Genomic DNA, 72089 nt, shown 5'->3' on the forward strand with positions numbered 1-72089 from the left:
GCTCGTTCCGAATCATATGAAATCTGTGTAAAACAAAACAAAACAAAAAAAACTATCCTCACCGGGGTAAGTAGATAAATCAGCTGCTTAGGGGCCCTTTTTAGGATGAATAGAGAGAACTATGCTGGGGTGACACAAGTTATTAATGTCATGTATTGGGTTTCCTCACAAACATTTTAGTTACAAATTGATGTCGGGGCGCTGGCCTGCCAGGCCTCGTGTGACAGCATAATTAATTACATGCAGAATAAATGTGACCCCCATATTGTGACAAACTCACCAGCTCCTTCCATTTTGGACTTAAAACTGGAGCCCCCTGAATGCCACCGTCTTCATTGTAGCCTGACAGGTGCGGTCTGTGTGTAAATACCCTCCAGGGGCATAAATAATGTATTCTACACACTGCGGGGCAAAGGGTGCGGGCAGCAATCTCAGGTGTCCGCCTTTAAATGGCCAAACTGGGAGCCCAAGGGCCTGAGTCTGGTCCTAAACTTCAACTCCCATCATCCGGTAATGGAATTCATAGCCGTGTGACAACTGGATGACGCTAACAGTCTACCTGTAAGCTGCTGTATTGTCATTAAAGGGTCTCCCCTCATTCAATGCGAATATATAATGTATTGATTATTGGTGATATAACCGAAGCCCCTATCCCAGCCCCCATTTCTGTGCTCCGCTGCTGATCTGATCTCCTCTTGCTGCCCCCCATGTGCCAATATCACACACGGTGCTGCCAGGTTTCCTGCTGAACCCAACTGCCTGGGTAAAAGGCTCCTCAGGGCAGTTTGGGGTGTGTTTGCTATGGATCTTTAGGTAGTTAGGGGCTGCTGGGGTATATTCACTAAAGGGGGAGTTTGCAGGAGCGTAAGAATCCATTATAAATAATTACTCCAGCACAAGATTGCTGAGCCCTACACAATGTATAACTTAATGAGTAAGCAGATTGAAGAAATCTCACTGTTTATACATTATACAGGGCAGGGCAAGCACTTTCTGATGGTCACTAGAGTTGGTGACTTGGCAGTGTATAGTGAAGTCAGGGTGTTATGATCACAAATCTCCTGTTAACTCTCTCTTTAGTGAATAGATCTTTTGTCTGTTCCAAGTCGCTGGACACCATTGCTCCGCTATGTGGATAAAGTCCCTGACTACACGCCTGTGATAGACAGTCTACTCATTTGGCGAGGTCATGTGAAGCATTATGTATAATTTTTTTAACCCGTTGTCTTTGTGTCCTTCCACTGATTTGGTGATTAAAGCTGCTGTATTTATTTAACAATCAGTTCTAGAATGTCTGTCATTCCATCATATTGGACACTTTAAATTTCCGAAGCTCACCGAGAAACCGTGCAGGTTTCCGTTGCTGTCGTTATACTCCAAGTATTGTTAGTGGACAATCGTTGTGTGGGCTAAGGGTGAGTACCAAGTATTTCTTGCTAATGAATTCGAGAACATAATGCCTGGAGTTTAAACGATACGTTTCATTGAATTGATTTTAGCTTTTGACAGACATAGTTTCAGGAATCTATGGAACCTTTGAAACTGTCTTTCCTATTATCGTGTGTCAGTAAACTCAAAATGTATGCAGTGCCAGATGCCATAAAAAGCCGTGCCCCTCTGTATTCTCATTGTTATTATTATTATTAAATGTATACAGTACATTATATCATTACATCTCTCTAGTCCTCTCTCGTTAGATGTACGCTTAGATTTTACAGCGTACATCTTCAGATGGAAAGCGACCTCTGAGGTCCCTGCAGCTTGTAGATGTATATTACATCTTTATCTATGTTGGGCCAATAAAAGGAATCAACTAAGCACTTGATTATCTTTTGGAACAATAAGATGATGTATCCATTTTCCTTGACATGAAGTTCTTGTTTTAAAAATAATTCATTTTAGATAAAAAAAAAATACATTTTAAACAGAGAACCTCCCGTGAAGAATAAGAAAATACTTTTTATTTTACATTTTTATTTGCAATGAGTAGACTGTAAATACAAAGTTTAAAAAAGCAAAAATGTACAAAATGTTCAAAAGATTAGAAAATAACTGAAAAGAATCCTGTACAAAATCTTAAAAACCCAAATACAGTTCTCGAAGTAAAAATAAAAAACAACCTGTGACCGAGGTCAACTCGTTAGTTTAATACATTCAGTGCTAAGGACACTACAATGCTTTGCAGCTGCCATTAGCAGTGAGCGTTTCTGGTGTGATATACAGGAAAAATTATTCATAATTTAGACAGAAAAAATTGCCCCATTGCTTGAGAAGCCTTAGATAACCGTTCTGACAAACGCACAGCGTTTGTGAATCCATGAACGATGTAGAACCTGAAGTAGAAGCTACTAATCTTTTAAGAGACCTTCACGTTAGTATCTTCTGGTCCTATAAATCACTTTTATTCTGTTGTGTTTTTGTGCGAATAGATTATGCATTTACAACCTGACAAATGAGACAGGAATGGATTAATGATTGTTACATTGTTACAGTTTGTGCAGTTACAGTAGGCCGGAACATGAACAATTATAATTGTCTCATCGATTAGAGATTCTAATCAAATCCAATAATTTGGGTTGTTCTGTTGGATATCGATATCCATTGATATGGAAGGAAAAGTCTGGAAAGTGTGAAAGTTATACAGTCACCATGGAAACAACAGGAATTGTGTTCTTTGGTTTGTGCTGTTACAGTAGAAGTGGCGTATTATTGGAATACTTGATTGAGTGTTCAGAAGTATTTCGGAAAAGGGATCTTTCTTCTCACCTGTGTTCTCTACGTTGTTCAGATTTCTTCCCATGGAACCAGAGCACTTCCAGTCCGGAAGAGGAAGTGGAAGAGCTGTGGGGTAGCCTGAACAACAGACTGGAAGTGCTCTGGGACTGCGGGTAGAAGCCACAAAGGAAACATGAAAAGCATTTACTGACAACAGGAGAGGTCAGACACCTCTTTCCAGCCCCTTCTAGGTTGTGAGTATCCTTTTATCTGAACTTCCCTTATCCGAAAAAACATTTGGATAAGGGGTACTCAACCTGTGTGTGTGTGTGTGTGTATATATGTATATATATATATATATATATATATATATATATTAGAGAGTGTATAGGAGATGCTACAATAGCCAGGAAGGGTTGCTAAGTTGGACAATGGGCTTTCAAGATGCTGTTCAACTTAGATGGCATCTTTAGTTGAAGGTGATGCCTTGCAATGGGGTAAAATCACAAGCTTTCAGGACCTCAGTGGCCATTTCACCTCTGAAGAATGAGGTCTTTCTGAGGTCCTGAAAGTTTATGCAAGTCTACATTTTTTCCCCATGTAGGCTCAATGAAAGTTATCACCTTTAAATAAAGACTCTATCTTTTTTAATATGTTCCACTAAGATGAAACATTAAATGCATTACATTACCTTCTGGCCTCTGAAGGTCTAATCACATCAAAACAACACAGAAACTTTTAATAGGCTTTTCAGTTTCTATGGCAACAACCTGTCGGTGTCTTATTTGGCATAATTTGACAGTTAAGTGTTTCCATCAAAAGTCATGAATCAGGGAAAGTTTTACATGATTATTTACGTGAAAGGTCTTCGCATTCAGCAGTTCCTGGAAAAGACGTTTATAACAGTGTTAAATTGAGCAGGGTAGATGGAACGGCACCTTTTAGAATACTGGGAACCTACTAATTTCAGGGTAATTGGGAAGGTGAGTAAAGTACAGAGGAGAGTCTGGAAGATTCGACTTGTTATAAGCCAATTATTTTTGTAGTTATAGGGATGTGATAAGTGCACTTGGTCTTCCCAAGCATTGTGCAGCCTGTGGACAGCGGTACGTAAAGGTTAAATTAAAGGCTATGTTGGCTACAGACACCAAGCCAAGCATTAAAGGTTGAGTTGGAACATCACTGAGCAGTGACATGTCTTTGCACACAGTGGATTTAGTAGGGCTACCGCCGGAGAATCACAGGCAATATTATTTGGAGGCAATAACATGAGGGGGGCTTATCTACATCTTTATAACAGGTTAATAAAAACCTAGCTTTCTGGTTGTTTTTACTTTTCTGTTTGGCTAAATATATTCGTGGTATTAATTTTCTAGAATCATCTATGTCGGAAAGCACAATGAGTATAACTAACATACCTTGTATCTGTTATTTTATCTAAAATGTTTTATGTGTGGTCTTATTGTATGCAGATCCCTTGGGTTGCAGTCTCCAGTTTAATGCAGGTGTTTCCCAGAATACTGAATTTCTTATTGTGAATATTCACAGCATAGCGAGGGATGGTTTTGCTCCATAAATGTCACCGCAGACATGCAGTAATACGTTTGTGTACGTACATCGTTCTGTTGCAGGAGTGTATCATCTACTGAGAAGCAAAATAAGCCTTAATTGTTGTTTAGAGCATAAATAACTGTTAATCACTCTATTGCATGGATATTATTATTGGGCTAAATATTTGCATTTTAAATGGAGTCACACACCCCCCCCAAGTATGGATTTTCAGTTAAATAAACCTATATTTAGCAAAAGGACTTATGAGATTGTTACACTGTACACTCCAAAGGGGTATATGAGATGCCCTTATGGTCAATATATATTTAAAAATATTTCCTTTTGTTTCCAGTTGGTTTAAACATTTCCATGTTGCCATCCAGTGCCTCTGATAATACAAAATCAGAATTAAGAATAAAGAAACAAACAAAAAAGAAAAATAAAGTCTCATATAAATTGCTTGATTGTTATTGCCAGGCAAATTCCATCTCCAAGAACTTGTCAAACCTTTAAGGCAGAAAAAAACTTTTAAGTAATACTGGCCCACAAAAGATCCATTTCCACTTTTAGCCAAGGACAATAGTGTGGTTGCCAGAATCCTGGTTGTGCCCAATTTTCTTCGCGTTTGTACTTAAGGCAACACATTATCCAACAAAGGTGAGATATTTTTCCGGAGGAATCACCAGTGAAGTCACAAAGCTGTCCGCTGTGTGGAAGGGATCTAGTAGAAACTTCCCAAGTGTGACTGCACATGGGTATTTGGGTGTCGTGGGACATTTGGGTTTGGGTAGATATTTGCATTTGGTGAACTCCAGTACGGTGTAGTTGCTCCGAAGAAGCCAGACGATGTCACTGGCATAGAGGAGGGGTGTGAAGGAACAAAGTTAACTTTCTGCTGGTGGGGGTGGTATGACGGCATATATGAGAACTCTGATGGGTATTTGTACATGGATGTCTCCGTAGGGTGAGGCTGTAGTGCCTGAGCAATGCCATGAAAGTCAAATTTGTAGGCATAGCGTTTCCCGTGGACTTTAGTCATGATGTTCTTATCATAGTAGTATCGTAGAGCCCGGCTCAGCTTGTCATAGTTCATGTTGGGCTTGCTTTTTCTCTCGCCCCACCGACGGGCTACTTCATCCGGGTCTGTCATTTTGAATTCCCCATTGGTGCCTTCCCATGTGATGCAGCTGGCGTTGGAACTGTCAGAAAGCAGCTCCAAGAGAAACTGCCACAGCTGGATCTGGCCACTGCCTGCGGGAGACGAAGATATTAACTGCATCAGTAGGATCACAGCGGTAAATGTTAAAAACCCTTATTGGATACTTATGGCTTGACTGACCCACCCGAGTACACATACATTTATTTGTAGGCCACCTGCCATGAGGATAGTCTGGATGTTGGCCAGCTGCTGCAGAGATCACTTATAAAACTATAGCAGCCCACAGTTCCAAGTGGTGTTTGGTGTATGTGCTTGGCTTTGAATGATATGCAGAGAGTGGTGTATTGTGTATGGTTGTAATGTGTATGTTGCATACCATTTGATAGAGAACACGCGTGTGTTTGGCTTACAGTGGTACGTGTGTTTCAGTGTGTATTGCATTGGTGTCAGTTGGGTGCGAATGGTCAGCGTACATAGGTTGTGTTGCCAGTTTGGCTGAGGATGGTCAGCATGTTTGAGTTTCTGTCAGTGTGGCAAATCACAGTCAGTATGATCTTCTTGTTAAGATTGTCAAATTAAACCTTTTGGGTTATGTTTAATGTACATTTTCATTTTCTCTGTCAACTTAAATTTGAAGATCTTGGAATATTATGATATTGAGGGTTATGATGAGATTGATGACAAAACAAAAATATAGTGTGGCTGGACATATATGTAATCTGTGCATAATAGTGTTGCTGTGATATATGGGTCTAACATTAAATTATTTCCAGGGCTGGTTTTTATTCCCAGTCTGGACATGGTACCGATGTATTTAATGCCTCTAAAAGTCATCCAGTGTTTATCCAAAATGCATTTATTTTTCTCACCTGGGTTTGCTAGCCGACTGCTTGTAGGTCCCAATATTTGATATGGATCTATTGAAAGAGAGAGAAAAAATCAAAGCATCCATCGCACAGCAAGGCCCGCTCCGAAATAATTTCATTCTCCTCTTTTCATTAAGTGTTTGACCCTCCCTTTGTCACTAGGGGGCAATCTTGTATAAAAAAAAAGGCTGGAGTCTGGAGCATCCTAGATGCACGGCTCGGATCCCTAACTTTGTCCAGGGAAACTGCTTAGTGCTCTACGTGATATTAGCCACAGCGGTATTGGCACGTTTAACAAATTCAGCCTACAGGCAGCAGACCTCAAGTGAGTGACATCTTCCTGGGATTAATAGAGAAGATACTGAAAAAAATAGTTCACTATTTTATAGTACTACACTAACATGACAATTGCTTGAGGGTCATTTTGCTGGTTTTGCAAATATAAAAATTAGCAACGGCAGACATGACAAAAGCTGTGGCGGAAGAATATCATCTCTTATATGAATAATAATGCTGTAGGTGCAGCCTGCTTTTATTACTGCGTTACCATTCATAGAAACCTAGAATCTGCCAGCAGATCAGCCTCGTTCGGCCCCCATCTAGTCGCCCGTTTTTCCTGCTGTAAAGACTCAAACCTGAATCAGTCGCTGGTCTCATCTTAGATTCAGGATCCAAATGCCCATCCCGCGCATGCTTAAATTCCCTCACAGTATTTTCCTCTACCACTTCTGCGTGGAGACTGTTCTACTTATCTACCACCCTCTCAGTAAAGTAAAACTTCTTTATTTTACCTCTAAGTCTCTGCCATTTCTCCTCAATTTAAATAAATGTCCATTCTGTCTTTATTCAAAAAACAGTTTAACCCATTATTTAGCAGATGAGGACCCCCTCTTTGTTCTTGTTTTGTCAGGCGTCCCCACATGTTTACCTGGCTGCGGTCTCTGCTGATCTGTAGTTTTGTTCACATTTTGAGTTCCTCCCAGTGGGGGACCTGCAAGATAACAGTGTATCAGATACCAGCAGCACGCAAGGTTATCACCAATACAATGGGTGTGGGGGTTTGGCATTTTCTGTTTCTTTACATTTCCCTGTATCATAGATTTACCCCACGCCACATGAAAGCTGTATGTAGAGTGCACTCCCAGCTTTTTAGACCACCCCCTTGGTACATGCTACCCATGGACTACATCTCTAAAAAGTATCTCCTAAATGTCAGTTGCAGATAATATTCTGATATTAGCGTCATATCTATTGCCCCTGTCTGCGTGTAACCAATTTTTCTTGTCATTTAGACACATGCCCTGATGATCCTTTTTATAAGCTGTTTGGCATGCCCAGGAGAGAAAACAACACTCTAAAAGAGCAGAGCATTATTTTGACATTTTCAGTAGCCCCTTATTACAAAAAATAGTGTGCCTCGTTGACCATTTGAAATATAGTTACAGCTTTATAACTAAATACAGCATTAGAAGAATCATACCCTGTACTGCTGATTTCCTGAAATAATGGAAAGGCAAAAGTGTACACGATGAAATAATTTTTCAGGGTGTGCATACTTGTCATGCGACACACAAGTAGTCATTGGTTATTGCCATAAAACACCGGACAGATGAGTAGAAGTTGTAACACAATCTGCTCTTTTGCTGCTGAATGGGGTGCATAGCAGTGTTAGGACTTGCTCAGACTGACATTATTTGGGAACTAGAAAGTTGTGAATTGAATGCCACTTACTTTTGGTAACAGGCGAGTTTACGGTATTTCCCCATCCAGATCTCCTCACTGCCTCGTAAGAAGGGTCTGTTAAAAGAAAAGGCAGATTAGCCACGAGTGTCATAGAAATTAACTGCCATCTGACCACATCAATATAAAGCTGTATAGTATGTTAGTAACATGTTTGTTATCATGGGTTACATGCCAAACTCTGTATTTCAGTCCAGGTTAAAGGTGACAGCTCAGATACAGTAAGCTTCAGATATAGTCATTATACAAACAAAACCCAAGACTGGCCTGACGTGTAAATGTAATCAGTCTCCAGTTTTGAATGTATAATCTGGCGCCCCTAACTCTATCACCCTCAGCCAGCCTGCTGAATTGCCAGAGGTCATCTATGCATATTTTCAACTGTATGAAAATACACCAGAGCCTTTTCCTGTTTGCTTCCTACACCGCAAACCAAACCATACAAAGTATCTCGTAACCGATTTTGTTAGAGAGACACGTATGGGGCTCCCTCGGTGGAGTTTCAGTTCCTGAGTAAAACATGAACACCTGGAAATGATTAAGAAAAGGAATTTTGTTGGTTCCTTTAAGACTTAGTCTCTATGCAGAAGAATGACCAATATGTAATAACCCAGCACCTAATGACAAAAGGCAGCGTTTTTCCGCAGTCTGTGTTTTGGAGTGAGAGGTTCCTGCAGTATTTGGACCCTTGAAAAGCGAGAGCGCTGCATTCCCCAATCTTACCACTCAGAATACAACTGATATAAAACCACCGTTACATTACATCTAATGCCAGACCATGCACTTAAAACATTTAATGAGGTAGTGATGTACAGAAAATATGGTTTAAAGTAACTCTAAAAAGTAACCACTGCCCGGGCAAATGTGTTCTTATTTTACTAATTCACTGAGAATAACGTTTATACTGAAAAAACATTTGCTTTTCGAAGTGAATATCTTGATTCTGGGGCCCTGCACTCTTAAAACCCTTTATACAAATGAGATGTTTTTACTGGAGCCAACGTCTTAGCATTACAGCAATACATCTGCATAAAATGCAAATGGTGAAATCTCAGATGGCACCGGGCTGTCTTACACCGCTTTTCTTTTTTGTGACTGAAAAAATCTAGAGGCACATTAGGTAAATATATCTTTTTTTGTTGGTCCAGGAAATAAATGGGTTCTAGTTCTGTTTCCATTGCTGGGATTTTTGTTTTGTAAGATCCTTTCCCTATAGATTATTTTCTTTGTAAATATCTCATTCACACCTTCCTACTCCAGTGTCAATAAAGATGCTGTTGTTACGGTCTATATCCTATTACAATGTATTTATCCTGTACTAAATGGGTTAACGCAGACAAGGCTTGGCAGAATATTCTGGGTTTACAGTGCCAGGCGCAGACGCCACCCACGTAACAAGAGAGTGTTAAGAATAAGAACGTTTCGCTGTGACGCAGCCAGGGGCGCCGGCCAAACTCGCTGGAAGTCGGCAGAGGCCAGTGTTGGTATAGCCAAGGCATAGGAACATGGAAGGGGGGAAAGACTTTGGTTTCCCTTCTCCCAGGAAACATTTCGCTGCTTCCAGATTTCCAGACGCAAGGCTGTACAGCTCAGGTTTCATTGTTCCTAATTTATAAAGCAGTGAAACATAATGGAACTGAACAAACTGTACACGGATCAGTCAAGGGGTCTCCAAGCTCACTCCTCTAGTATGGCTAAAATGCTCATGAATTAAATGGATTAAGTAATATATTCATAAAGGGGAGGTGAAACACTGTTCATTATAAAAAAAAATTTACATTGAGATCTGTCTCCCCAACATTATCTGTAGAGTACTCTTTGGCTTAGACCCTGAGTCACTGGGTCTTTGCCCCAATCTCAGGGTGAAGGTTCAGATTCTCGGGCTGGAAGTGACTCCTTCCTCTTCTACACTGCTGTGATGGTGTAGAAGACAGTTAAAATCAGGTGATTTACCCATCAGCAAAGAGATTTTAACAAAAGGTGAATGTAAGGTTTCTGTCCTGATGTTTCACGTCTCCAAAATATCCATGATTATAAATAAGTATGACATGTATGTGGTTTTTTGCAAAGCTATATTTACAGACACACAGTAATGTGTCAGCGCAGAACCAAATAAACACAAGTGTGTGTAGCGTAAAGAGAAGTGCGATGTGGGCTTTGGATCTTTCAGATTTTTCTCCTCTTACTAACAGACCTGCAACAAAGAGCAAAGAACGCTGGCGTGTAACACTTCGCGTGTCCTGGGAGAGCGTTATTTGCTTTTCAATGTGTTGCCCAACCTATGACATTAAATGTGTTAAACCATATGGAAAGCTCTCCTCAGTCTCATGGAAGCCAGTGAGGGAAAAAAAGAGTAGGTATTATGTATTTTTCTACCAAATCAGATATTGGCACATGTTTGCCAAAATCTGCGTCCAACACAGGCTCCCTTAAGCGTCTGCGTGGCCAAAACTTACCCGAGTAATGATTTGGCCTTGAGTATTGTAACTCATTGTGGCTTCTGTTGACAGATGGGTATGTTATAATGTGGTCTAATTTATTTTATTGCAATTAAATAAAAGTCTTAGAAAAACTAATAATTTAAAATAAAACCAACCATTTTCAAAATTTTGGCTAAAAATAAAATGTTGGGTTTTATTTTTTCCTTAAAAACAAAGGAAAATACAACCCGACATCCGAACAAGTCTTTGCTATTTTTGTTTAATAAACTGGTGGTTCTTTTGCTCGGCGAAAGGCACGGATAATCATTACATACAACGTGTCCCAGACACGCTGTCAGGTTTAATTCTACAAGCTGGAGTCCGACTCTGGGACAGGCAGAGTTGGAGGCTCCCATGTGAGTTGAGTTTCCTGTCTCCCCCTAACTTTAGCACAACCGGCCTTTGTTTCTTGCTTCCCGTGAAAAAACAGAGTGGCCGGCCACCGAGGTGGGTCAGAGAGAGGAATCAGACAAAACATTTGCTGTGGAATTTCAAAGGAAAACAATTAAAACAGAGAAGGGTAAAGGGAAATATACAAGGAAAACTCTCTAACACAAACTGAATAATGGAGCATCCTTTATAACATACTATGCCGAAAAGTGAGGTATTTGCAAGAAAGTACACCAACACAAAATGGGGCAAAGAAGGGCATTTTTATGTGGTTACGCATTCAAACTTAAGTCTATTGAATTTGCCACTTTTCTAACTTAACGCCACATTAGAAAAATATTAGAACTGTCAAAAACCTCACACCAAATAATTATTTAATCAAGTAAAAAATAGACTCATTCATAATTTGTTCCTGGGAGCACTTAATTCTCACGACACAAAACAAGGCACTGATAGGTTGTTGCCATAGAAGCAAAAAAAGCCTTAAACGTTTGTGTTATTTTTAAGTGATAAAATCACAAAATAAAAAGAGGAAAGAATAAAACATAATAAAATAAACATAATAAAAAAAAATGCAGAATAACAAGTCCGCAATATACCCATTAGAAATGTGTTAACTTCTCAAGAAACATATTGAGACTTTGTAGAAGCAGGTAACTGAATTTAAAACCCCAGTATACATACATGAAGTCCATCTAAGCTGGGTGGCAAAGGGTACGCGTGGCACTGTACCACTTTCTGTGCTCGCATATTGCCAGGAGCTTAGGTAGCCAAACGGCTAGTCTGTGAAGGTTGGTTTTACGTGCGCAATGTTTCCTTGAAATAATCTCCACTTGAATTTTATATAAACAATGAAATATGTGATGGTAACTATGAGGTTTTTTTTAATTATTGAGGAACCTGACATTGATTTATTACTAAGAACACCAATAAAATAGTTTTAGTCTTCTTTGTGCAAAATGTGGTGCATTCCTGAAGGATGAGAGTTGTTAGTAATTACTATTTCTCTGGGGACCCAGGCCCGAATTCTGTGTCTGGTGACTTTTCCATCACCCACCTAAAGCCCTCCCTGTTTGACTTAACCTCTCCTTTTTATCACTGGCACTGCGTGGCAATACGAAATAGAATCACCCCCCCCCCCAAGAACTAGCTGTTTAAATGTATCTACTATTGTTCCATTCCAGCCTTAATGGTCCAACTAATGTTCATTGTCATATGTATCTGACTGAGGACTTTCTAGGTGATATATGCTGTATAAATGTATGTGTGTATATATATATATATATATATATATATATATATCCTTCAATAAATAATATATATCGTAAACTACTTTAGCCAGTAGAAAAAATTAGTCTAGAGAAGAAAGATAGCTATTTTACCCTCAATCTTTAATAAATGGAAAACCAAGATTCCCTGCTTACTTAATATATTATCTCACACATCACTGGGGAGTTGACCGTGAAAAGTTCCATTGCATATACCATGCAAACTCGACCTTGTGCTCGGCCACAATGACAACAAGAATGTAAGCAAATGCCCCAAATTAGACTGGGGTTTAAATAAAATGTGATAGTCAATATGTTATAGATATAAAAGATATGTACTCTTGGTCTAGTGACCTGTTTGAGAATTTCTCTTCCAGGGATGTTTCATATAACGGCAGCTAAGCTAATTTACAAAAAAAGGCCGCTCCACCCTTGCTAGACGCTTCTGCCAAACCTCAAGATATTGATAGAACAGGTAGAGTGTAAACACAGCATCCACGAGATGCTGTCCCCAGTGAGGTGTGTTATTTCCAGGACAAAAATAACACATGAGATTGCTTCGGGATTACATCATACTTTCCTGCTGACACACACTGCGCTGCCTGTGCTGGGCAGAAGCGATCCATTCATTTTAAGAGATTATGGAATATGGAGTGAGTGCCTGAAATGCAGGCTTAACCCTAACCCTTAAACTAGAGTCATGAGCAGCACCCGCGGCAAACGTTATAAATAAAAGGTTCAATATCCTTGTGCTTTAGTCTGGGAGAGTTCTGGATGACAACAGGAGTACATTTATAGCACATAGTAGAAAACCAGGCCATAAAGTGACCCTCGCATGACCTTACATGAACCACCCCCAGCCATGCAGGAAGAATCAGGAAAAACATTGTAAGGTTTTCCTTTTACTAATTTTGCAATATTTTACATTAAAAAAAGCCCTCCAACATGTCCTCCACTCATTTTGTGTTTCTGCTATTATTGCCAACATTGAGTGATTACTAACTAACTGACATTGTTGGAATAGTGATCTTATTATGTTGCTGATGAATCTTCACATAGTCTATGAAGTTTGACATTAACCCAAGAAGAGGAGTGTGAATAAACTGTAAATTTTAAGTAATCTGTAGTGTCTTAAAATATTGGTCAGTCAATACGCCCAATGCCGCTCCACAGTTCATACAATACTGTGGGTGATCACAGACTGAAACTGCTCAAAGCACTTAAGGTAATCACACATAGAGGGAGAGGAGCAGAATAATGGCCTTTAAACCTCAGCCATGAGCACCTGTCATCTCTCTAAGACATCCGCCTAGATCAGTAGTTTTCAGGGATGGCCGTGGTGGTCTGTACTGTGACCAGCCTGGACAGTCTCATACAGACTATGTATGTACAAGTATGAGATAAGCATGTGTACATGTGTTTGTATGTATCCCCAACCTCAAGAATGTGGCTGCTGGCATCAACAACGGGCCAAAATCCATTCTCCACTGCCTGTAAGCCCTCTATGGCGTTATGTCAGATATTTTATGATCAAAAACATGTATTCTATATATGTATTATACATGAGCACAAAATGAAGTCAGAGCCATAACAGTTATGACTCCTGGTTTGTTTATGGTAAAGATTCCTACTGATGTGAATTGTCTGAAGGCGAGAGAGTCTCCCCAGAGACGGAAAGCTCTCCTTTCCTACTCTATATTATAAGCCTTATCAAGACTTGTGGCCTCTCCGTTCAGTTGCCAGTATAACCCAGCGGTACAGTAAAACCTTTCTACTTTTGTATCAATTTGAACATGACTCCTACTCCTACTATTAAACATTAATAAATAATACCCACTTTGTTGAACTAACCTGGGATATATTAACATACAATGTATCTGTGCAGCAAGATAAACAAGGAGTGAACTGGTTCACTGAACTGCTGCACCTGTCACCCACATTAATCCCAACTGGATGAGACATAAACAAGGCAGGTCCCACAGAGGAAAATAGGGGGTATCAACCTAAAGGCAGGGGGTAACAAAAGCAACGGCTGCAGAAAATGAATGTGTCTTTAAGAGTGCATTTTGGAGCCTAATGTGGCCTTTCTAAAGGATTCTTTTGTCGGTCGCCATCAAAGCTTCATATAGAGGGGAGCCAACTGATTAGCTTTTGTCTTGCTAATGCACCTTGATTCAATTCGTGAGAGCCCTGCGCACCCAGGTAGTGAGGCGGCAGGAGAAAACCAGAGAGCTGGCGGCACTCAAGCTCACGAGCTATTATATGTCAGACAAAAGCCGCACCTGCAATAAAAGTGGGATTTTTTGCTTCTCCCTAAACGGACGCATCACGCTCCTGGCAACTCCAGCTACAGCATCCATTAACCATTCTCTGAGCATAGTAACCATGCAAATAGTCCTCCATAAACCTCTGCTATCCAGGATTTGTATCAAACCGCTCAATGGGATTTATAGCATCTACATTCTCGCTGACATTTACAAACAGAAAAAAAATAGATCAATATTATCATTATTAAACCCTCATATTAATAAATCAAACCACCTGATGTAGCATTATCCACCAAAATCAGTGCACCTCTTCTATAGAAATGATTGTTTATATTGTAAGTTTGATCTAGCAGCCAGAGCACTCTGTGATACACACTATCACCATAGAATGGGTTGTGTCGGTGCCTGCTTGGTGAACTTGCAATTCAACACAGATAATATCAGGACTGTTATTATTAACCCCAATATAATGCCTATCAAAAAGTCCAACAGTCTCTTAACATGCCTATAAGTGGTAAAGCAGCGATTACATGTAGTTAAAAAGTCTAAATTCACACATATTGATATCTATTGGCGATCATAGCAGATATCTTACATTTCTAACAAGCACTGTGTTTGAATATTTCAGATCCCAGTTAACACAGATGTTTTTGTTTTTTTTAAAATAACTTTTTTGAAACCAAGAAGGTAAGTGAATATTTATTATTTACCCTCTTTTGCTGTCACCCGTGAAGATGTGTCTGTATGCGATGGAGCGTTATAACCCAGCGAGCCTAGGAGGAAATGGAAAAGGTTCATATACAAGTGGTATGGATGGTTGCGATTAGACGCTTTTTCCACAGGCCAGGAGAACGTGCTTTCGTCATAACGTTTACATACAAAATTTCATTGAAACAAGATTGATTCATCACTAAAGGCTTTGCACCACCTAAAAATATGTATAAATAGTAACTTGTGGCACATCTTCAAATGTGGTTCTTTCGCCATAGCAACCAATGACTGCACGATTCCATTGGTTAGAAACATAGAATCTGCCGGCAGATCAGATCAGACCCATTTGGCACATCTGGTTTACCTATTTTTCCTGATGTAAAGACTTAAACATTAATCAGTCATTGGTATTGTCTCAGTTGCTATGGTGATAAGACCATATTCGCTCTACGTGCGACTTGTAACTTTTCAAGCTAGCTTGTGCAAAAAGAATTCCCACATTGGGGAGACCCAGCCTTCAATAATCTGAAGTGTGTGAAGCATTATACAGCATGTTGAGAGTAAACCATTACACTTCTGATTATAGTATTCTCTATGTATTGTAATACTGGATACTAACAGTGTTCAGTGAAATCAAATCAGGTACCGTAACAGACCTTTTTATTATTAAATGTCAGTTCATTTTTAAAATTAACTAAAATCACGGGACCAGAGAACATGAGATTTCAATATGCTAGATCAATGTTCTATTGAGTCTGAGTAATCAAAAGGTCTGTTTTTAACTTGCTGGGGAAATATGTAAAAAGAATGCAGTGGATATTCTGTGGATTTTCAGGATTCTCTTTTTTACTGAAAATGGTCTTTTCAGCATCTTGGGAAAGTCCTATGTTTTGAGCCGGTTGGGATTCATTTTTAATATATAGAGCTAATCTAAGCCCATGGGCAGAAACAGTATGGTTGCTTAAAAAAAAGTGGCTTAGTGAGTTCCAGACTGACCTGTGGACAAGAGAATGGAGACCTTAATAATTTGGCATTTTGTGAAAAGGGTTAGTTCATTCGTAAAATACTAAGTCTTAGAGGCACTTCTTGTCAATACTGTGCGACCCCAGTGGGAAGCAGGTCAGGGGTCGTTAATGGTTGAATGGTGTAATAGATTGGTTAGGTCTGACACACATGGAATACAGATGTCTGCTTAATATTATGATAAGGAATGGGGTCCAAGTAATTCTCTAGCCTCCTTGTGTGGGATTGTAAACCTCAAATTCACTTAAGGTTGACGTAAGGTTTTGATGTTAGAGATCAGAGTCTTAAACCGTCTAATCTACACAAGGAACATGGTATTTGTTTGTGGCAAGGCAGGTTCCTCATGCTCAAGGGACCCACTGACCCGTCCCTTCTAATACTATTATTGTGCTTCATAACATTTAGGGAACTGGGGGTTCAGTTACTCCAATAAACCAAGTATGGGCAAGGTCAAGGGGCTTCCTTCTCTGTACTCATTCCCTGCCAGCGAATTTGGTAGCTTTAGTCCATTACAGTCTTGGTATTTGTCTTTGGCTCCTATGAAGGAACATATTAATATGTTTGAGGAACAATAGATTCTACTTACTTTCCCTGAGGTAGCTGAGGTGAGAAAGCAGGACTTCGGTGTTGTAGAGAGACGTGCTGCGGAGGAAATCCTCTTTACCCATTTTACACAGTTCTTTGCCATCCATATTGTGAAAGAGTGAGGGATCGATTTCCATGAGCCCATACTCCTTGATAGCCCATTCCAACCACTGCCGTACATGATCCTGTGTCCACAAGGTGGGATCTGGCCACAGAAACAGGTTAAAGCATGTTATTCTGCAGAAAATATGTTGGTTTAAATCCATTAACCCTTTCTGGGTAAGATCAGAAGAAAACCTAACTGATCGTAAGATGTAGTCAGAAAACCTCAAGCATATATTTTAATGGCAGAAGAGAATTTGGGGCCCATGTAGTCTGCCTAACCCTTGGTATTTAATGCCATGCTCAGGAGTGAGAGTGCATCTAAAGATCTGGGCGTTCAGAACCTGAAGTTCTAACCACAGAACATGTAAAAACTACAGAAAAAAGGTGAAAATAATACTGTATACATATTTAAAATGTAACAGGTTTGGTGATAATGCATACACAAATTAAAGATGCTACTTTAGTTTTCAGATAATTTCTGTTGCTAGAATTTCTTTCTCCAAAGAAGTGAAATAATTTAATACTAATCGTATATACTATCGTATACTACAATACAAATTGTTTTGCATATATATTTCCCGTGTATTGGCAGTGATATTGTGAGACCCCTGGCCGTATACCATCAGTGTATCTGTATATACCTGCTGGCACAATGACTCTCCTCTCATTGGTGGTCATGTTTGGCGGAGGAGCAGTTTTCTCATCCATGTAGCTGTTGTAAGTCATTGCGTTCGTTTCTGAACCTCCGATGAGTTTGCTGCACTTGTTGATGCTGCAGTCCACCGGCGATTCCCTGGGACAAGGAAAGCGTGGTTACTGTGAATGACGCTATCATGTAGCAGAATGAATGCAGACAGCATTTAATTCACTGTTGTCTGGAAAGTATCACAAAAAGCATCAAAAAGCAAAGCAAATACAAGACATTCATTGTGATCCCAACTGTAGTAATTGTAATATTACTTGCTAGTCTTTATTATTATGGGGTATAGCTGAGTGGGCCCTACTTGAAAGTCATCCTTAGGGGTTCAGATCAATAAACACCCTCATTTTTGTTCTCCTCACAAAGTTTCACAGTCACACTGCTTCAGTTTTATCATTAACACTCCATTACCACACAGAGTAACATTGTAACACAATGCTACACCATATAACAGCACAACACTCCAGCATATGATCAGATAGGAAGCTTACAATCTGCCGGCGGATCGGCCCCTTGCCCATTTCTCCTGCTGTAAAGACTCAAACCTTAATCAGTCGTTGGTCTCGTCTTAGATTAAGGAGCCGTATGTCTATCCCATGCATGTTTAATCCCCTCACTGTATTACCCTCTACCACTTCTGTAGAGGTCCACTTATCTACTACCTTCTCAGTGAACAAAAAGAATCACAGAGTTCTATCACGGTGCAGGTACAGGGTAGTATCGTAGTGGATTATGCAGAGTTTATATTGCGTTGCAGGCCGTGACGTGCAGATTATCGATCCGCTTTCAGATAGTCTGCAGTAACAGGTTGTTGTTGTCACCGGCCACAGATCAGAATCGTTCAGCAGACTGCGAGTAGCAGGGTTTTCCAGTCTAATGTGTTTCTGATCTCTCACGAGGGTTAACAGTTCATCCATAATTTTTTCCGAATGTGCGCGCTGGTCTGCCGGTGCTGCACGCTAGATAGAAGATGTTGACTAACATATGTTTGAATTTAAGTTTTCTTCTTTGGCTACTGTTGTTCCAGGCAACAGACCAAAAATCTCTTCCCCTTCCCAGGGGCTGTGAACGATTGCCACAGTGGGTGTGCAGGAGCTGCTGGGGTTGCGCTAACGCTGCACACGTGGACCAGGTTAATGCTGCAATATTTGAGGGCCCTCCTTATACCTGCGTTTAATGTACACATCTATGCGTTTATTCCGGCAGGCTTGGGGTTATACAAACCCCAGCGAGTCGTGTTTGGTTTAGACAACAAACAAAAATTCACATATGCAGATATCTAAACTTTGTTTCTTACCAACCGGGGGCTCCTTGGTCATGTATGTACCACAACAGCTTTCATATAACCCCACACATATACTATGTAATGCTGGCCAGACACCCAGTAACATATTGTAATTGGGTCTATGAATAAACCGCAAGCATTTTTATTTGCAGAAAGCTTACACCACTCTGAGCCACTAGCTGGAAGTGACAAAGCTCTGAGTTAGATGCACAAAACAACATAAATCACACACACACACACACACACATATATATATATGTATATATATATATATATATATATATAATTACCAATAGGGGTCCATAAAAAATGCCACTTGAAGGACTACCCCATGCTAGGTGACACTGGATAATCGTCTAAACACAGGAAAAGAAAACATCCATGCCCTAAAAGAGCAATTCTTGTGTAGATTTCACCACGTCGCACCAGAACTTCTCTTTAAACATTACCCCATTGCGGAAGGGGTTTTCATTGTGGGGTTCGTACCTGGATCCATTGATGTGATCGTATTCCCTTTTGATGTTGACCCGCATTGGCTGGTTGATCCACTCCTGCTGTGGGGGCAGAGGGTTGATTTTGTGAGCTTGGCCATAGTCGGGGTTCCCTGAGGCGGTCATGTCAGCCTTCGTGAGATGAGGCGATGCTCCATACGATGAATCAAACAAAGTATGGTCGCCGCTCACCACCGACAGAGCTTCCTGTGATACAAAAGAAGATGGAACTTTTATATCTCAGACAAAACAAAATAATTTCTGAAGATCCTTTCTTTATAATGGATAAAATTATAACCCCCCCTGGGGTATCCTTTGTCCTTCTTTGCCTAGAACTTAGAAATCATAGCAATAAAGCATTAAAGATGTTCCCGGATCTTTCTCCAAAGCAGCAATTCCAGGCCAGTAGTAGCTGCCCCAATTTTCTCAGATATGGAAATGTTTCTTTTGTTAAAAACAATCTAATATTATGTTTTACTCTTCAAGGGTTATCACCTTATTTCAATTAAGTTACTTGCGGGTGCAACAAAACTGCAGCTTATGGAAGTATTTCAGTGGAAATCTTTCTTGGAGCAAATGTTTGGCCACCAGGTCCAGATGTTTTAAACATTTCAGATTAAACTTTCCCTGCTTGTCGAGAACTCAACTCGGGCTGAATTACTCTAACAGGCCGACCAAAAATCTATTCATAGCATCTAATGTAAAATGTTCGAGTTCTAATCCTGTGACAGACGTTTATACCAAGCGCTAGATAAAGGAGCTCATTGTCCTCCACCAACATCTTGTTTCTATTATATTAATTATCCTATAGCAGGTATAGGAGAAGATTAGGTTGTCTTTAGATGGTGCTATAACCAGGTTAAAAACACTCTATAATTCCACATTAGATTGCAGGTCATTCATTTAAAGCAACATTATAAACAAAATAAATAATTTTGATAAAATTAAAATTACTCTGCAATGTGTCAATTTATTTTTATTTTACTTTACAGAGAGGGTGGTAGATAAATGGAACAGCTTCCCATCGGAAGTGGTAGAATCTAATAATAGTGACCAAAGAGTGATTAAGGAGGAAAAATGGGTGACTAGACAAGCTAAATGGGTCTGATCTGCAGCAAATTCTAGGTTTCTATGTCATAAATTCCAGCCCATTTTTTATGTAAATATCCAGCAAATAATTCATGTCCCCAATATTCCCAAATTAATATTGATCCCAATATACAGCCTGGGGGTTTCCAAAACCGGTTCTGCTTTACCTATGGGCTGCCTTTAAGAAAGGCATATTGTGCATTTTGCTCGTTGCCCTCATTACATGGAACTGACACAAGGTTTTTTGTGTAGATCCAGTCTGTGGGCAGTTCATGTGGCCCCTGGGATACGCAGGACGGGCTGCAGGCAGCGAGCAGACGTCTTTTCACCATCCTTCAAAGCGCTCCCAGGACAAAATACTCCAAACAAATGCAGCAGTGTCTGGAAATATACTCGACTGTGCAGCCCTTAACCCGATGAAATAAGCAACGAAGAAAGTGGAATCCTTATCGTGTAATAATATTCATAACACATTATAATGTCCTGCTTAAAAACCATTGAAATAAGCAAACTTAAATGATTTATAGCAAAAGCTTGCTTTGACCCCATTCACAATTTGCAACTCACCAATGCATTGCGTCTGCTCACCAAATAAATGAACACAAAGTAACATCTTACATATATATATATATATATTAACCAGATTTCCCTTTACATTAGAAACCAGCGTGCATTGGCTATAAAGTAGGTATAGGTGACCTCTGGCAACCTTCATCCCTGCCCAATAAACCAGTATTATTATCGCCCAAAAACCAGAGTTATCAACGTGGACTTCAGAACAGCAAATACGTGTCTTTCATTTTTATTTTGTGTCACTTTGCTGAGGTCTCGTGACATTTTACAAACGTTTGCTCCATTGTGCTGAGGAAACCTAGATTGTGATGGCAGAAAAGAAGCAATTGGCCTTATAAAGGAAACCACAAAGTGACGCCCAAAAAGCCCATAAATTCACAGATTATCCGTCATTGCCCCAACAGTTTATATTTAAACACATGGATACATAGACAGAACCTTACCTGCCCAACGCCACTGAAAAGGCACATAATAGAGCCAGTTTGCCACTAACATTAATAATAATAACATTTAGTATGTTAGCTTCTAAAAGCACCGAAGTGGGGGCCGCTCTGCCCCTTCTCATCCCCAGACTCTTCAAACGCCTTCTCTTACATCTGCTGGCCTGATGCCTTCCTCGGTGCGGAATCCAAGTATTCTGCCTACATCACATGAAACTGCCCAAAAATAACAACTCCTGTTCAGGGGAAGGAACGTGTCTTGTATTGGGAGACAGCTGACAGTCTGGCTACTATGGGAGAACATTTGGTAACGCTCGCATTTATTATATATATAAACAATGCTAGGCCTTGATGTAACTGAAGGATTATGAATCAAAATGGATGTTTTCATGTCAGGGGGATCTCAAAAGATTTTAAAAGAGCAGGAGACTGCTGTGGCACACAACTGTGTAAAAGGGAAATTGTCCCCCCAGCCTGCACATTTACAGACCAGCATGGAATGCTTCACATACGAATTCGTCACTTCATTTGGCAGATAATGAGGTTTTTATCAGTAGAAGGGACACTATCATGAAGAAATATTAATACGTTTCAGTCACTTTAGATCAATACATCAGCTTGTCAGATTCTTTATACATTTTCAGTAGGAATATTTCTTTGTGTCTGACTCTGGCTCTAAACTTGAATATATTTAAAAATAGTAACATACCCAACGCCATCACATCCAAGCTAATGTATAAAATCATGAAAAATTTTGAGTACAGCAGAATTTCCCATTTTATTGCTCTAGAATTCTCTACCACCCTGTCCCAGCAATACCTGTTCTGTGGACAAAAGGGAACCAATTTGAGTATAAAAACTAAATTTAAAAGAATTTTTAAAAAAAGTTGCAATTTGCTTTTTTTGCTGTAATGCGTACAACCCCAGTACGACAGATCTACACACAGAGTAAGTATTGAATGCAAACATCTGAGCCTCTGTATAAAAGCTCTGAAAAAGCAAAACTGTACGATGTGTTTGTGCTATAATAGGAAGCTGACATAAGTATTTAGCATGTTTCATACATGAAACTAAACAGCACATTTTACAGCATTAACTCCTCAGCTCTGTAGAAAATCTACAAGAAGCAAAGATTTTAGTTTGCGTATTAAGCAATGGGGTTATTATATGTAATATGGTACATGAATGGTATAAAGACCTTTATTGTCATATATCATCATTATCTTAATAATAAGGGGCTATAAGATGTAATGAAGTTTTAGTTCACTGAGAGTATGGTAGATAAGTGGAACAGACTCCCAACAGAAGTGGGCAGATGAGACCAATGGCCGGTTAAGGTTTGAGTCTTTATAGTCTTTGAGACTAGATGGGGCCGATCTGCTGGCAAATTCTGTGTTTCTATCACCAGTTTAACATTTTCTCCACCATTCACCTCCTTGCGGTTTAAGTTCTGTTCTTGGTTAGTCTACAGATGCGGCTTGCAAAAAAATAACAGGAAGTTGGGCTGGTATATTTAGAAAAAAGCTACTTTCTGTAGAGTTGATGATGCAGATTATTCTGATGTTGTGCCTGTCGATACCAGTCATTGCACTTAATGCACAAAGGCCACTGCAGGACTTTCTGGAACTAAAAATGAGAATGTGGACAAAACCTATTTCCAGTAATTGAATACAGGATTTTGCTTTTTAATGTTTAATAAAAGCTTGTGATATACAATGTAACCCAGCCAGACCCAGAACTGTCGTGCCATTTATCAGCCAAGGAAATAATCCAGTAACAGTCGGCCGGCTGTGTTTTGTGTGATCAGCTTGTGATACTGCACCATCCTTATTATAGTAAAGCCATTTTCTCCAGTCCATTCATTCCCATTCATGTGGTTTTATGAATTAAGGTTCTGCTGCAATTGGCACAAACCTCACAAGAGCCTCAAGTGTCTCCGTATTGTCTTTTGCTCCCATTTCTGTGTCAGAAGAAAGATGGCTCTAAGTGTTCAGATTCATAACTCAGTCTTGTGCCTGCGGCCAAAAATAATGCTACAAAGGCAAAATTCTAGTGATTGTATTAGGGTTAATTTAAAGTGACCAAGTTTTTTATGTTTATTGGTTCATGTGGCTCTTTTCCAGAACACAAAAAACAGCAGATATATCGGCGGAAAACCCAGCTTTTTCTTGGATAAATCTGTTTTAAACTTTAGCCCAATGCGACCTTCATGGTCCTGGATCTGGCCTGCCCTTATGCTGATTGTTTTTACCTTTTATTCTTAGGATAGCTTTATGTACATCCCAAGCTTTCAGGAATTCCTACTGGTCTAAAACAGTGGCGCTACCGCGATATCAACACCGTGCCGACTGCTGCAGCTCTGAGGAAACATTCATTCTTGATTTATTTGCATGGATAATTAATGGTCTAAGTAAGTAGGACAAATATGTCTCTTTACAAGATACTGATTTACACCCAATTTACTTGGTGACGAAACAACCAACGAATGCTGTTCTGTTGACCATAGGACCTGACTTCAAGGAACAAGCTTTGCTCCCAGCTTCACAAAATCTCCTTAAAAGGCAGGAATTGTGATCATCATTCTGCCCCTGGCACCCGCGGTGCCCACTCCCTGTGCGTGGCAGGGTGACACCCCTTAGCAAACCTGCACCCTATTGTTCACAATTGTATAGTCTGACAACCTTGGGATGGAGATAGGAAGAGGAGGTCAGATGGTTCCTTTGTTCTGTCAGAGGAAATACATCAGGAAATGTTGGATGTGTTTAACCGGATGTCCGGCTGGTGTTGATAAAGGCGACCTAGTGAGGTGCATTAAATGCAGTTAAAAGCCTATCAAATGTTAGCAGGACAAAAGGATATTCTAAAATAACTGCAGACTTCCAACTGACGTTAACCCTCCCGTGACTCAAATACCCTCTTCTGGGCAGTGGCCCATTGAGTGCTAATTTACAGATCAATTAATATTATTACTGTGCCCACCACAGGCTGTGGACTTCTTAAACCAACATGACTGCCGCTTTTTTACCATCCATGCCCCTGAAAAACCCTGGTTGCCTGCTAGCCACGTGCGAACCTCCCTGGTTTCTGTAAGGCCCTTGTTCTGTCTAATAATCTTGTGGGTTCTGTTGCATGACGCTGCTGCATTTTTAGGGTCTGCTATGGTTTTTTGAGGCCTTATCTAGCAGACTTACTGTCCATCCCAGAACCTACAGCCCATGAAACACATTTTAGCTTGTGATAAAATTAACAAACACACAATCTCAGAGTAATCTCCTGACACCAGTCTATCCACCATCAAGGCCACTCCACGGCCATTCATCAAGTAACCATCTTGGCAAAACTGCAGGAGTTACATACCGAGCACCATGAAGGTTTTTTACCCAAAAAAACAGAAAACTGCGGCACCCACAAAAAATCTAGAGTACAGAGAAACGATGTAACCCATACAAGAGAACCTTTTATACTAAACTGTGAGCTTTGAAGACAAATAATTCAGACACTCAGATTTCTTTGATTGCTGCATTCAATCTTTTAAACGATTAAGTGGAACAACCATAATTACTACTCAGGCTGTACCTTCTGAAATTTTTACTCACAAAGTATTGTGTTCATTTGTGCTGAGGATATAATCTCCTTTGAACTCACCTTCTAAATAATTTCTTTGTAAAAAGACAGATCTCTTTAATTTTATCTCCTTAACTGTTACAGCGCCATAACATTGACCAACAACTTTGGAACATCATAGCTTATATTCAGACACAAATCGCCTAAAGAAGTATAAGGAAAGATTCAAGAACTTTCTGTGCGTAACCTCTCAGTAGAGAGCTTTTGAGCCAAATGAATAATTATTGAATTTCATATGTTTTGGTGTAATTGGCATTTTACTGTCATTTTTAAAGTTCGAACACATGAGCAAATCCATAATCAGTTCTGAAGGCCATGGAAACCAAATTGCCGCTGAAAGATCCTTGTTAAGATGTAAAGGTGCACTGCAAAAACGGAGGGGTCTTAGGGATTAGTTTCTTATTTCTAGACCCCATCTAAACAAGCACCTGCTAGCCAAAACAAGGACAGGCCCTTACTGGCCATTGCCATCCAGGGCAGCTGCGAGTCGGCTGAGGGGTATACTGTAGTCCAAGCAGGTGAGAAAGAGCAAGAGCTTAAAGGGGCCAGTCTGTAGACACAACATTAATTGGTAGCGCTTGCACGGTAAAGAAGTAAATTGACGCAGATATGTCATTCATATTTTTATCTCAAAACATTTAATTATATAAGAACAACTCAGACACATTTGGCTTCTCTTTACTCTTAGTAAAACAAACACTTTTCACCCTTTCATTGACCTCTTTTAATTTCAGATAACAGAATAAAGTTCTGATCAAGCAGGGCCAGAGAAAATATGAGGGGGCATGATTAAAGAACTAGTTCTGGAGAGGTTTTGGGCATTTACTAGTAATTGGACGTTTGTTACTAATGTCCTATTCTGTTATAAAACATTAATCTTCAGCATAATAGGTTGTTTACCAAACCCCTCACTCCCTTCCAGGTCAGCTCCCGGATGGAAGATCATTTGCTAGAATTTAGAGCTACAGATTTATTCAAATCCTCAAAATGGAGTAAAAAAAATATATTTTCTTTAAGCTTTAGATCATGAAAGACCACAAAGCAACATTTATATTGACATCATTTTTGGTGCTTTTGGCACCATTTGAACACTTTTCCGTTAACGTCCCTGCACTCTTTTTAGTTTGGCACTTTTCATTGGAACACATGATGTTCAGCTGTGAAGACACCACGTTGCAATCTGCAAACCTCTGATGCTTGCACGTGTAATATGTCTTTATATGAAAATTATGCTCAACGTGTCAAGAAAAAAACAGATTGCATGCTACTTAGAGAAGTGCGCTAATCATATAAAAGCTTGGTTTGTATCCTAGCTCCCTAGTGGTCTTTGTCATCTTCCACAGACCAAGATATACATTCTTTCGCACCCCGTTAAAGCATTTTCAGTAACCCATGACCTCTTCTGGTTACAAAGCTCCCCTCTGGTTCAATGATAAAGATGGTCCTGGCCTTCTCAAGTCTTTTTGTCCTTCCATTTTTACTCTATTTCACTGGAAATTAGACCAGAAAATGGGAAACTGCCAATTGTCACAGAAATGTTTGGGATAAGGCATTAGACTGCAACATTTTGGGCTAAATTATGGCTATTGTCATCTTTTATCACAGAACTGAATTAGTCAGCTGGGCTCTAACGTGATGAGGCCATTCTTACATATTGCTGGCCACATCTTCTTGAGGCCTTCTGTTCAGTCTCTGGCCTTTCTCAAGACTCGCTAGATCACAGAAGAATATGATCCAGTAATAAGAATGACAATGGATTTTTTTTTATAATTACCCCATTACTATTAAAGGTAATTTGTAAATACCTGCTTAGGGGTCCTCTACATAATAGGAAATGTATGGACAAGATACGTATACACCCTCTGTAACCCGAAATAAAACTTTATATCTGTTTTATCTCAAAATGTTTTGTTGCTGGCTAGTGGTTTTCCGTCAACTGGTAAGAGACGGGAAAGTTATGGCATAGAATACAATTGCCTTTAATGTCCTTCTCATCATTAGCCATGGTAAAGCGCAGTCACAATTGGGCCAACGCAAAGGATGCCACCAGATTATCTTCTATTAGAGTCCAGTGAAGGTTCAGCAGTGGTTTGGAAGGAACCAATTTATTTATTTTAACAAGCTCACTTTCCAGTGCAGTGGAAGAGTCACCTCGCAAGATTTGTAAAGTCCTGAACAGACCTCAACGGCCTAGAGTTCCAAGGATGAGTACAAGGTTGGGACTCTCTAATGTACAATCCCATACTCTATGAGAGGGCAGGCCCTAGACTTACTGGTTAATAGTGCGAAAATGGAACTTGATTCCATGTGCCAGGATCGCTCACAAATAAAATGCTGATCCATTTGGGTAAGAGCTATACAGAATAATGATTTTATTAGGAAACATTTCAAATTAATTTGTTCATTAAAATGTTTAAATATTCAAAGGTAATGTATATTTTATATTGAGTTGCAATAGTGCATGCTCTGGATTCATACACCAGCACAAATATACAGTATATGGACTGAGCAATAGACTTTGTAAATGTACAGCGCTGGGAATATACTTTTTCTGTAAAGCTGGGTGGACTGGTAATTGATCCCAAAGTAACTTTACAGCTAAATTGTGAGTTTTTGGGTTATTTGCCAGCAGAGAGTAATATCTCTTTGGCTATTATTTATTTTGTAGTCAGCATATAAATAATGTAACATATAAGATATATATATAATAGTATAATGGGGTCAGGGATGTATGGATACCTCGCACTCTGACATAAAGCTTCACTTTCTGCTTTTGGGGTTATCTGCAGTTTGTCTTCTAATCAAACACTTTCCCTTGTGAAGAATGTTATTCCTTAGCTGGATTTTCCACCAGGTCAGCAGATTTAAGGAGAAAATACGCAGATCAAAAGTGCTCCCACCCAGGCCTGTGGACAAACCCCCATTATAAGAGCCGAGTCTGTGGGCACTGCCTATCCCTGCTCTGATACCCAGTAACCCCTTCGCTGCCTGCAGCCAAATCTCAGACCAACTATTAATCCCATCCATAAAGAAAGCAGCTTCCATCGAACAATTCACATGCAGTATATTTGGTAATGAATAAGTGTAACAAGTTAGTTTTAGATTCAACACAAACATTATATTTATATATAAATATATATATTTATATATATAACTCGATTAGAAACTATGTAAACCTGCTGGAAGCCGCAGCCATTGATACATAGTGATATGATATATATCGCACAGACTGATACATTGTATAGAAACCATTTATCATCCGCATCAGTTAGAATATTACATAGAATATGATAAATGTGAGTAAATGCCAGTTATAAGAACAAACCAAGTGAAGAAGTTTGTGTTTCAGGATTCCAATTAGAAATGGAAAACTCCTGCCTCAGGCAGGGGTTCAATAACTGCCTAGGGGTCTCTTTGTACATTGAGCCCAGTGCAGAAAAGGCCTATTTGATGCCCCCAACCTCCCCCACATTGGGTATCTGTACCCGACGGTGACGGTTAATGTGTTATATGTACAGATGGCATTATATGTGTATATTATGTGTTGTAAAGGTTACCTGGTCCTCTATACATAGAAAGGTTAAGGTATTATAGCTATACCTGACATTGCATGTGTATAGTATTTTTTGTAATGGTCATCTATACTCTGCTATAGGTATACCTGACTTTATGTATATTAATGCGTCCAGGTCCCCTATACATACATATAATGGTTCTAGGTATATGTGAGTTTGGATGTGTATGTTAAGTTCTTGGCCCCCTGTACATGCCATGATGCTGTGTCACTCGTGTCATAAGAGTCGAGAGCCCCTAGGCGTGTGGTCGCCCTGCTGCCCCCGCAATTTATAGCCTTTCCTGACCGCAATTGCACAAGAATCCAGACTTCTGTACTACGCGAAAAACTCACAGGTCTCTGAATAGAGCGATAAATAGTACAGGGGCGAAATGGAGGGACGGGGTTGAAGGATGGATGGAGAAACGGAGAGAGAGGGGTAAAGAGAGGATGAGTGAGGGGTACGTAGTGGGACAAGGATGGAGGAGAGAGGAAATGACTGATATCTGTCCTGAGAGAGGATATTTAGGGACTGTGGGCAGGAGCAAGTGACACAGACATGGCGGGGCTCCATCCTGCCCCTGTGGCTGAGTTCTGCCCCAATCGGGACTCTTACCTTAATGGTCCCGTCCATGTGGAGCTGGAGGCAGGTCCTGCGCCACACATTGACCCGGTTACCGTGTCCCTCGGTCCAGCTGCTGCCTCCGTCTGCCTGTTTCTCTCAGCAGATTGTCTTGTGGCAGAGACAGACAGAAAGACACTTAACCGGATGAAAGTTTTTTTGACTCATTTTGGGAAGTGAAGTCACTCGGAGGAAGCTGGCTGCGGTGCGGCTGCCTCCCGGCATCACAGGACAGGATATGTGCCACAGGGAGATAAGGAGAAGAGGACAATTCAGCCAGAACCCCCCCTCCCCGTACACACCGGATGGACCCCCAGCACATGGTAGTACCTGCCCGGGACCCCAACTCCCCCCCCCCCCCCCAGTCACAGGGCGATTCCCTGCACTACTTTCACGGTCAGGGTATATAAGGGATCACTCACTGAAACATCCAGCACAGAACATAGAACCGGAATCGCACCAGTTCCTCATAGAACGTTGGAAAAATCCAAAGTATCCACAATACAGAGGAAGAATAATGTTATAAAATAGTGATCAGTCTGGGGCACTATGCATCCAACTGGAATTAACCAAAAGATGAATTAGCGGGGAAGGTGTCCATTTATTTTGTAAATAATCCCAAATACCGATCTGCAATGTGTACTCATCTGCATTAAACCGATTCCCCCAGCACTCCTACGTGACTGGGGTAAGTTACTGGATGCTCGAAGCATCATCACCACATAACCCCTCTGACACTGAAAGGGTTAAAAGTATGTGTACCTCATTCTTCCTCTGTAATTGGGAGGGTGCCGGGAGGGTGCCGGGAGGGTGCCCTCCCCAGTAACCCACCTTTCTTTGCTCTACCAGTTTCTTAAGATGCATATCTTCTGGGCTGCAGGTTCCAGTTTAGTCCAGTAATAACACTTTTTTACAAGTCCAGAATAAAGCAATGAAAATAAGTTTCCATCAACCAGGTGCAGGGGAGATGCCCTCAGGAAGATGCTGCCCCTGCGCCCATTTGTTTGCTGGTGGCAGAATGTGTCTTTCTCTATGACTCCCAATATTTTTTTCTTTCTTTCTCTATATACCTCCCCCTCTGAAATTACCCTCATCAATTCAGATCCATTTTCCAGGCAGATGCAGAGAGGGGTGCAGGGCTTTGGTTGCTGTAGGTATAGGAGGGAGGTTCTGTCTCCATGTAGACTGTAAAGGGTAGATGGGGGGGAGGGAGATGTGGAGGGTACTCACTCTGCCTCCCCCTCCTCCTGTCTGCTTTCCAATCCAGGGGTCTGCGTCCAAAGTCCCCAGAGCCTGCCACATCTGGATGCTGCTAGCAGGGTCAGTTCTCCCCTTGCCTGAGGCCACTGGGGCAGAAACAACACTAAATGAATGCAGACTTAACCCTTCTCCAGCCTCCTGGTCAGGGGAGCTCACACACCCCATTACACCCCTTAATTAATGGAAGCCAGACTTGAGAAACAGAGCCACTTGTTTGCAGGTCCTGGAGTCCCTGAACTGGGGCAGAAAGGTATATTCAATGCTCTGTACCAGCCCTAGCTACCCTCCGTGCTCACTAATACCACCTACCCTCTGTGCTCACTAATACCAGCTACCCTCCGTGCTCACCAATACCACCTACCCTCTGTGCTCACTAATACCCATCTACCCTGCTCAAACGCACCTCCTCACCATTGACCCTTAACAAAAGACAATTGGAAGAAAAGGTACATGGCAATATTAACCCTTGGGGGATGCACACATCTCTGAGCATGGAAAGGTGTGTGTGTATGAGGATTTCCAGACTGTATTCAAAAACTGTCAATTCCAGAAATAATAACTACATATAATTTTACACTAAGCTTGGAATGTTCTACCTTCCTGTATGGGGGCATTTCTGCATTAAAATTATATTCAATATATTATATATCAAATCTCACTCAAGTTCATCACATTCTCCCAAAAAATGCATATTCTGCAAGGAACATGCACTCTATTATAGCCCTCTGTGGATAGGAATTCCAGGCTAGGAATATTTCATGTTTTCAGACTAATTTGCTGAGTTCTTTTCCGGAGGTTGTAATGTATCAAGGGATTCGTTAAATCTGCGCTGCTTCTAAACGAATGTAAACGAAATGATTGTCAATAAACATTAAGGCAGACGCTTTGTCTTGATGTTTGTAAATGTTTAGTTGGAATAATGTTATTAATTTGTTTGGCTCTGAAATTCTTGCAAATTATCGCAGTTTCTGACACATATTAATTTGTGGGGAAAATAATCACATAATTTGCTGGGTGTAACTAACTTGTAGGCGCTATTTTCACTGATGTTTGTATGAGAAACTAAGTAACGTATTGGCTTATTGAGTGACGTCACTCTATTGCACTTCTATTTACAAAGAATAAATCCGAGCTTCCTGCATTGACAATTAGCGTCATTTCTTTAGCACCGCGACATCCGAACAACCATCTACCCATTATTATAATAATAATTTATATAGCGCCACCATACACCACAGTGCTGTTCAATCCATTCGTCCAAACTGTAAATAATTTTTAAAACTAATGACATCATAAGTAGATATTCATGACCTAATACTGGTTTCGTTTGTAGTTGTTTTTGTTGCTCTCACTTCTCTACCAAGTATTATCAGCCCCTATCAGGAAAGGTTTGCAGACAGGTAAATATATAACACAAATCATTTGCACCATTACCCATATTTGCAGTAATTCTAATTATTTGTAATGTTCGCACCTCTGGCTGAGGATGCTTCGTATCTTTCCCAAAAATTAGAGAGAGAGACTTAATCCCAGCCCCCACACCCATCCCTGTAACGGGGTTATTCTGTGTGAATGAGTCCTGGGCTGGGAATCACATGGTGTGAATCGGTCCCTTACTCCATAATCCGATCTCCGCTTCTACTGTCTGGCCTGATGGATTTGAGAGGAGCAGGTCACAGATATTGTGTTAGTTTGCATGTTCATAGGAGGAAAATATCCTATTGGATTTAGCTAAAAAAAGCCGGTCTGCTGGGATTCAGCCCCCAAACAGCCAGTTTTTATGCTTTACCCCTTAACCCTCGCGGAGCCGGTGTGCTGAGTTCCACCCCTGCCAAAGATCCGAGTGCTGGGTTCAATGTTCTGGGTTTCAGTCTCCAACAGAGTCAGTTTGCTGGCTTTGAGCTCTGCCAGAATCAGCTTTCCTGCTGCAGCCTCCGCTGTCTGGCCTCCCGCTCGGGGCCATAATTAATTTGAGATTTATTTTTATTGGAAAGACTCAAATCTCCCCTGACCTCAGAAAAACAGCCCGGCAAATGGGTCGCCGAGGCACCCGAATGGAATCAAATATTTGATGTGAAGTCATTTTTTGTGAGTCTGCTTTCAATTTATCTGCAAGAATTCTTAGACTCCTTTTCAAAGAAAAAAATCAAATTTTTTTTTCCCCAGTTGCTGAATGTCTGATTCAGGGGATTTTACCCTGGCGTTTGCTCCCACTTTACTTAGGTACCCCTGGAATCAGACACACACCTACAAACTAAAGCAGAATTTGCACAAATTTACTATATAATTAATTTAACAAATTAGAGCAAAATATTTCAAACCTCTTGTGCTGAAACATTTTAAAATATCTTGTTCTAGTTTATTAAATGCATCATTTCTGCTTCAGTTTTTAAATATGTTAAAAAAAATAATTTGTGTTAATTTTCGGTTATTTACAGATCCAGTGATCGCAAGTTTTATTAAACCCAGCTCCGGGTGTATATAGAAACAAATGCAAACATTTCTGTACAATTTAACCTATAAAACGAGAATTTTAAATATTACTTTGAATTTACAAAGATATTTCTAATTGGAGTTGTGGCTTCTTAATTTTAATTTGATTCATAGATTTGTCATCAAAAAATGATTTCCCCGGTCGTTATTCGTTATTTTCCCGTTTGCAATGAGTAGAACGAATTATTCTGCGGCAAAAAACAAAATTGTGTAAATCCAAAATATATTGTGTTTGCATGTTTGTTAGAAACGGAATTTGTTTCATTAGTATAAATATTTGCATTTAGATTCACAAATATACTAATGAGATTAATCAGCCGTGTGTGAGTTGCCTATACACCACCAGGGTCGGCTTTACCCCAAAATGTAGAGGCCAGTGATGTTTTAAAGTGCCAATAGCTTTTATATCCAGGGAATTGACATTTTTAAGGCCATGCAAGCATCAGATTCTGTGATTTTGGATTTTCCACAGTTTTGCAGCCACACACTGCTCTGTGTGTTCAGTGCATGCTAACATTTATAACCTATATGAATGGGGCTCTTTGTGACAGGAGAGAGGGCTGGGGTTGTATGAAAATGCTTTCTAACAGCCTGGCTTTACCCCTGTGGGGCAAAAGCCTAATTTCATCTTCTAGAACCCCCTCCCATATTCATGTAAAACATGAAGAGATCAGGAGCTCCAAGGGTTAATAGCTGGAGCTTTAAACGTCATCATTTTACAACCTGGATATATATATATAATATAATATATACACACACACACAATCCATTGAATTATATTTAAATAATAAACTGGGGGAATGCAACTATACTGAATATAAATAAAGAATTCTGCTTAGGTATAGTATTGGTATATTTATTTTATGTTCATATAAACACACACATGTAATCATTTTACATTCTATTTATTTAAAATATTGTGTTGAAGGGTGCATTGTGTTAGGAAAACAAATAACCTCAGGTTACTTTTACAAATAGTTTAGATAATCTTTCCCAGGTACTGAACACACACACACACACACTGTCTCAGACCGCATTATATATATAATGCTTTGGTAATTATTATTTATTGATTTATATAGTGCCATCATATTCTGCAGCGCTGTACAATGGATAAACATAACATAACCAATAGTGCATCACATTCAGATCTTTAGAAGGGAGATGAGATGGCCTCTGGCAGCATGGTGTCTGTCCGTGTTACGCACTGTATAGTTATAGAATCACTTTTGTCTGATACTGGGTCAGAAGCCAAGGGGCTTGGGATTACTGCAGGAGGGGCAGCTGCTGAAGAGCTCCATGCATTGTTACCAGAGACCATGGGGCATTCTGCTCCCTCTCGCAGCCTAACACCCCATATATCTCAGGGCCAGGGAGCCAAATGTGTGGGAGGTTGGGGGCCGCAGAGCACATTTTATATGGGGCTGGAATTGGCTTCAATGAACGTCTGAAAAGCTCTGCTGCCCCACCTGAGGGACTGAAACGCTCCTTTTAGTGAGTGACACTTGGTAGTTGGTCAGCATTGAGCCGCTGTGACAGAAATGGGGACAATGGAGGGGTGACATTGGGGGTACAGCGGGAGGGTTATAGGAGGAATGCCAGAAATGGGGAGACTGGGATGTTCCGGAGGTCTGCTGCGGGTCTGTGGTTTGACTACATAGAGCCAGGAGTGCGAAAACATGCAGTGTTAACTTTATGACAAGCTTATTACTGGGCGCCTCAAGTAAATGTAGCCTAACCCATGGGTTAATTCTCTGCCATACTACGAGTAGCAAGGGGCAACCAGGCAGAGGGGGGCTAGTTGTGGCTTTTGAGGTTCTGACCTCTGAAATGCTCAAATGTAATAGAAACCTGCCAGCAGATCGGCCCCATTCGGCCCCCATGTAGCATTTTTCCTGCTGTAAAGACTCGGACCTTAATCAGCCGCTGGTCTCGAGAGCCGTATGTCTATCCCATGCATGTTTAATCCCCTCACTGTATTACCCTCTACCACTACCGATGAAGACCTATTTTTTCTTCAGGATCAAAACGTTTCTTGGACCTTTCTTGTTTTATGCGTTAGTGAGATGCTACTGGTTACTGCCTGCTATTTTCTGAAATTATTATTTGTTCTGGGTTTTCTATGATTAAAAATCCATCTTAGGGGCCCATTTGGCTTTATCTGTTTTTCTTGGTAACCATGTTTTACTCTACAGATCAAATCTGATGGGATTCATTGCAGACAAGAAGTAGAAGAGTAGAACAGCATCGTGTGGAATAAGCGCTTATTCCACACGATGCAGTTAAAGGCCAACCTTTCCATGTCCCAGGCTTTGTTTGAAGGCTGTCCAGTCATTTGCTCCAAGAGGTCCGTGTATAAAGTGGATATAGAATCAATAAGGTGATCAAGTCGCCCTTAACCAGTCATTGGTCTCGTCTTAGATTCAGGAGCCATATGTCTATCCCATGCATGTTTAAATCCCCTTTGGCCACTAATGCAATATACTGTTCAGATGTCCGAACGTCTATCATCATGTGCCGGCTAACAATAACGGAGCAAAAATCCATGTTATCCCAGTGACTTCACTCGCTAGCTGCCATGAAGCCTTTTAGTAAATGTTATCTGGAGCTCTGTATTCAGCTGGTTTCCTGCAATTGTTCCTCCCCGACCCCGTATCAGACAGGGCTCTGTGCAGCAAACCCAGCAAGTTTCCAGGGCAGGCTTTCTGATAATATTCTGGCTTTTATGTGATATTAATTGTGATTATTTGCATGTGTGTTGGGGGGGTGCAGATTTCTGTATCTGACCAAGGAGTGGAAGAGAGGTCCCCCCGACCTGTCCTGCTCTGTCACTCATATAGCAAAGGTCAGGCGTTTAACTCACGCACTGGAAATGAATCCAATCCGCTGACTTGCCAGGAGTCAGACAGATGGGGGAAAAGCTCCCGACTCACTCAGGTTTCTGTGAGACTCTAAAAACGTGGAGTCCAGATGTGGCCCCGGACTCTGCTCTGTTTACATTCTTTGCAACTGCTGCAAAAAAACCCTATAAGATGTTAAATGGACAACAAGGGAGCAAAAGCACAAGAAGCTGCCGTCCGTGGATTTGCCTTGGGAACAATATACAGATGTGATTTAAAGTTGCAGTCCGCCATGACAGGCTGTGGAGCAACTATTGGGCCAGAAACTGAATGAAATCGATCTCCATGTTAGTGTTGGATATTTACATCCAATGCAACAAAGCATGCGGTAGTAAACTCTGTCATGTGGGAAGGTGGTAGATAAATAGAACAGCCTCCCAGGAGAAGCGGTAAAGGTTATACAGGGGGGATATAAACATCCATGGGATAGGCATATGGCTCCCGAATCTAAGACGAGACCAACAGCAGGATGGGGCCAAATAGGGCCGATCTACCGACAAATTCTATTAGTATATGCCTCAAAAATCCCTTGTAAAGATGTACTTGATTTTTTTTTCTGTCCATGACTAAATGTTTATGGCCTTACTAAAGATATATTCTAGGTGTGGCAAGCTGTGGTTAACCATAAAATCTGACTTTGCAGCAGTTTACTGCGCGGGATTAACGCTTTTTCTCACTCCGAGTTAAAGAGAATATTTTATGTAAAAAAAAAAGAGAGAAAGGAGACAGACGATGCAAAATATTTCTGGAGACTTCAAACTGTGTATCAGAATTCCCCTGGCAGCCACCGCCCTCCTATCTCGGAAGCACAATCATTAATGATATCATCAGAGGGTCTGCGCTGACGGCACTTACTGTATTTTATCAGCGATATTATTCGCTATATTGTTCCAGAATGTCATGCTGCGGCCGTACACTTCGTGTTTCTGTTACGTTGGAATGCGAGTGGATTAGAGTGTGCGTGGATATATGTTTTTATTTCTGTGCAGACGTGTTCTGGTCTTTGTTTAATAAAATGTGCAAAGAGCACGCGCAGGTTTTTCAGCGCATTTGTAATTATCTGAAACCGAGAACCCGCAGGCAGATCGGCCCCCGTCCGGCCCCCATCTAGTCACCCGTTTCACCTACTGTAAAGACTGAAGCCTTAATCAGTCGTTGGTCTCGTCTTATATTCAGGAGCCGTACGTCTATCCCATGCATGTTTAATCCCCTCACTGTATTACCCTCTACCACTTCTACTGGGAGGATGTTCCACTTATGTACCACCCTCTTATTTATGTTGTGGACAAATGTAAAATACCTTCTTGTATGGTATCGGTGCCTGAAATCATCCTGGAAATGGCCCTGATCTGAGTGGTCTAATGGCTCAGATTTATATGAGTGGGAACTGTTTTCCGGTTGCTGGACATACTGGAAATACTGCATGACAGGAGCTAAACTGCACATTATTTTCATCTTGTCGGGGATGCGAAATTCCGCCGGATAAGGTCGGAAAACCGCAATTCTTACAGGTGGTTTTTATCGCAAGGCCGGGAACAACAATTTTCGGAGATTCAGCGCAGACACAAAGACGGTTTAATGTTCATCTGGTCGCACTCCGGCAACGCGTCGGACGATTACTCTGTAAAACTGCTTCGGGGGTCACTTGCTGGTCTTTGTAGTTATATTTAGGAAGAGGATCTGTGCGTCTCCCCCCAATCCCACAAAACCAAAGTTATATGAAGAAAATGGGCTTATCACCGCAGCTACCAAGAAAACATTGCATTTGGTTGTTATGGCGATAAGACCAATTTCCATTAGAATCACTATTTTTATACATAAACGCTAATTTGATTGTTATGCAGTTTTTTTTTCCCATAAAACTCTCAAATGAAATAAAACAAAAATCTGTAAATTAATTCTGTCTGTTTATGAATAGAAATGCAAGAAATGAATGATTTATAAAACACGTTAATAGATAAGGCTGCAGAACACTTAAAAAGACTTCCGCTCCCCGGGGCCCCTAGGCACCTTCCAGCATTGCCTAAATACAGGCAGATCCATGTTTCCCTCTGATTTTCAGATCAGATTCAGACTGAGGGGCTTCCCAGCTCTGAACGGCCAGGTCGGCCCCCTGGGGTATACTTTCCTTGGCTTATTCCTGACGCAGGTTCGAGATGGTGGGACTTTAAGCCTCTAAGTCATGGCAGCGTTTTTATGAATGAAACAATAAATATCAGGAATAGATCTAAAAATCATTGCAATTAAAGAGTTTTTGGGTGGAACTGTCCCGTTGTGTTGTGCGCGTTGGGGCCCCCCTCACACTCCGCTCCTCCCGGCTTCCCAACATATTGAAACGTTTTTGTTTCTTAATAAGAGTGTTTAAGGGGAAAGGGCCATAGGTCAGTCTGGGCGCCTGCAGTTGGCTTTTCTCGCACAGAAGACTCTTAGCAGAGGGGGGAAAGAAAACATGGAAATTCCTAGAGAATTGAGCACAACAGTATTAACTCCTTCAGCATGTCGGGGGAAAAGATTCCATACTGTACTTTGTGACCTCAAATTCTAACCGCTCTAAAGGGTTAATGTTTGGAGTTTTCTGTATGGAGGCCGCGCTCTGTAATCGGTCCTATTTTCATGAACCCCTCATGGATTTATCTTGGGCTGGATGGCCAATTCCAAATGGGATCGATACCCAGGATAACCGGCAACCAGTACGATTATTTGGTGCCTCTGTGGGATTTCTGTTTTGAGGGCAAGTGGGGCAGTTTGTGTCGGGCAGATCATGGCTGATGGATAGGAATTTTATGCCATATGGGGGGACATCGACAGCCATAGATATAACTTTCAGTGGCCCGTGCATGGACGTTAAAGGGAAAACCAAATGATACGGTTCTATACTAAGAAACAATAATTAGTAAATAGCATGTTTTCTCCAGTTAACCCTTGCAGTTTCTAGCCCATAGGGTGCCAGGCAGCACGGACTTAGTTTTGCTGTGTTTAAAGTCTTGAAGCAATCCCACCAAGTGCTGCCAGTCTGTGGCTAAAGGTATTCCCTCGTGGATTTACTGGCAAAAAGAAAATTGCTGCGAGATTGGAAACATATGGGGGCCGCAGACTGGAGCTGCAAGCAGGGAACGTGATGCTCGGGCTCTCCCTGGAGGGGGTCTCCACCATGCTCGGGCTCTGGGCGACGCAGGCGCTTTCTGTTTCTGACAAACTGTACACTTCACGTTTTATTACATTTACCAAAAAGTGACACTTGTATGATATAATATGCATTTTCTATAATGCGTATGGTTATACAGTCTAATAAGATAAAGTTGACTTAATATTCAGGCTACTAGAGTATAATAAACACGCGCTCTTTAAATGTCCCAAAGTAAGGACTGGTTTTGATGATTGTATTTGAGATTTACCGTGCCATATCTTTGTAACATATATTATGTTTTGGTCTAAAATGTATTAAATATTTGAATCTTTCTGTTACGAGGCTTCCTCTGCTCAATTTTTTCTATTTCTAGTTCTAAAGCAAGTTACAAAGTATCAAAGTTTGCTAAATGATCAGTCAATCGGGGAGGCCTGGTGCATTCTGGGAAATGTCGTCTTCTCTGGAGAAGAGACAAAAAATATGAGGGCAAGTCGAGAATATTAGAAAAAAGGGGCTGCTAGATGCTCAACACTAAATATGGGCTCTGTACATTCTTTAATAAGGCAATATTATAAAAATTCGAATTTATTATAAATTATAATATATACATTTATTATTTATGATATATATTTAGTAGGTTCTGAGAAAATATCTGATATTGGGCTTTTTGTTTCCATGAGCGGAATTGACAGCGCCGTGGACGTGCCTGTGGGTCCTTTATTTACTGCTTTGGGCCAAAAACCTGCCGGTAACCTGAAGGCTTTTACCTTAAGAAGGATTTTTTTGTAAAGTCTTATTAATTATTAAGAAATGTTTATATTCAGAAAAGCGTTCTGATAACTCTCTTTAATAGTAATGAAAGAGGTTATACTTCTCGAGGAGACTCTCCGCCTCAGTTAAAAGCTGACTATGTTCCTAGCTAGCGAGGGCAATAATACATTTTCCCCCTACCATATGTCAGTCTAGCAGTGAAAGGGTTACAGCCGTCTCTCAGACACCAGAGTGTCGGCATGTGAGTCTGATTAAAACCATCCAGCTACCAAATCCTCAGGTTACAGATACCCCGACTCCCAAAGCCTGGAATTATTCAATTCATTGCATTTAACAAGACTTTGCAAAATTAACCGTCTAATTACTGGCTGCTCCTCCAATTTCACGTGGGCCTGTCCAGCCTTTTACTGCCAGTCAAGCTTGCTCAGCAGTGATGATGGCAGTAGAGTTTGGTTGTAGCGCGCGCCGCAGAGGATGGATAGCGCTGTATTCACAAGGACCTGCTGGGTATCTTTTATCAATGTGTTGGAAACAATAATGGACACTGGCAACAACCAAAGAAGATACTTTAAGAGAAATAAAATATTTTTCCTGCTGTAAAGACTTGAAGCTTAATCAGTCCATGTAAGCCTCTGACCCTCTGTTTTTTTATTCTGGCGTCTTGTTGTCTTTTGTTAAATCCCTTTATATATTTTAGTACCCCCCCTTGTCTCTCTCTCTTCTCTCCCCCAAGGCGGATATATTGAGATCCCTCAGTCTCTTTCCTGATCATGTTTAATCAAATCGCTCTTTTGGTCGCCTTCTTCTCAACTCCAAAATGTCAATATCCTTCTGAAGACGGGATCTGAATGAAGGCTGCTCAACCTCGTATTTAATATTTTTGGTCCTCGCAGGTGTCTGCCCCATCTTGGTTTGCCTCATTTCTAGCATCATCATTTAAGTCGGTTTATTGTGATGTAATATAGGCGCCCATGTCTAGGGTCAGCGCCTCTTGCGAAAAAATGAAGGAAACATTGAGAAGCCATCTACTGCTATTATACTCGTTAGAAGAGTACCCATCAGCGCCCTTCTCATTGCAGTTTTACTTAATTCACAGCACCCCACTGTGTCAGGGGTCCTGCAGTTCCCCCGTGTCCTGCTCCTTAGGTAGATCCTTCGGTATGGGGAACACGCTGGTAGATAAAGCTCTGTAGTTTAACGCTGGTTATGGATAACACCTTCATGACATTCATTAACGCCCCGGCGTCTCCTCTCCAATATCCTTTAGCTATTAGCAGCCTAGGGCATTAACTGTAACTGCCTGCTATTGCACAAACCACTGATCCAGATGAAGCGGCGGCTTCCTGCCTTATCTCTTTCTCGCAGGCTTCCCTAAAACGTATTGCTCCCTGATTGAGCAACAAGTAGGACACAGAAGTTCCAGCGAGCTGCCCGGCTAAAGATAATGGGCAGAGGAATTTAAACTGATCTGAATTTTCCAGGGAATGTTTAATTGTTCCAGGGCCGAGGTGTTTGCAAGTTCATTTAATTGAGAACGTGTTAGAGAGCCCAACTTGGACCCAAGCAGTCATGGTGATTATAGACTGAGTTTATAACCCCCTGAGTGCACTCAGGAGGAAATAGATACAGGCTGATAGGATCTTTGTGTGCCAAACCTTCTTAATTGGGAACCAATTGTTAATTTGATGGATAGAAAAAGAAACCCATCTAGTGATCAAAAGGAAAGGGAGGCCCAGGACTCGCGTTTTAATGGTAAAAGTGACGTAACTGGAAATTGAAGTGACTGACGAGCCTCGGACGAGCGGACCCTGCCTTGTGATCACTCAGGAATCAAACGAGTCATTGTGATCAATGTAAAGTTTGATTAGGTGCCGATCCAGTTGACTGCATCATGATGATTCCCGATAACTTGTTAAAATGTAGCCAATAAAACTGCAGAATGTGACAATTACACTGATGAGTCGGGAATTAGTTTTAAACTTAGACTAGATGGGATTAGTTTTCCATGTCATACATATATTTTTTAGGAATGCTTCCTATATATATGAATAAGAAATGCGATTATTTTCGCCAAATATTAGCCCCAGTTCCACTATGACAATTAATACACTGTCCCTTAAAGGGGTCATATGGGGTAAATCACCCAATTAACTATAGCTAATACATAAACATTTTTAACAACGCAGCCGACACAGCACTCATCATGGGAGATCTTCGGTGTCTTGCTGATCTTCATTAGTCAAATCTTCTAGTGCATCATTCCTTGGGCCCTTGCCATAATGAATGAAAAACTAACCAAAAACCCATGGTGCTTGGAAATCATGGATATATGCCAAGAGATATAAGAGCTATACATCTGTTGATTGGCCAGTGCATCATATACCCCTTTGTCACTGAAAGGGTTACTGCATTAAGTGGACTCCTGTACGGCATGTTGGTTATAGGGTACCGGCCCCGAGTACCTGGCCAGCCGGTGTTTAGCGTTAGAACAGGTGCGTGGCCCACAGTCTGGCCAAATCCATTTCCCTCCCATAGAATATAATCCCCGCCACGTGCCCCGGTGTCTCGTTCACATTCTGAATGGGGATTAAAGTATTATCAGGATTTAGTGACAACAGCAAGAGCTCAGGGGAAATCAGATCATTACCCAGGCAGCAAATGGACGCTTCACGCAGAGCGGACGCTTTCACGCCTCTCATCCTCGTCATTGTGTATAAATCAGACCCCATCAGACACCCAGCGACTGGCCGTCTGCCCCCAATACAAATAAAATCAGCCTGTTACCCCTGCTGCCTCCGGCCTGCCGAGTACTATAAATTATCTTAAAGAAATCTTTCTATACAATTATTGTTAATATAAAGTTAAGAAATATATATAGTAGACACCCTATTAGAAGAGGAAAGTAGTCGGTCTACTTTTGACTTAAAATAAAATATTTTTCAGAACTGTCAATAAATGTATTAAATATTTTTATTTGGGCTGGATATGTTAATTTGAGGTCACTAATGTAAGAATCAAACAAAATCTCAATATATGACACAGATATAGATCAGGAATGAGTGAAATTATCTGGAAAAATATCTTGGTGTCACCAGAGCAGCCATGATGGTCACTGCTGCCCCCTACTGACCGGCAGGAAAATTTCAATGACAGGATGAGCTGTGCCTTCAAAATGTCATTAATTTTGAAACCACAAAATAATAATCATCTATTATTTAGTAATTTGACATAAAGTGAGCAATAAATTCATGGTTATACCTTAGCATTTCTCAGATGTATCTATTTGCTCAAAAAGGTTCATGGAATAAATGGGCATAAAAACAGGTTGGGATACAATGTCTCTTATTGATGCATAAAGCTCTCCTAAACAATTACTAAGGAGAAAGTGATTCAAAGGAGACTAGATGCCCTAATCGATTCTTTTCTATTGTTATTTATCTATCACACGGATAAGGTGCAGCTCCAAGAAAACATTGTAGAGGCCTCCCTACTCACAATTAATTTATAGATACAGAGAGGCCTGGACTGGCCATCTGGCAAAATCTTAGTGAGCATCTGACCGACAGGACTCCATACTCACCCGATCTACCGCTCCAGTAGCAGCCTGACACGCCTGGCCATACTCTACATGCATATCTAGACAGTGACCACAGTTATGTTACTTCTTGACCACTGGCCTTAAAGTGCCAAGTCATCCCCAGTCCAGTCCTGGACACAGAATTCAGGATTTCAGGTTAAATGTTTTTGGGTTTTTTTGCTGACACTTTCCCTCTTTTGCTACTGGTGAGCCATTCTATGATGTAGAAACTGGCTGAGGTCTTTCATAAGAAAAAACATGCATGGGATAGACATACGGCTCCTGATTCTAAGACAAGACCAACGACTGATTAAGGTTTGAGTCTTTAAAGCAGAAAAAATGGACGACCTAGATGGGCCGAATAGGTTTGATCTGCTGGCAACTTCTTTTTGCCTACTTAGTTTTATACAAACTTTTTATTAATGTATATATATATATATATATATATAATGTATTTCACCAATTTGATTCCACAGGAAATAGATGTCTGTGATAGGGGACAATTTTAAAAAATGCAGTCATATAAACTTTAAATATCTTCTCCAATAAGTGTGTGATGCAGGGCTCTTTTAACATTACACATTGTAGTTCCATAGAGTGGCCAGCAGAGGTCTCTCGAAGACATACAATGCAGTCTGTGAGTTCTACTAGGATTCTTACACCCCAAGACACAGGGACCCCTTCAGACACCCCTCACTGCTCAGATAGCTGTATTTATATGCAGAATGCACCCTACACATGTAGTCAGGATGGATCTGATAAATCTATGAGCTTCTGTAGAAAGCTGAAATGTAAATTTCAATGCTATAAATCTATTCATCCCCAACACATTCATTCTGCTTCTGAGACCCCACTAAATATGTTGTGAATTATTTCATATTAGGGAATTGGCCTTTAAATGGATGTCCGTAATGATAAATATGTGGATTTGCAGACACCGCCATCATGATTTTTTTACAGTTTGTTAAGCACATAAAGGTAAGGAAGGTCGCGGCCACTGATCTGCATTGTGTATCTTCTACATCTTCCAATTATTAAGCTCTAGAGTTTAAAGAAAAGTATTAATATCTTCCAAATGCATACTAGATATGAGTCTTTAGTAGCTACAGCCATTACTGTCCCTGAAAAAATCTAATTGAAATAGTAATATTTTACATAATCCATCTATTGAAGATAACTGATGCTCATTTGTGTAAATATTATGGTAGTTGATTTAAAAGTAATAAAACCATATATTAATCCAGCATTCATGTTCCTTTATTAAGTTATTAAAAATTCTTCATATTTTCATTTTTATGCAAATCCCTTTATGCAGACTGTATCGGAATTTTTCCGTCAGCCCAAACAGTAAATTGTAAGCCACTTCCTTTTCTCTCCCCGCATTGTTTTAGCGGACGGCGCATGAGCCTCTAGTGCTAGAGATTGTTTCCAGCCCACAGGTCCCTCCATAACGCTATTATCACAGCTATTATTATTTATTGTTTTATATAGCGTCATCAAATTTAGTAGCGCTGTACAATGGGTAGACAGGACATAACAAGTAGTATGTAACATAACAAATTGACTTACAGAGACAACAGGTGAGGAGGGCCCTGCTCAGAGGATCTATAGATATAGATATCTCAGGGCGAGGGGGTAATTGATACCATCTGATGGGGCAGCAAGAGGAGGTTTCCGCTTACAGCATGGCAGGAATTACAGAGGGGTTTTTATAATAATATATAAGCAAAAAAGAAAAAAGCATGATTATTATGTTTTATAAAGATGTATGAACTGAGAGTGTCGATACTCTGGAATCAGTCCCCCTAAGTATAACAAAGTTTGTGGAATAGCTGCAGATGCGGATGAGCATTAACTCATTTTGGGTCATCACAAGACATTCTGGAAAATTTGCTCCAGATTTGGTGATATTCATAAATAAAAAAGTGTCTGGTATCTTATTGGAACCGGCATTCAGAATTCGGCACTGAAATGGTTAATTGTCCTCGCTTTCGGCACCGGGGTCAGAAGCATCAGTAAGAGACCGGCCTGGGTAATTACAGTTTCCTTTTTACACTTTTTTAAATGACTGGAATTGATCCAGGAAATCTTTATCTTAAAAAAATGTTTTGATTCTTGAAATGTGAACTCCCTAAATTCCTTATTTAAGTGTCTGTCGCTTTCCTTAAAGTCGTTTTAACTCCCTTGGTGCTGATGACTTCAATCTGACTGCCATTCATAAGATCATTGCCACGGTACAGAATAGATATATAAATATATATATCCCATAGCGTAATACTGGATGCAGCGTTCTATGGGATACGCTCACTGAATCTTCTGTATCCCGTTTGGTTCCAATCCCTTTTTTTGAGAATTCAGCTGCAAAAGACACAAAGTATGGCAAGTAGTTTACGTTCCACGACGACAGAACTGATACAAAGTGTCAAATAAAAGAATTCTTTTTTCTCATTGCTTCTGTGACCCAAAAGTTTCCAAGAACAGCAGATTTTTTTTTATTATCGCTAAAGGTTTGTGGAGAAAAAAATGACGAAATAGTAGAAATTTTCTGCATGAGGAAGTGAGATGATACCGAAGAGATAAGCGATTGGCTGAAAGATACCCTCCTGTGTATTTTCGTGGTGATTAAGGTACTGGAGAAAAAAAGATTTCCTGGTATTAACACAACAATGGCCCGTTACTCGGCGTCAGAGGCTATGATCTTTCACAAGACTCTATGACCCAACGCACTGCTCGCCCCCCAGCACCCCGATGGCGACCGTGTACCTTATGGACCTATTTACATTCCTCTAGGTTGGGCAACGTGTTGGAGATCTCAGTGGGTTTCATGGAGGAGGAAGGTGACCCCCGCGAGAGTCTTATCTCACAGGATGAGAGCCGGGAGGCTGAATGGGGGGAATCCATGTCATTTCACCAGAACCATCCTTTCATTAAAAATGTTTTTTTTCCCCCAGCATTTAAACAGTGCTGCTCATCAACTAAACCAGTCCGCTAGCATTAAAAATATGGTGGGAATTGTGAATTCTTTTATAGTAAGAGAAACTTGGCCAGGATAATCGGCTAATCTTCCAGGAAATACTTGCAGAGCAATCTCTGGATGGTCCGTATAACCTCAGGCCTCCAATGTCATCCCTTCGTATGCTGGGCGTTTGATAACTCAATGAGCTTATCTAGACCGTGCAGAAATGAATTGGCTTCCTGAACGCATGACAAGCTGCGTGTGGGTCATGTGAGAGCGCGGTGTACACGGACCCTCTGCCTCCCGATCCTGCCTCTTCCCTGATAAACACTTCATGTATTTCAAGAACCCCGGGAGGGTCTGCTGCTTCCTGCAAGAAATCACTGCTCAACGACAAAAATAACACCAGGAAAGATGGCGGAGAGATGGGAGGGAAGATGTACAAAGTACCAAACTGAGACGTTCAACCAGCCGGCAGATCGGCCCCATTCGGCCCCCGTTTCTCCTGCTGTAAAGACTCAAACCTTATTACCCTCTACCACTTCAGCTGAGAGGCTGTTCCACTTATCTACCACTTATATACCACTTGTTTATATTGTGGACACATGTAAAATATCTCACATGGATACATTATACAGTCATTAAATAACATATGAAGGCTACAGGGGCAACAGCAATGGAAACTAAAGGCAGAAGAGTGGAGGCTTCTACTGAGAGGCAGTGGTTTAAATGGAGAGACAGCTCTTTATACAGAGATACAGCTCGTTATATGGAGAGACAACATTTTACAAACAGAGGCAACTCATTCTTCTACCAGAAAATCCTGGGCCGTGAATGTTCCTTATATTTATTTTCTGTGCTCTGGGTGGCCTTAACCCTATAAAGGGTTTACACTCTGAAGCTCATCAAAGGCAACCTAATGGGGCTGTTTGTGCTGAGAGGTCGCCACAATATATTTGGTTTATGTAACACGAGATTTTGTTTTAAATGTGATTATTCCTTTTTGCTTTTAGTTGGAGTGAATGTAAATCTTGTTGCTTCCATTTATTATGGAATATGAATATGTGCCCTAACCATTACAGGTGTAGCCCTTCTAATATGGACACCCCATTTCCCAACTTTACCCATTCTAATCCCTTTTAATACCTCCTTATTCATCTAAAGTCTGCACTTTTTGGTATTTGTAACAATCAAAGTCTAAATTGTCACATTTACCCTGTTCCCCTCGCTGCATTTGGTAAAAGCCCCACATTGAACATAAAGTGTAATGACCTCGTATATGCCAACCCTACCTCCTGGGAACCTTGTACCACCGCCTGTTGATAACCAATATCTTTGATTCTTGATACCTAATGGAGATAATTCCTGATTAATAATCCCAGCAGCAAAGAATCTGATAACTGAGACCATTCATACAGGACTATTGTGCTGAAATCTAGAACACTCAGTCTTACTTAAGGAACATGGTACAATCTGTAATATCCCCCTCAAAGGAAAGCAGAGTCTAGAACATAACTCTAGCTCTCATTTCACCAACATTAGCAGATTTAGAACATCTACCCCTTTTCTGAGGAGAGAGAGAGGATCTACATCATATCATCCCTTTCAGGAACATGGAGTAACCTAAAACATTCTCGTAGTCCTGGCAAAGTAACACTGGGGGGGGGGGGACGACCTGCCAAAAGGTGGTCATTGTGAAGGCATCGAGATGTATTGGCATTTGATGATTGGAGCCTCATTGGTACATATAGTTAGCTGATCGCCTAGAACATATTAATACGATAATGTGTGTACTGAGCATGTCTCTAAACAGAAATATTTAAACATCAAAAACCATAGCACCTGGTAGATGACCATTTCTGGATCATGCATGGTCCAACTTGTGTGGAGGAGCAGAGATGTGATGACACTTCCCAGACACATGGTGCCTTCACATCTGCTCTGCTTTATCTCCTCGGAGGCGCGTGGATCAGGCTTGTTTCAATTATTGTCAGATTGCAGAAGTTTGAAATAAACTAATGTACGTGACCTCATTCGACAGCATGAGTGCCTGCAGGGTCATAGCCTAAAATCCAGAATGAACACTAGAATCAGGTCAGGATTTATGTGTAACAATAGTGTTCTATTAGGATCCCATAACCCCGAACCCCGTGATAAACCTCTATGTGGGATAAATCCAGGGTCCAGTGTCTGTAATGGGGAGCTTAATGAATTAAAGGGCTTCATTATATGATCGCTTTGACTCGATTTCATCTGTATGGTCATTGTTTGCCATTATCTGGAACACTGATAATATCCCATAGAACGGACAAACAGCCCTAACATCCTCGTCCGTGTATATCACGAAGGATTACATACGTCTCTTCTTAAAGCTGGAATAATTTGTGTTTTTGTATAAAGTAATGGATGGATAGGGTTTAAGAAGATGATATTCCTTTAAGCCAGGGGTTGGGGCGAGGGGTAGATGTAATACGGTGTTGGATCCTGTTTACCAAAACAGACTTTGATAATATAAGGCATGTTTTGATTGGCTTGGAGTAATAATAATAAAAGCCGTTTCATGTTTGCGGACTGCATCTCATTAGGTGACGAATTACATATTTTAATATGACAAGCCCCGATGTCAGAGACTGATCATTATGAAGGAAATGTGTCAGCGAAATATTTAACCTCTTCTCCTAGAGACCCTTCATATCCCAGCAGCAAACCTTTAATATTTTAAAGACCTTCTCTACCCATCAATGGTTTATTTTATGAATGGAATTGAAGGTTTTTAGGGATGTCGGTAGCTATTCAAATTTTGGTGATGTTTGCCAGTAATTGCCCCCGGCATCCAGCTGCATCGCACACTAAATTCCCCACCCGTTTTCGTTTTTAAACGTAGAAAAATGTTTCTTCCTTGTTTTTTCAGACCCAAACAACTTCCTCGGCCCTCCACACCCTGTGATTATTTTACCCTGAAACAAAGGAGTTAAATTGCCTCGGCTTCTCGGGAGGAAGGTGCTGATTCTGCGTGAGGCTCGGACCATTGTTCCTACTGCCTTTGATTTGAAGGCCAAAAAACTCTCGATGGAGGAAGCCGCTCAGCAGATGTTGCTCTGAAACTGTTACAGGATCTAAGGCTCGGTAAAGCGTTTCTATATTTAGATAGACGGAGCTTCCGACCATTCAGGGGGTCTGGATGTCTGAAGAGAGAGAGGCACAAAAGAAAGACTTAATATGAGTTTATTTTCCTTTTCTCCAGACCCTCAGTGACGCTCGCCATCCTTTTGAGACGGGCAGGAAAAGGTTGTAAAGTTTGGATGACGGATACATTTAGATTCAGGATCTGAAAAGAGAAGCCTTGAAATATGTCTGTGGCCTAGTCTCTAATCTATGGCTTAGTCCCGAGATGCTTTCCTGAGAGGTACCATTACAATCAATTTAAAGTCACAAACAATTACAAACTGGTACAAAAGGAGAAGCGGGCCCGGCTCCCGGGAGCTTACAATCTAGTCAGTGGTTGAGGGGAAGTGAAAAAGTAGGACAGGACGGCTGGATGAGGATGAGTTGGTCGAGTCAGGATGATCTGTTGAAGTTATTGATCAGATGGCTTGATTAGGATGATTGCTGAGAGTGTTAGGAAGAAAGGAAGAGATCTGCACAGAGTTCTAGCTTCTCCAACAGCCCTCATCGCTCTTCGGGGAAAGAGATAAGAGAAAAGAGGGGCTACAGTGAAAGCAGATGGGCACAGACATTTAGGCTGAAAGATTAGGAGAAACATGGCCATGGTGGTTTTTAGGACAAGCAGGGGGCTAAGCAAGAGGGGTCCGGGCAATTGGGTCAGAATAAAGCTTTATGTATTACGGGTGCTTGCGCAACCCCGGCCTGCCCTGAGCACATTTTCGAAATTCAGATTAACAGATGTGGCTGTAATTCTCAAACATGTTATCTCCCAGGATCTCTTTAGAAAGAGTTGGGTAATTTACCAAATGAGAGCCTTTTGTTCTGAAACAAACACATGTAAACGTAAAAGGACACACAATGCCAATTCTGGGGCAAAAGCTCCACTGCTCCGCATCGAGAATGTTGCCCCTGAATGAGCCTTTATAGACCCGGCATTTGTCTCCTGTGTGTACCCAGACCGGTGTGCCGAGCCTCTGCCGGCACCAGAATAGAGTCTCCTGAGATAAGACTGGGCTTACTATATATCTTGAGATGCAGTAATGTCTTATTTAAAGAATATATATCGTCCCGGTTCTATATGGACTCGTTAAGGGAAAGCCTTAGGAATATTACAATGTTTCTGAGTTCCTGATATCCCTTTTACCAGTCCCTCCATACCTTCTTATTTTCTGGGCTGCAGCACATGATGGAGTTATATTAATCAATAACTAATAATCAAACAATATGAGAACCGATCAACAGACAGGACTGGGAACCACATGATCCATATATTGAAAAGTACAGAAACACTTTGCCCCAATAATTCAGTTTTTACACCAACATCTATATTCTTTCACTCCATGATTAAAATGTTACCGGTATGACTTTGTCTCTTCTCTGGAAATACACATTTTCTCTGTTATCTGGATACCGGTCACACCGCCTGACTCCCAGTCGGTGCTTTTGCTCCCAGTATGTTATAGTTGATATCCCTGCTTGAATGCAGGTGACTCAATTAGCATCTTTAAATAATTACATGTTAGGGTTTCCATGACGATTGGTATTAGAGCCGTTTGGGGAGACACTACCATGTTCACAATTCTTGGGGTCCACTCATTATGGAAGTTCCCATGTCTGACCATTACTATTGGGAAACTTTTGTATTTTAAACCCTTGTATTACTTGACCTGCTGCAGAAGCTCTTGGGAAGAATATCTGTCAATCAATTTATTTTATCCTTAAGTCGGATGTAAAATCTTCTAAGAGTGTGAATCCCGCTGTCTCCTGGGGCGGCAGGTATTCGGCTGCTGGCTGCGCGGTTGGGTTAGTGAATGAGCAGAAGGATTCAATCGTTCTCACAGTCAATTAGACAATAAATCCACCGGACACTTTTCTTCATTTTTTTAATAAGTAAAACAAAACCTGTTAAAATATACAGTGAAAACAGCCCGGCCGAGCTGGTAAATGGTCTGTTTCTTCATTTATATACATTCCCAGCTGGCAGGGGTCTGGCCAGAAGCCTCCGCGCCCCCCAAAGCACAGATGTAACAGATAAACGTCTGCGCTGTGTCTAAACCTGGCAGCGCTATCCAGACCCTTAATAACGACAAGTGATTCACGGGAACGTTTCGGGACATCTGCATCATTTCTAGAGACTTTTCCCAGGTGAAAAAAAAACAGTTTACAGAGAAACAAAAGGCTTTCCGGAAAGGCAGCGCGATGGCTCAGTGAAAACTGATCATTATTTAATTAACTACATATAGTTAATATAATATATTCTCCTCTGGCTCATCTGGGGGGAGGGGGCTCCACACTTGACTGGGGGGCCCAAGCAGCCTGTTGATTTCTTATACAACCACCCCACCTACATAACTCTGGACACTGGATAAGAAAGTCTATAATGTGTTAAAATACATTTTTGTGGGTTTTTTTTTCTTAACAGGGAACTCTGCGGAGGACGACATCTCCCATGACACACTGGGGCTGGTAAACAATCTCCAAACCAGAATCCAAACCAGCCAATTTATTATATTCAATACCCCCGGAAATAATACATCAATGAAAAGCATTCTGGTATAAGTTACATCGTTTTTATAAATAAAAATTAGTTTATTTTACATGCGGCTGCCAATTCCCGCTCCTTTGTGTTTAACTTTAAAGTCATACAGAAAAAAGGTAGAAAATATCTCCGGATTTGATAGCTAAAACCTGTCCGGCTCATATTTGTAAAACATGAAGCACAAACAGCTGTTTTTGTGCAAAGCTGTGACAGGACCAATCATGTGTAACTTACAGGAAGTGACCTCATGCTCCTGCTGCACATGCAAAAGCTGTCCTGTGATGTCATATGTTTAATGGGCCATTTCCTGTTTTGTAAGCAATAGAACAATCATGTTGGAGGAAGCCCGTTTATTGTTTTTTTTAGCTTGAAATATAAAGAATTTGTATCCCTTCTACGACGCATTGAATTGCATTATGATTCTATAACAGGAGAGGGCATGAGATTTCTTTAAACTCGTATTATGTAAATGTAATATTGTCCTTTTTTATAAACAAATTAATCCTTCAGTTCACTAAAACGTGCCTCTTGTACTGAATATGATCGCCATATGATTGTATATGTGTAATTTTCATATCCCCCTCTTGTCTTTCCTCCAGCCTATGAGATCCCTTAATCTCTGCGGATATTTTCTATTCTGTGAAATCTTATAAATACGTCTGCTCAGCGAGCCTCGGAAGGCCCTGTACTGGATCACCTAGAAGGGAAAAATTCTTTCTTTTTTTGGATCCCAGTAATTGTTTTGTGCGCAATATTTTTAAATAAAGCTTGGGTGTCCCATGGCCGAGGTGTTGGCCGGCTGTGGGCTCTCTAATGATTTAAAGCTCTGCAGCTTTGCACACGCTGGGTTCCTCCTGTGAAGTGTTACATGCTGTGTAATTCTTCCTGCGGACATGTAACGGTCATGTTAACACATACATTCATCACCATGTCTTGTCGGTTCACAGACCTATTTGTGGCTTTCCTTTTGACCCCAAATAACCTATTTCACAGGTGCTTAAAGGCGCCCTGAAGCTCGGGTCTTATTTATAGCCCTCGGGCATGCCAAACTACCCCATGTTGGTGCACACATTATATATGTTAATGGTACAAATGGGGGTAACTAGAGGGCTGTGAAACCCGCTGCTGTCCAGCTGCCGAGCTGCTTTTGGTGGCTAAACGTCATCCGCTCACCGGCTCGGTTATTTCCGCTATTATTTTCTTATGTATGCAGTCCATAAATCCATGAAATGAGACGTAGCAGCCGGGCCTCGGGGTGCAGAGGGAGACGCAGATTATCAGAAGGAAATGGATTTTGTGAATGAATGTTTGATAGAAGCACAAAGTACGTTTTTTGGTTCTTGCTTCGCTGTTACTGACACCACGGACACTTCACGGCCATCTGTACCGTACCGAGAAACCGTTACTCGTATTAAACGCCAGAGAAAGGATTTTGCTTTTACCTTTTAGTGACTTTATCGTCCTGATTCCCCTTTTGTATCTGTTACTTGATCGGGTCTGTGTGGTGTATCTGGAACGTTTGACATCCGGGGCTGATCATTCCTTAACTCCCCTCCTAAGCGGCATCGGCATTTCATGCAGACTGACCCCGCTGTCTCTCCATAGGCACGCCATCGACATGGTCCTCTATCCATGCTTTTAGGTCCTATGGATCTATCTACGGGGTGTCTGAGCAGGAAAATGCGCGCAGGGTGAATGAGGAAAGCGGAAGGAGGCTCCACGTTCTCCCACATACTTTGGAGCTTTGTTTAATCTGACCCTTTACTTGTCCCCTGACCCCTCGCTTGATTCCGTAGGACCGCGTCTTATTTATAAACTCCTTGCATTGTTCCGATTCCTTTCTGTTCATTGTTAAGATTCTTTGTTGGCGATCGCCCTGAGCTGGCTCCATTCCGAGACGCCTTTTGCTCTTTTTATTGAGTTTTTGGCATTGATCCCAGATGGTCGTACAATCTACTGGTTTTGTTGCTCAACTTTAGGTTCCCTGCACATGGCATGTAAAACGGGGAATTAAGCAGCCAATGTATACAATCTGCAGGGACCCTGGAACGCATCGCATGATCTCAGGCCTTCTAGTTTAACCATAAAGTATCTGAACGCAGCACTTTGTGGTTTCATTTTCTGATAGAATGTTGCTTATTTCATAAAACAAGCAAACATCAGAACATTTAAAATATGATTTATTATTATTACTAGAATATTATCTTTTACTTAGGATAGTTTGTTGCCGTTCCTGCAGTCTGGAATGGCATTAGCAATTAGACTAAAAGTAAACATTTTGTGACGTGTTTATTAACAAATATTAAAAACGGCTTTTAACCCTCCGTACTCTACTCTGTACCCTGGAAATAAGGTTTTTTTTTGTAAGTTTATGTTGCTGTCAATAAAATTTAAAAAAAAGTATTTCTTTGAATACAAAATATAGCAGTGTGTCCTCTCTTGAGGTGCTAGGACTGGGTGGTCTTCTCCCTATAAACTATTGGCCACTAATTATGGGAAGCGACCCACATTGGTTTCTCAATATAAAGATTCCCTGTTATTATTATTATTATTAATATTATTATCATCTTTTATTTATCTAGCGCCAACAATAAAGACGTTCTCTCTATTTATTAATATGTTATTTGTGTTGGAGGGTTGTAATCGGCCCCAATCTGACCTCATTTAATAAAGAGGAACCTCTGAGATGTTTTACGAAGATCGCATTACATTCGGCTTATTAATTTCTTGAAAATGTATATTTTAGAAGATTTGTTTCTGAAATTCCCCGTTTATTTGGAGTCTTATATTCTGAGATCACGGTTTGGCTTCTGACTAAATAAACAGAACATTTTATTCGTCAGCGCAACAGAAATTGTGCCGATTGCTGAATTTTTCGCACCTGCAGAATAACAGGAAACCGATTTCTCTGTTGCTGCAAACGTTTGAAGTCGCGGGGAGAGCCTGACAGCGAAGCGGCGCTCGGCGCAGGTTATCTGGAGACCGCAACTCTGATCAAAGATACGGGGGGTGGAGATAAAGTATTGAGGGAAATAAATACAGTTTTGGGAGTTTTGGTGATGGGTGGATTTTTATGGTTTCTGCTGCCAGACAGCATCACATACATAGCAGGCAGGGATAGCGAGAAATAAAGCCCCTTGTACTTCTACTTATTATGGTATTATGATTAGTGGAACAGCCAGATTCAGGAGCCGTATGTCTATCCCATGCATGTTTAATACCCTCACTGTATTGCCCTCTACCACTTCTGCTGGGAGGCTGTTCCACTTACCTACCTCCCAAAGGCAACTGAACACAATGGAAATGTGACAAAGTATGTTTGTTCTCAGTAATTTATCTGGGCATTGCATTAATGTATTTTTTATTTTTAGTCCGATTTGGTCCGAGGCTTTTTCCAAGCAAAGCGTTTCATTTCGAACCGACCGCTTTCTCTTTGCGCTTTGAGACGGGTGCTGGGGCTGCGTGGGCGCCGATGCCGTCACATTGTGGGTGCGAATTACACACAGCGGGGTGAGAATAGACTCAGCGGGGCTCCTAGAAAGAGGGGTGTCCTGAAATAAGTAATTACATTCTAAACATGGAGCAATCACCATGGAAACTAACAGAATGTGCCGACTGCTTCACATTTATCCCTCCCCACACCGAGGGGCTCTTTATAAATCTAGACCATTTGGCACCAGCGCTCGGTCTGTCCTTAAACCTGCGCGGCTGCCATGAGCAAAACTATTGCACCAAAATATGCACCAAAAATATGGCTTTTAATTCTTTTTAAACTAATTTTACTGGATTAGAGTGAAGTTTTTGGAAAAAAACCCGGGTGTTAATTGAGGTATCGGAAGTAGTAAGAGCAACGGCATGAAATTAACCTTATGAGTGCTGATAACAGACAAATATTGTATTTTTTTAATGACTGTGAATCTTTTATGTGAAAATAAAGAGCGTATTGGAGCGGAGCCAGATTACGGGGGAGTTGTGAAAGAATTCGGATGATTTTGCAGGATGGATTTGATCAGCGAGTAGGATGTAACAGAAATAAATGCTCTCTAGAGAGGTTTTATCTTACAAAGAATAAGGAAATTTGTTCGGATTGGGATATTTTTAGCCTAAGCCTGAGAACTGAAAGATGCTGGGGTCAGGGGCAGGGGCAGAGGCCTGTGGGGTAGTTATTACTGACCCCCCCTTTCATTGCAGGCTGTGTATTTGTTTGCATTGTTTGCTGTGGGCTCGTAGTAGCCCCAACCCTCTGATGCAGTAAAACCAGTTTAATGTGTCTTGATGTTGGGTTATTTATATATTAAAGGGACCCTTTTGCCGTCAGATTGTGCCGGATCTCTGAATATTTGCTTACAGACGCATAACATGTGCTACGGAATTTGATGGTGCTAAATAAAACAATAAATAATAATAATGATAATGGCCACTAATATCATTGGCACGTATGTGGCCCGTGGATGTCAGCACCTATCCCTGGTGGCCGGCGATGAGTCTCCAGGAGCTACCCCTTTCTTACGGCCGGAGGGAGCTGATGTCCGGCCCGGGGGTCTCACTGGAGTTCGGGGTAAACGCAGGACAGCACTTGGCACCTAATGACTTTGACGCCCCAGAGTTTCTCCTGTGTCCCTCCTGCCAGCCCTGGAGACCCTATTTTTGTGCCGCTACCGTGATGAGGTACAACAGGCTTCCTTTGCGGTGTCTTCTGGGCTCCTTATTCCTTCCATCACCGTCTATCAGGAGGACAAGTTCTAATGTGCTGGCGAAACATGGACCGGCCAGCGGTGATTTACTGCGGGGCTCCTAAACATCTTTTATTATTAGGGTTCATTTGTAGAGCTTTCGGTCGCTGCTTTCTCTGAACCCATGGCCGTCCTGGACATTTTATACTTTGTGTTCCACATTGAATGTTCTGCTATCAGGTTGGTGGGCATATTTGCCTGTCTCTCTATGATGAAATAACGATCCAGGGGTGCTCAGAAGTCTCTCCCTCAGTCAGAATGCGGCTCTGCACTTCCAGCCGCTGATGGTTTAATGTCCATTATACGCAGGAACTGATGCCGTATATACACAGATTGTAATTCTGTCGAGTATCGGCCTTCAGAAGCTGACTTAGTGAGTAGAAGGTCAGGCGTTTGTCACGCTCCTAACCCATAACCGGTGCTGTCCGTGAGCAGCTACAGCCATATATTTAATATACTGCCAGATATCCGCGCCTCGCCGTCACCCGCTGCTCTCGATTCTTTAACCTTTACAAGTTTTGCCTTAACGTGAAACAGCCGCTTGATCTGCTTCAGCTTTGTAGAGCGACACCTGCCCGTTATTACCGTCCGTGTTTTGGATGCCGCATACTGCAGGTAAGTAGTTAGCGTGTACCTTAAAGCTTATATGTCTGATACCCCCTGTGGAGGCAGAGGAATTGCAGGGCTGTAACAAGGGCTTTCGCAGCTTATTTGCCCCCCTGGCTGGCTTATGTTTAATGAGTAGACATCAAGCGGCCTCACAATGGAAACCGAGCTCTGACGGTGACAGAGACCGCGCTGTCGGCCGCTCTGGAAGGTATGACTCACAAACCACGCAGAGATTGGGGACTTCATCTTTAACCCCCGAAAGCTACAGGAAGCCACAATACATGACCAGGTATACGTGACCCACTCGGCACAGTCATTTCCACAAGTGCCCACGTTCTCACAATGTGCGGCTTCATTCTGCCCCTTTAACACGGTCTCACACCCTACCGACTGCAACTTCACACCCTGCCGATGGCAACTGGAGACAGTCAATAAATCCTTCAGCTGGCACAATAATGAAGAGCTTGGTGACCTGACACTGACATTTAGTGATAATTTGGCAGGGGGTGTCCTTGGTGCCACCAAATGAATGCGTAGAATCTGAAAATCTGTCACCCGGGATTAGTAAATATCAAGAGAAAGAAAACTCAAATGTAATCTTCATCCAAACCAAGCCGCTGCGCTTCTTTATGTCTCGCGGGGGGGGAGCAATGCCCCCTAATTCTACGCCACGTCCTGCAGGCAGCGGCAACGGCCTTGCATTATTTTCATTAATCCCCCCCCTGGAAAATGTAAGATTACCTTAGACTTTCTCATTTTTTATATTTCAGACAATAAATATCTCCCCCCCCCCTATTTTATTTAATAATTATGTTGATTATTTTTTATATAATCGGTCAGCTAGTTTTAAGCTGAATGTTGTTGTTTATTTTGTGTCCGTTAATTGCATAGAATTTCCCCACATTTATTATTTATTTATTTAGCGCCATCTTCCGCAACGCTGTCCAATGATTTGTCTAAAATATCATCAGATATGGAGTATTTTTGACAAGAACAGCAGCTTATTCTTTTTGAAAGAAGTAAAGGAGGAAGATGTAAAAAAGTTGGGCTCTTCCCATAAAAAGATTGAAGATTTTCAAAAATGTAAGATATTTCTGGTTGTCTTTGTTATCCGTCAAGTAACTTTTCTTCTCTCTGCTCTGAATTCCGGTGTCGGAACCATAAAATGACGATTATTAACGGGCTCGGGGTGTAGTAATCAGAAAACCTACAATTACGGGATCCTCTACAATGAATTTCTAGTAAATAAATGCATTTCCTAGTGTTGGAAAACACCCTGAAGTCCTCTGCCGTCCGACGTGTTTCTGGTTGGTTTTTCCTCCCACTCCCTCCTGCGATCTCGTGAGCGGGTTCACCGTTCCAGGCCTTTCCAGGCTCGCGTCCAGACCTCTTTAAGGCCGTCAGATGAAAATAAATAAATAAATGCATTTTCCAGCTGTGATACATTTTCCAAATGCTGCTTAAGGCAGCACGCAACAGACGTGCTCATAGACATATAAACACATTCCCAAACCCACGGCCTGAGAAACACGCTCCTCGTGGGTTCACTCCTGACCTGCGTGTGTTTCAACATACCTGGTGCGTGTCACCTGCCTGCAATATCGATGGTAACATTGTGATTTTGAAATGATGTGGAATTCTCTACACATTGCGGATTCCTTTGCACTGAATTACTCACTCGCATGTGCAGAGGAGAGCTAGTCATTCATGCGCAGCCGCTCAGTCATACACATTCATACGCGCACTTGCCAAATACCCTGCATTTTTTCTCTGTTTCTTTCATCCTATTTTTAACTGGCGATTCCTTTCCTCTGTTTCTTCCTCCGCCCTTCTCTTTTGCCCCCCTGTGGGATAAGCGGACATGAATGGCTCTGAAATTTTCACAAGGAACATCTGTTTGGGAGGATGAAATTCAGAAGGGGGGAGTCTGCACCTCTGCTGAAGGTTGGGGATTTAAGGTGACCGGCCAAATGCCTTGTGTCAGGAGGCGTGGGTGGAAGTGATGGGACCAACGTATTTCAATCTGCTGTTCTACAAATAATATGTCTGTAGACTTGAGAGATAAAAAACAAAGGGCAGTTCCTGCTGCTCCAAACCCTGAGATTTGCCCTATTGTCTGTGAAAGTGATATTTCATCACGATTCCTTTATGGGTGGTAGATAAATGGAACAGCTTCCCAGTAGAAGTGGTAGAGGTTTGAGGGAATTTAAACATGCATGGGATAGACATACGGCTCCTGAATCTAAGACGAGACCAACAACTGATTAGCAGGAAAAACGGGCGACTAGACGGGCTGAGTGGGGCTCATCTCCCGGCAAATTCTAAATTTCTATGTTTGTATACTTTGTTGTACGTCCAGTTGCCTGACCATGGAGGGGTCTTAACTTTCTGTTGCCACCAAAATGTGGTCAGAGTGGCCATCTTTAATGTGTCTCATCTGACACCAAGGCCTAGCGGTGGATGTATGTGTGATACACGGACCCGCTCACCAGGATTCCACAAGCTGGGTTGTTTTGTGTGGAATCTATCGGAAGCTCGCGGTCAGACTCAGATAATGCGTGCTGCTAGTCACTCGGGTTATTAAAGAGTTAATGCGAGAGACCAGACTGTCCCTTGAAGATTCCCCTCCAGCTGCACATGACTTCACTAGAAACACATTTTCTTCTGAGACTCCATTCTTCTTCTTCTTCTCCTCCTCGTGTTTTTTTTTCCGTTTAATGACCGGCCTCCCTCCATCTCTCTCCGGCATCAGCCGCCGGCCGCTTGGCCAATGTGGAGGCTGCGATGCGTCGAGGCTATGAATGGGAGGCCTCTGTAAATGCCGAGCTCTGGGTATGAATCAGATGAGAAGACGGCGGTGGGAGTGATCCTCCCCGGGCTATTTCATTCGCCTCGCACACTCAGCCTTTGGTGCCCCTCGCGTATCTTTTGTCTGACTCTATTAATAAAGTATAAAATCCAGTGTAATCCAACACATTTATCAGCAGGGGGGGGTTATTGCAGTTTGGTAAAATACATAACACAAAATGCTGTAAAAAAACAAAACACTTTTGTGAAGTTTCGTATTTCCTGAATAATGTGCGGAAACCATTTAGTTTCTCTTGTAAAATGAATGCCAGCGAAAAGTTAATCTTCATCAGACCACTAACCCCAAGGCTCACCCCAAACACTCTAACAGCATAGCTGACACACACACTCACGCTAACACACACACTGACAGCAAATACTAACACACACATGCTAACACCACACGCACACACATGTTAACATGATACACTAACATATACATACATGCTGACACACTAGGAAACATGCACGCTCCTGCCAACACCATACACTCACACTAACACCATACAGTAACACACACTCACATTAACACCATACAGTGACACACACTCACACTAACACCATACAGTAACACACACTAACACCATCCAGTAACACACACTCACACTAACACCATCCAGTAACACACACTCACACTAACACCATCCAGTAACACACACTCACACTAACACCATACAGTAACACACACTCACACTAACACCATACAGTGACATACACTCACACTAACACCATACAGTAACACACACTCACACTAACACCATACAGTGACATACACTCACACTAACACCATACAGTAACACACACTCACACTAACACCATACAGTGACAGACACTCAGATGCCCATAGATATAAATACACACATTCTCTCTTCCATCAGCTCCGCAGCTCACTCTCCCTCCGGGTTCCTCACTTGCACTCTCCATGTGAGGGTTACGTGTGAGGGTAACGTTATGGGTGTTACGTGGCGCTCCTGATTATATGCCACTGAATTCATCAGACGCACTCACTTCCATAAGAATGGCTTCTTATCGAATCATATATTTAACCTGCGTGCCAATATTTCACACATAAATATAATTATGCTGTTTTTTGGAACTTAAACTGTATTAAGTGATTTATGTTATTAGCTCCAAAAAAAAGAGAGCACCGGATCCTCATAAACTCTGAATAAGCATATTTGTGTGTGAGTTGTGTACATGTGTGTGAATTGTGTGTGTGTGTATGTGAATTGTGTATGTGTGTGTGTGTGTGTGTATGAATTGTGTATGTGAATTGTGTATGTGTGTGAATTGTGTATGTGTGTGAATTGTGTATGTGTGTGAATTGTGTGTGTATGTGTGTGAATTGTGTATGTGTGTGTGTGTGTGTGTGTGAATTGTGTGTGTGTATGTGAATTGTGTATGTGTGTGAATTGTGTATGTGTATGTGTGTGAATTGTGTATGTGTGTGAATTGTGTATGTGTGTGTGTGAATTGTGTGTGTATGTGTGTGAATTGTGTATAAATAAATATATATGTTTAAGAATTCTCTGGAATTGAAGCAAATAAGTCTCCCCTTTCACGCTCATTATAAATCCAGCAATCGGTCCTGGGGTCTCAAAAATCATCTTTAACATTCCTTGTAGAAATGAGCATCTTGGGTAACCCTTTCTCTGCCGCTCTTTGGGAAAATCATTGTGCTAAAGCTTAGGGACATGTGTTTCTCTTAATGCCATTATTATTATTAATGTGCAGCAGGACTCCTCGCCTCCCCCATTTTCCCAGCTATGGGTCGCATGCGCAGCTTGCTAGGTTTAGCAGAGATCCCCCCTCTGTGGTCTCTGTCCAGATGTTCTCTGTGTTTAACGTGACGCAGGATCCACTTCTTCATTAAAAGCATCAGCTGGGATGTTGCAGCTGGAAGGGGAAGGTGGGGGGCGATCGGGGCAGGAGACTCCGTGGTGGGAAACGCTGCACTTATGAGGTGAAAGTTTTGAGGTTAGAGGGTGAGGTGTTAGTGGATTGTGAACGTTGGAGAAGGAGGGAGAGAGAAGGTAATGGAGGAACGTGATGGGAAATGGCAGAGGGATCCTGTCAGTAAAAGAATATAAAAGATTTAGGTTTTTGGAGAATCAGACGGGCTGGATGGGATTTGTCTGCCATCAAATTCTGCAGACAGGGACACCGACCACTGATAATGGCCACTGTAGCTGGGAGTGACATTTGAAGCTGGCTGGTGGGGAGAGTCATGGCCTGTGGGGAGAGTCATGGCTGGTGGGGAGAGTCATGGCTGGTGGGGAGAGTCATGGCTGGTGAGGAGAGTCGTGGCCTTAGGAGAGAGTCGTGGCCTTAGGAGAGAGTCGTGGCCGGTAGGGAGAGTCATGGCTGGTGGGCAGAGTGATGGCTGGTGGGCAGAGTCGTGGCCGGTGGGGAGAGTCATGGCTGTTTTTAGTGGCTGGCAATTGTCAAGGGATTTATGGAAGGGATCTGCATACATTATAACATTATTTTTGTTAAAATATTATTTTTTGGTTTCGGTTTGATGTTTTTTGCTGGTCGCGGGATCCTATTGGCTATTTGCGTTGCGGTCCTGCTGGTTCCATGACTCTGGCGATGGGGTGGCTGGTGACGGTCCCGAGAGGGGCCTGCGTGGAAGGAGCGGCGGGTGTGAGTGATGACACGTAGGAAATATTAAGGAACAATTCAGTGAATGTGAAAAAGAAGTTGGGCGCATGAAGGAGCCGTCAGCTCGCTCCCCCTCCCCAAAAATAAACACGAATAAAATAAAGGGAAAGATGGCAGGAGGCTTTAAACATTCAGGCCACTGGGGGTCTGAAGGTTATGGGAAAAGAGGAAGCCTTCCCTGTAATCAGCTCTGCGCACACTTCCCTTACTGAAACAAACCAGAGCCCTCGCATCATTAACCCCTGCTGTCCTAGGCAGCCAGCACCCTCACTACATGCAGCTTGGCTTTCAAACAAAAGGTCTGGCTCGAAGTGTTTCATTGCGCTTTAAAGATGGCGCTCGTTTTCTGCCCCCCCAAGACACGGGCGAAAAGCTGCGGAATGCGTCGGCTTCTTTCCACCGTAACGTCCTTCAGCGTCCGTTATCTCCTTCATCCAGTGCTGAGCGGCGTTGGTCGCTCTTCTCTTGTTTTTTATCCCTGTTTTTTTAAACCTCTGTGGTACGATTGCGTTTGAGGCGCCACGGTTTTAACGTACGGGGTTACTGGAAATATTTCAGAATTCTCAGCCTATTGCTAAACCAGTAAATGACTGAGCGGCTTGTAAATACCGGGACTTCTTTAAGGCTGTTACACATTATGAATGCTATTAACCCTTTAGGTGCACAAGGGGGGTGCTATGTGTGTTTATTCACTCCTCTGCGTTGGCCAATATCCCGGGACCCCCGCACTCACACCCCACTTTTTTTGTACCATAGAAATATGTACGACATTCTCACTCCTCTGGCACTGAAAATGTTAAATAATAACCCACCTGCAAAGATCGTTTACAGGGTATTTTCTCTGTATACTTCATATCATTGCCAGGATTTGTAAATTGTAGTAGATACACGTTACCATTTCCTGGAGTATAATCTAATCCTAATCTAATAATGCAAAATGTTATTTAACACTGAAATTCACTAAAAATTCTAAGTATAACAGACATTTTTTCTGTATTTCGTGTACGTATTTTTTTTACGGGACTCGTCGTGTTTGGCTCTGCGTCGGCTGCCCGTTCTGAGCGCGAAGTATTTGCTTTTAGTTTATTTTCTTTTTAATAATTCTTATTTTTGGGGTTTATTTACTTTTGTTGCAGGCGGTAGGTTAATAACTCGTTATTGGTGGTAAATATCCTGTTTTTAGAGCTCTTGGATTTGAAAGTATTCCCATTTTCCTCTTTTCTGAATGAATGAACTTATTTCTTTTCTGATTCAGAGTCCGCTCCTGGCAGCTGCTGAGACTCACGTGTATGCATGCGCTGCTCTGACGGGCCCAGCCAGACCCGGCTGCTGTCGCTGCTACATACGTGTTCACGATGAGCTCATGTGCTCGATGTTTCATCAATGAAAAAGTTGTTTCCTAATTTTCCATTCCCATACAGGTTAGTGCCAAGAGCTTGCAGTCATCGGTGTCCTGAGATATGAGGAGGTTATGTGTGAAGAGCACTTCTGGGGCTGTTACCATGGAAATCAAAGGAACGTTCCTGCAGATTGCTCCCCCTTTATCATGTTAAACCTATACTTGGCTCAGCAGTCCCAGCAGCGCTTGGCCTCGGTCCACTTAAGCAAAGTTCCGATCCTAATTGTTCCTATTTTGCTGCCAATCTGCCAGGGTCCTGACTCATGGAACTGCTTGCGACGCGCATGCGCTGTACCCGAATCAGGCATGGCGCTTGTGGAAATGGGGGGTTGTTCTGGGGGTCAGCGGTCATGCTGTGATGTCCCAATAGTAACATACTGCGACCTACGTGTGACGTTACATGACTTGGGCTTTTCTGGTGATCGGGACCCAAGTGATGCTATGACTGGAACCTTTCAGGAGATCCTGAAATCTATAGGTGGCCCTTCCAGAGAAGCCTCCGGTCTCCTAAAACTCTGAGCCACTTTACGTGGAATCCTGCGTGGAATCCCCGGCATTGGGGACAGCGCAGGGAATGCGATTCGTTGCTCGTTGCGGTCCTTGTGTTCAGTCGCATTAGTGCTGTTTTTATTTAAAGATTTTAAGGGCAGAATATATCTTTTTTGATCCAATCCTCCAGAACGCGGCGCTACTGCGAGTGCTGAGCAGCCAATAGGAGACCAGCAGTCTGTCACATGATCAGATGGTATATATAACATATTATCCTGTGTATCTTTACTAAATAATAAAGCTGTGCTCAGAATTACTTGAGGTTTCCTGAAATGGCAAGAAATAGAGGCCTCTCTCCGGCACAAAACTCCTATAAACTCCTATAAACTCGTGTTTTATCGGATATTTCACCCAGGTTTAAACCCTGAAGACCCCTAAATGTCTATGAAACAATCTACGCAGGCCGCGTGTGGGTTATTGTAGGATCCGATGTTGGCTCGCACGCGGGTCAGGCCATCATATTAGAAACCAGCGTGTCCACCCTGCGTATATATAGTGGGGGCCGGTTGCCGGGTAGTTCGGGCATTTGCCTGGGGTGGCTGGACCAGGTGGGTGCAGACAGTCACCATAGAAAATGCCCCCAATGTGTATGTCGTCTAGTACAGGGGTCAACTAATACATTCGCAAAGTGTGGGGGCAAAAGATCTGTGCTTGCACCGACATTCTAAATGTATGGAAAGACGTGGAGGGTCTCTGAAGGAGCGACCAAGAGGCTGAGCGCCCGGGACGCTGTCCCTCTATACACCAGCGCAGAACGGTCTCGCTACTCATTGCCCCGGAGGGTGCGCGGCGTTCCCATACGTTGGGATAATAAGCTCGTTAAATGTTGTAACATAAGAACCTTTACGCTGGGAATCCATCGCGGCTCCGTGCGGCATCCTTACTAAGTGCGGAGCTCGCATCCAGTTACATGTTGGACAGAGATCAGGAACGGGACCCCTCACCCCCTCTGGAGTGTGAGCGTGATCTTATCGGTGGTCCTCTCTCCCCAGCTTGGCCGTCTCTGCTCTCATTAAGACTTGTTTATAAACCAAGAGATATTTTTAGTTTCCGGATTATGGTCGCCAGGGCAGATTCCTCTTCGGAACGGGGCCGGGGGGAGCTGGGAACGGGGTTATGTAAACTGTGGGAACTGTGTGCCTGACCCACGGGGGTTTAACCCTTTTAACCCATGAAGTACCGTGTCAAGCCGCAATTTATAGCCGTCCTTCTGCTGTACTAATAAGTGGGAAATATTTAATATATAAACCAAACCGCGTCAGACTCCGGAATCCGTGGTCTTCATAAACGGGAAAAGGCGCTTCACGGTAATATGGACTGAAATGTTTGACCCACCGGCAGTCTCAGAGATGGGATCTGTGTTCATAAAGTGATACCCGGCTCTGCGGCTGCCTCTCAAACCTCATCTACACCTCGCTTCAGCAGAACCTGATCTATGGCTTTCAGTTTAGCCAGGGATATAACCCGGCAGGGTTCTCTTTTGGCATCCAGTAGCGATATAGCATGTCCCGAGACGTATGGGTTCTAGAACGAGTGATATTATGTATATTGGTGAGATGCCGGCGCTCCCTCTCAGACGCTTGGAGCCGTGTAAGTGCCGTTATTGATTTATTTCATGAAGCCATTAGGAGGAGGTAATGCGGCCTAAACTATGAGGACCATCCGCAGGGCTTTGGCTGGAAGACGCTCTTCTGATGAAGCGCGTGGTTTGGGTGTAATGCGTGTCGGGTCTGCAGAGCTGTAAAAAAGTATTGGCCCTTTCCCCATTTCTTCTATTTTTGCGTAAAATTTCAATGTTTCAGATCATTTTAACAGAAGACAAACACAACTTGGTATACAGAACACGGAACTTTTAAATGATTTCATGTATTAATCTAAACCCTTTTTGTGAAAAGTAAAGCCAATTCCTGGTTTGGCCGCCATTGATGTACTTTGTACCATATTATCCCGAAAGTCTCAGGGTCATGGAGATGTTTTTATTAAAATGTAAGACAAGTCTTTGTGTTCTTTTTGGTCAGCGGTGGTTCTCGGATTGGAATTCTCCCATGGGTGAGATTTTTGCGCGTTCTCTTATTGGGGATTCGGGAACCCCGACCTTAACCGAGGCAGGCGAGGCGGCACTTCTCTCCTGGACGAGTCGTCAATGATTTCTTGGAGGAATCCTGAGAAGGTTCTCTGCCGTTCCACGTTTTCCGTTAACACCGAGGTTCGCTGGCATCCCAGAGCCTTAGAAATGTCTTTTAACCCTTTACAGACTGATTGATATCCATGACTTTCTTTCACTTCTATTCTTGAGTTTCTTTAGGTGGCGACATCATGCGCTGCTTTTTGAGACCTTTCAGCCGACTTCGCTTTGTAAGACGGGTTCAATTTAATTAATGTTTAGATCCAGCAGGGCCGGCAGTAATCACCCCGGGGTGCGTTTAGTAGAATTGAACCCAACTATTGATTAAATTTGGTTGATTCAGTAACTAAGGGGGAATTACTTTTTCACATCGGGCCGGGTGGGAGAGCGTTTATCCCTCTGTACATGACACGATGCGTTTTGTGTTACTCGGGTAATCTTTGTCTTATATTAAAGTTAGTTGATGATCCAAAACATTTAAACAGGATAAATATAAATTATAGAAGAATTCTGAAAGAAGGCAGCTCTGCAGATCGGGGGTTATCGTGACGTAAGATGTCGGCCCGGTGAGGAGGATGCCGGCGGTTTATGCATTTCCACGCCGTGACTCAGTATGGGAGATGCTCGGCACTGATATATAAACACATACCGGCCGCTGGGTCATGAGAAAAAGGATCCCCAGAACCGGAACCGGTTACAAGTTAATAGTGAAGCTGAGCCCTTCGCTCAGTAACGGGTCGCAGTATTAAAGGCAGTGTTTGAGCTCAGCCGTAGGGATTCTTCTTGCTACACTTGTTTAATGACGACCCCAACGCAAGTTTTAATGTCTCCCGAATGTTCTGTTGAGTTCTGGAGGGCACCAAAACCCCCAAACACAAAACTTTTAGAGAAGTGGACTGGGCTGGACCGGTGCCAAGTCATGGGGGTCAGTTCATTCTTCATTTGCTCCAAGTGTGTATGAATTAACCTCAAGTTTAGAATAAGCTAAATTCTTGTGTACCGTTCTGGAGACCCCAGAAGGATATTGACATTCTGGAGAGAGTTCAGACGAGGGCTTGTTGGGGGAGAGGAGAAAGAGAAGGGATGGGAGAGAGACGAGGGAGAAAAGAGAGAGGGGATGAGAGAGAGACATTTAAACACATAGAGATTTAACAAGGACGTTTATTTCTAATGAGGAGAAATGTAACAAGAGACCAGAATCTATCACTAGAGGCTTAGATGGAATAGAAGGAAGTTTTACTTATAGGGTGATAGATAGGTGGAACAGACTGCCAGCAAAAGTGGTAGAATCTAATACCTTTCCACCCTCAATCATTTCTGAGCTTACTTACAAACATTCATAAACTGTGAAATGAAGCCCAGTAAACTGGGGGGGGGGGTCCTGGAGCGTTATTTTTTGGGACATCTTTCTTGTCCTTAGTTTTAAAGTCGCCAGCCGTGTGTTACGGGACCCTCCGTGATTCAGATCTTACAGGCGACGGCTTTCCTGGAAACATAAATGACTTGGTCACTCAGCTTCTCCCCCTTCGCTAATCTATCCCCAGGGCATTCTGATTTTTAGCTTTATTTTTGACCGATGATAATATCTCAATTTACTTCCCCCAAAATATGGTGATTTCAGGAATGGAAAAATGATAAAAAATGATTTAAAAAAACTCAGTGATTCCAATCATCTTTATTAGCTGCCACTGGCTGCCCGTTTCAATGGCCTGGTTTATTACGCCTGCGCAGCTTGTAGTCCACGAGCCAAGTAAAAGTTACTCAAATGAGGACAGGCCGAAGGTGCTTACGAGGCGCACGTAGCGGTAAAACGAGTGAAAGCACCGTAACATTCTAGTAAACGATTATTTTTCTGCTCTGAAGATTGAATGCGGCTGGTTTAACTTCTTAAAATTAGAAAATTTCACTTAACAATCTAAATTACAAATATCCACCCGGCTGACGCACGACATGTTCCTGCCCCACTCCACGCTCAGTCATTCCTGCCCCACTCCACGCTCAGTCATTCCTGCCCCACTCCACGCTCAGTCATTCCTGCCCCACTCCATGCTCAGTCATTCCTGCCCCACTCCAAGCTCAGTCATTCCTGCCCCACTCCAAGCTCAGTCATTCCTGCCCCACTCCGAGCTCAGTCATTCCTGCCCCACTCCACGCTCAGTCATTCCTGCCCCACTCCACGCTCAGTCATTCCTGCCTCACTCCACGCTCAGTCATTCCTGCCCCACTCCACGCTCAGTCATTCCTGCCCCACTCCACGCTCAGTCATTCCTGCCCCACCCCACGCTCACTCATTCCTTCCTGCCCCACTCCACGCTCAGTCATTCCTTCCTGCCCCACTCCACGCTCAGTCATTCTTTCGGCTTGCTCTCTGCTCTGACGGACATATGATAATTGCAGAATTACACGCGCATTCTAAATGAATCTTTTAAGTTGCTTCAGGCACCATTAGGCTGAATTAGCAGAGTTCATTCTACCCTTCCCCGGGTGATGGCCCTCAGGGATGGCCACCAGGGACAGGCCTGGCCTTCATTTAATTTTTTTCCCCTTTTACAGTAAGAGAAGCTCAGACAATTTGTGGCGAAAGCCATTAGCACCAAAGGCCGGGGCCGGCGCTTATTACGTGTAGTTCTGGGAATGGTGGATGAAAGGGATATTTTAACATCATTTGGGGAAATAAATAAACGCGAGTGCGGAGAAGGCGATGTCGTGGGAGAGAATAACAAAAGCCACGGCCGAGATTTGTTAAAAAGATTGAGAAAAGAAACAAACCGAGCAGGAATGTGAACTCTTACATGGAGTCATTGTCACGACATTCAGGGTTTTCTGAACTCCTGTGAAATGTCGCATTCTGGCTTCATTCCTTCGGCGAGCGCTCTGATCGCGTCTGACATCTCAGAGACGAGCGGCGTTTGGGACTCGCTCTGTGCTGATGGGGGCTCCATGTTTGCTCGGGGAAGCCGATGGGTTCTGTTTAGATGGATCGGGTGCCACAGTCATCTCTCCTCGCCCTTTTGGGTGTTATAACGCGTCAGATATGTGTCAGATTAAATATGGGGTGGTTACCATATACCTAACAAAGATACATTTACACAGATACAGCAGGAGGTCAGGACTCGGCCCGTGAGCTTACAATCTAGACTTTCGGCGCTTTCTTACCTAGCCCTGGCAATCTACATATCTAACTGGTTTGTCTGACATTGAACCTCCTGTCCTCTCTGCTAATCTTTTCTTTTCGCATTGTACTTTGTTACTGCTTTTGTTGGCTGCACACACATAGAGAGTTTGGCGTGACCTGCTTCATACCATATGTTTTCTTCACGTACATTAAGACGCTCCTCCTGCCCCGTAGCAGGGAGTTCTGCCAGATGCTTTGTCACAAGTAATAAAAAGCCTTAGAAAGTCACGGCAGAGATTTCAGGAATGTCCCAACTTTCCAAAAAAGAGAAAAAAATGTTTGATATGAAACATTCTTCTTTCTCTATATTTTTGGATGCGTTCTCTCTGTCCACAAACTCTTCACGACGGCTCAGCGGCTGCTGAACTGCAATCCCCACAATCCATGGGAGCTGCTAATCTGTAGGTAGAGTGTAAACTCCTCTGGCCCTGACATCACTTTGTATGAATTTTTGTTGTGTTGCTCTACAGAAAGTAACGTTAAGCAAAGACAATCGGTGCATTTAAGTCCCGGGAGACCCCTATCTGATTACTTTATCCTTTTTCTGGGGGGGGGGGATGAATTGAGATGTTTTAGGTTTCTGTTCAGGATTAATTGCACTTTTTGTGCCTTCCAGCCCCAGACAGGGGAGCCGCACAAAGCCTGAGAAAGGGCCGGTTTGACACTGGAACAAGGGAGAGCGTGTTATTTAATTATCTCCTCAATGAACTGCTGGATAGACACGTGGCTGGCTGTGGCGGCTACGCAGAGCTGCCCTTTTAGCCGGCTAATTGTCTGGGCAGAGCTGAGCCATTATCCCTGCCCGGTGGGGAGCTGCGCTCGGCATGGATGCTTGGAGGGGCCTGATTAGCATTGCCTAGAGACGCGGAACAAGCAGCGCTTTATGCTCTCTGCTCTTTTATGAGACTCCTCCATGGTGGGTTTCCTGTCACTCAGGGGGGTGTATTTAGTATTTACTGCCCTCCAACATCATGTGCTTTTCTGAGAATTATCCGCTCGGATTTATTGGCTGGTGACATTTGAGGGGCTGCTGGGCACAAACCTTGGCTATTTATATAGAGCATGTTTTTTTTCAGGACATTGACCCCAACTGCTCTACCCACGACCTGACCGCTATGGCCAAACCCCACCCACTCCTGTCTATACTTTAACCATTATAGCCAAGCCCCACCCACTCCTGTCTACACTTTAACCATTATAACCAAGCCACACCCACTCCTGTCTATACTTTAACCATTTATAGCCAAGCCCCGCTTATTACAGTGAATGTCAGGTTATCTGCAGATCTGTGGCCCCTGACACTATGTGTGTGGGCCCTGTGATCCCCTGGGCTTACACTTTGTGGACACTGTTTGCCTGCCAGATATACAGCATTATCTGCGCAATCTGTGTAATCATCACAATGTCCCCAACGTCACCAAATAACGCCCCAGCGGGGCAAAACTGCACGCCTGACAATGCCCTGTATAATGTATAGATAAATCAGTGGACCGCCCCACTGTATAATGTATAGTTAATGTATAAATCATATGAGTAGCATTGCATGTAGTATGTGCTATTGTATGTAGTATTGTATGTAGTATTGTATATAGTATTGCATGTAGTATTGCATGTAATATGTAGTAATGTATGTAGTATTGTATATAGTTTTGTATGTAGTATTGTATGTAGTATGTAGTAATGTATGTAGTGTGTAGCATTGTGTTGTATAGTATAGTATGTGAGCTGCGGGTAGTAGTCCATACCGTGCGCTGAGCCGCTGAACCCAGCCCCTGCCCCCCCCCCGTTCTCCTCCACCCCCGGTTCTGCCCCTCTGCTGCTGTCACTGCCGGGCCCACCCCCTCCAGCTCCCCCCTCCAGCTCCCCCCTGCTCTGCCTCTCACTCCCTCACTCAGAGCCTCACTGAGCCGGAGACAGAGACTCAGAGACCCCCAAACCTGCCCCAGAAACCCCCGACTGCAGC

General features: G+C 42.1%; 1 protein-coding gene across 3 annotated transcripts; it reads right to left on the reverse strand.

The window, feature by feature from the left end:
* Nucleotides 1–4987: 4987 nt before the first annotated feature.
* On the reverse strand, nucleotides 4988–29249 carry LOC149286941 (retroviral integration site protein Fli-1 homolog). 3 transcript variants are annotated; one of them, XM_089493717.1, is made up of 9 exons: nucleotides 29232–29249; nucleotides 19332–19543; nucleotides 17502–17653; nucleotides 16757–16960; nucleotides 15147–15209; nucleotides 8023–8088; nucleotides 7220–7282; nucleotides 6295–6342; nucleotides 4988–5517 (listed from the first exon to the last, which is right to left on the reverse strand). In XM_089493717.1, the coding sequence occupies exons 1-9, from the start codon at nucleotides 29247–29249 to the stop codon at nucleotides 4988–4990; spliced, it is 1356 nt and encodes a 451-aa protein (XP_089349843.1). The 3 variants fall into 3 exon arrangements, with proteins under 3 accessions (XP_089349843.1, XP_089349844.1, XP_089349846.1); XM_089493718.1 differs by lacking the exon at nucleotides 8023–8088; XM_089493720.1 differs by lacking the exons at nucleotides 7220–7282; nucleotides 8023–8088.
* Nucleotides 29250–72089: the final 42840 nt, after the last annotated feature.

Source organism: Sceloporus occidentalis, unplaced genomic scaffold (assembly GCF_023333645.1).
Source record: "Sceloporus occidentalis isolate IW3139 unplaced genomic scaffold, rSceOcc1.0.p SCAF_66, whole genome shotgun sequence".
Lineage (NCBI taxonomy): Eukaryota > Metazoa > Chordata > Lepidosauria > Squamata > Phrynosomatidae > Sceloporus > Sceloporus occidentalis.

Bases quoted from the DNA above. Each gene is read 5' to 3' on its own strand.
- LOC149286941 (XM_089493717.1), bottom strand. The intron at 16,961-17,501 runs GTATATACAGAT...TTCTGTGGCCAG, and splicing joins GAGAGTCATTGTGCCAGCAG to ATCCCACCTTGTGGACACAG. The intron at 6,343-7,219 runs GTAAACATGTGG...CTCTTTCAATAG, and splicing joins TCAGCAGAGACCGCAGCCAG to ATCCATATCAAATATTGGGA.